The following is a 72089-nucleotide window of genomic DNA, read 5'->3' on the forward strand; positions in this document are numbered from 1 at the left end:
CCTGTTAGTGTTCTTAGCTATGATTATATATCACTTTTAAGATGTTTTATTATCAGTTGTTTAAAGTGAAATGAGGGGGTTCCATGCAGCGCAGAGAGTATACTGCAGGTCTTGGATCCTGGAAACATTCATTTCAAACCTACAACTTCATACATCAGTTTCATGATGTGGGACTTCTGGATGAGTCTTCACAGTGAGCACTCATTTAACTTGCTTTCTATTAGTCTGCAGGCAAACCACAGCCTTCCTGATTTCCTTCACGTTCTTTTTCAGTCTAACTGTCTAAAGTGTGAGGTTAGTAAAGCTGTCAGCTCTTTATGAATAATGGAAATTACAAATCATATTCTTTCCTTGCTTTCCTTACTGAAAAATGTATTGCATTTTGAAACAAATGCTCTTAGCAACATTTACTAAAAAAAAAAAAATGACCTGTTTTTCTGTGGCACAATGGCTACGTTTAGGTAATACCAGGCACTAAGATTTATGCCGGGCTAGTCATGCTGTTTTCTTCTGGTTGATAAGTGAAGGCCATAAATAAATTTCGAGAGTGGGCGTACATAGTAAGAGAAATTCATATTAGGATCTCTTATTAGTTTTAAAAATAACACACTCTTGTACACCCTATTCAAAGTTTTGTAAGTTAGTAAAAAAACATGAACTTTATTTGCAAAGCAGTCCAATACTGGCCATAGAATCAACGGTAAGTACTTTGAGAGGGGTGTGTTTTGCCATAGTAAAGTAATGCTGTGTAGTGTCAGGGATGGAAACACTAGATAAAGCTCGTTCATGTTCTTCATCTAATTACTACATTTATTAAAACATTACACCCAAAGCCATGTTAGTGAGTACATCGGAGTATGCATAGCGACTCTAAAAATGTATTGCGTTTGAGCATGAAACAAAATGAACAAGTGCCATACATTGCATGCATATGCCAAATGTGCCATTTTATACATATATACATACAATTTTATATACATATATATATATATATATATATATATATATATATATATATATATACACACAGACACATACATATGAAGAGACAGTGAAAGACAAAGACAAATAAAAACTTCTGCTGTTAACCAGATAAATGAAGTTATATATATCTTATATATACATGTATACACACACACACACACACACACACACACACACACACACACACACACACACACACAAATATATATATATATATATATATATATATATATATATATATATATATATATGTATGTATTGGTATACTGTAATTGATCTAACTGCCATAATATCAACAGTCAAAATATCAACAAAATTTAAAACACAAAATATCAACAGAAACTGAGCATTCTGTAAGATAGCATGCACATCCAGAACAAACATTTTTGCAGGGGCCCTCTAAGACCCCCTGCAAATTATATTTACCAACTCCGAAGTCACAAAATAGTAGGGAAAGGGCATATTCACTTCCATGCTATAACAGTGATTTTGTCAATATTTTGTGTTGTTAAATATTATTTGTCGATCATTATCTCAATTTCAGTATACCCCCCATTTACATATATCTCTCTCTCTCTATTAATATCTATATATATATATATATATATATATATATATATATATATATATATATATATATATATATGCGGGTCTACTTTGATTCATTGAATCTCATTTCACTGAATTTCATTTCTCCCCAACCACATTGCTGAAAACACAAATTACTGAAAACTCATTTCACTGAATCTCATTTCACTGAACTGAACTTAGTATATATGCCACTGTGTAAATTACTGTAAGGCAATTAGAAGGTATATATCCTTCCTACTGTAGTGCAATCCTGGTGCTCCCGTTAGGGGTCGCCACAGCGGATCAACTGTTTCCATTTCTTCCTGTCCTCTGCATCTTGCTCTGTCACACCAACCACCTCCATGTCTTCTCTCACCACATCCATAAACTTTATCTTAGGCCTTCCTCTTTTCCTGTTACCTGGCAGCTTCATCCTTAGCATCTTTTTCCCAATATACTCTGCATCCCTCCTCACATGTCCAAACCAATGTAATCTTGCTTCTCTGGCTTTGTCTCCAAACCTTCCACCCTGGGCTGACCCTCTAATATACTTATTCCTAATTGTGTCGATCCTTGTCACACCCAGTGCAAATCTTAACATCTTCAACTCTGCCACGTCAAACTCTAACTCCTGCCTTTTTGTCAATGCTACTGTCTCCAACCCATATAACATAGCTGGTCTCACTACCCTCTTGTAGACCTTCCCTTTCACTGTTACTGGTACTCGCCTGTCACAAATCACTCCTGACACTCTTCTCCACCCACTCCATCCAGCCTGTACTCTCTTTTTCACCTCTCTTTCACACTCACCATTACTCTGAACTGTTGATCCCAAGTATTTAAACTCATCCACCTTCGCCACCTCTGCTCCTTGCATCTTCACCATTCTTCTATCCTCCCTGTCATTAACATACATATGTTCTGTCTTAGTCCTGCTGACCTTCATTCCTCTTCTCTCTAGAGCATATCTCCACCTCTCCAGGGTCTCCTCCACATGTTCCCTACTCTCACAACAGATCACAATGTCATCTGCAAACATCACAGTCCACGGGGACTCCTGACTGATCTTGTCTGTCAACCTGTCCATCACCATTGCAAATACGAAAGGACTCAGAGCTGATCCTTGATGTAATCCCACCTCCACCTTAAACGCATCTGTCACTCCCACCTCAGACCTCACTGCTGTCACACTACCCTCGTACATATCCTGTACCACTCTTACATACTTCTCTGACACTCCCGACTTCCTCATACAATACCACAACTCCTCTCTAGGCACCCTGTCATATGCTTTCTCTAAGTCCACAAAGACACAATGCAACTCCTTCTGTCCTTCTCTGTATTTCTCCATCAACACTCTCAGAGCAAAAATCGCATCTGTAGTGCTCTTTCCTGGCATGAAACCATACTGCTGATCACTAATCATCACATCCCTTCTTAACCTTGCTTCCACTACTCTTTCCCATAACTTCATGCTGTGACTGATCAATTTAATCCCTCTGTAGTTACTACAGCTCTGCACATCACCCTTATTCTTAAAAATCGGTTCCAAAACACTTTTTCTCCATTTTTCAGGCATCCTCTCACTTTCCAAGATTTCATTAAACAATCTAGTTAAAAACTCCACTGCCATTTCACCTAAACACCTCCATGATTCCACAGGTATGTCATCTGGACCAACATCCTTTTCATCCTTTTCATAGCTAGCCTTACTTCCTCCTTGCTAATCCACTGCACTTCATGATTCACTATCCGCACATCATCCAACCTTCTCTGCCTCTCATTCTCTTCATTCATCAACCCCTCAAAGTACTCTTTCCATCTGCTCAAAACACTCTCCTCATGTGTGAATATGTTTCCCTCATTATCCTTTATCACCCTTACCTGCTGCAGATCTTTACTAGCTCGGTCCCTCTGTCTAGCCAATTGGTACAGGTCCTTTCCTCCCTCCTTAGTGTCCAACTTTTCATACAACTCTTCATATGCCATATCCTTAGCCTTTGCCACCTCTCTCTTTGCCATGCACCGCATCTCCTTGTACTCTTGTCTACTTTCTTCATCTCTCTGACAATCCCACTTCTTCTTCACCAACCTCTTTCTCTGTATACTCTCCTGTACTTCTTCATTCCACCACCAGGTCTCCTTGTCCTCCTTCCTCTTTCCAGATGTCACACCAAGCACCTTTCTAGCCATCTATCTTACTAGCTCTGTTGTAGTTACCCAGTTATTTGGTAACTCTTCACTGCCACCCAGTGCCTGTCTTAACTCTTCCCTGAACTCCACCTCACAATTACCCTTTTTCAATTTTCACCATTTGATCTTTGGTGCTGCCCTCACACTCATCCTCCTCTTCTTGATCATCAATGTCATCCTACAAACCACCATCCTCTGCTGCCTAACTACACTTTCCCTTGCCACCACTTTACAGTCTCCAATCTCCTACAGACTGGCCCTTCTACATAAGATATAATCCACCTGTATGCATCTTCCTCCACTCTTGTATGTCACCCTGTGCTCCTCCCTCTTGTTAAAATACGTATTCATCACAGCCATGTCCATTCTTTTCACAAAATCCACTCTCATCTGACCTTCTGCATTCCTTTGCTTAACGCCATACCTATCCATCACTTCCTCATCCCCTCTGATCCCTTCACCAACATGTCCATTGAAATCTGCTCCATTCACCAAACTCTCACCCTTGGGAACAGTCATCACCACTTCATCCAACTCACTCCAAAATGTTTCTTTTTCATCCATAGCACACCCAACTTGTGGAGCATATGCACTAACAACATTCATCATTACACCATCCATTTCCAGCTTCATAAACATCACTCTATCCACACTCTTTTCACCTCCAAAACACTCTTAGCATACTGTTCCTTCAGGATAACCCCTACGCCATTTCTCCTCCCATCCACACCATGATAAAAAAATTTGAACCTGCGTCCGATACACCCAGCCTTGCTCCCCTTCCATCTGGTCTCTTGCACACACAATATACCATCCTTCCTTCGCTCCATCATATTAGCTAGCTCTCTCCCTATACCAGTCATACTGCCAACATTCAAAGTTCCTACCCTCACTATCACAGTCCTAGCCTTTACCTGCCTTCGGGCATGCCTTCCCCCTCTCCTCCTTATATAGTTAGGGGGTGTGTGAGGGGGGGGGGCACAGCCCTCCACATTGGGTGGTGTGGGGGACATAGCCTCCCACCTTGTTTGTTTTATATTGTATTTTACCAAAAACTTCAAAATAATACATTTTAAACAACAGACATGCACAATGACTAACTCTCTCCAGAAGACAATATGTATTCAGACTAAGTGGGGGGCTATGCCTCCCACACCCTCAATGTGGGGGCTGTGCCCACAACGTCCTCCTAACTATATATACTAACTCCAAGATCGCACTACAGTGGGGAAAAGGGCATGTACCTTTTACTTGCCTTACAGTACTCTACACAGTACTATATATACTAACTGCAGTCCAGTGAAATGAGATTCAGTGAAATAAATTTTCAAGAAATGAAATTCAGTGAAATGAGATTCAATGAAACAAAGTAGATCCATATATATATATATATATATATATATATATATATATATATATATATATATATATATATAAGTTAATATAAGTTAATCAGTGCGTACTAGGCTAATGGCCCTGGAGCCTTTACAAGCCTAAACCATAGGATTACCCTGGCATTGTGCCACCCGATCTTAGTTCCTAGTGCCTTTGTTGAGTAGAGCCACTGGAGTGATCCCCAGGGTGAATTTTCTATTTCCCATCCACTCATCATGATTTCTCTTGAAGACGGCCACTGAGGTGCTCTGCTTGACATATATGGGAAGTCTATTCCATAGCATGGGCAATCTCTGGGTTATGAACCTGTCCCTCCAGCATGTTCTGTTATTTGTGGTAATGAGGTTGAGCTCTCTGGAGTGTGTGGTGTGGAGGGATTGGGATTTCTTTAGATGTAGCATTTCTAACAGAGCTGGGTCAGACATGGCTTTGTAAGTCAAGCAGATATCGCCTCTAAGTAGGCAATATGCAACAAAGAATAGTTGGAGTTTTTTGAGTCTGTCCATATAGGACAAGTGTTTAAGGCCTAGGATCCTCTTTGTGAGGTATGTTTGCAGCCTCTCTAGTTGTTGCAGGTGTCTAGTGAGGTACATGCCACATAGGGCATTGTACTCGATGATTGGCCTAATGAGGGAAGAGTTGAGGGAGACGATGATGTCTTTTTCCTGGATGCAAAACCCTAAGTAATGAGATGTGCCACATAAAAGGACTTTCTGACCACAGTGGCAATGTGGTTGTCTAAAGAGAGGTTGTTGTCAACCTGTGTTCCCAGATCTCTTATAACAACTTCTGTGTTCAGTGGACTACCATGAATGTGGTAATTCAAGGGAACCGGGCTTTTCCCAAGGGGGGTGACGACACATTTTTTGGCATTGAGCTTAAGGCCATGGTTCTGATACCAGTTGTTGGTGTCATTGAGGCCTTTCTGTAGGATGTCAACATCACTTGGGGAGTTAATAATCGCTCCTAACTTGCAATCGTCTGCGAACTTTGTCAGCCAGAGTCCCTTCATTTTGGCCTGGACTTCAGAGAAGTAGATACCAAACAGGAGAGGACCCAGGAACGAACCCTGTGGGACTCCACTTGTGACTGGTTGGCAGTCTGACTTAGAGTCAGCTACTTTCACACTGTGGATTCTATCTGTGAACCAGTTTGCAACCCACCTAGTGATATAGGAGTTTATGCCTAGCTTAGTGAGTTTTTCTATGATTCCTGAGTGGGGAATGGTATCAAAGGCCTTGGCCAGATCAAGGTAGGCTGAATGAAACACCTTGCCTTCATCCACAGCTCTGGTGACTCACTCAAAGAAGTCGACCAAGTTGAGCAGGCATGATCTACCTTTCACAAAACCAAACTGTGTAGGATCCAGAGTTTGGAGATTTTCTATATCCTTGTTTATTAGGTCCATGATTATGCATTCCATAGCTTTGCATATCAGACTCATCAGGCTAATTGGGCGATAATTCCCAGGTTTTGTAGTCGCTCCTCCTTTGTGAAGAAGGATGACTGTAGCAGTGTGCCATTCAGTAGGGACAAAGCCTGAGGTGAGGCTGTGATTGAACAGGGCACACAGGTGAGGTGCCAGTTTACTCTGTAGTATACGCAGAACACAGCCAGGGATATTGTCAGGTGCCATAGAAGGTGTACTCTTGGACTTGGTCATTGCTGTTTTAACCTGTGAAGCAGTAATATTGAGTGCCTGGGAATTTACTGGTATTGTGATTGGTCCTTTGGAAGGGAGAGGGGTAAAGTTAGCACTGAATCTGTCAGCCAGTATATTGGCAATATCTGTTGGCTCGGTATAGGAGTTACCATTGTGCAGTAGCTCAGAGCAAATCTGGGTATTGCCGTGGAGATTATTTATATAACTACAGAAGGCCTCATGGTTGTCTTTACTATCTGCTGCAATTCTGTTTTCATAGCTGACTTTAGAGGATTTGATGAGGGATCTCAACCTTTTGTTCAGGCTGATAAGGGAGTTTTTCTAGTCTTGGGACTTCACATTATTCCGCATCCGTGTCCTCCTCCTGTTGTAGAGTTTGTTTATGGCAGGGGACCACCAGATTGGCTTCCTTTTTTTGAGGAGAGCATCTTGGTTCTATTGGGTATGGTGAGATCCATGCATTTGTGTATGTGCTCGTACAGTGCATTGGTGTATGATTCGGCGGTCATGCAAATATTCTCCATTTGCATGGGCACCGTGAAGTTAGCCACCTCTGTTTTTAGGAGCCCAAAGTTAGCTTTGGATAAGTTTTTCATGGTGGTTACCTTTTTTGGGGGGTGGGGGGTTGGAGGGATGTGGATTTCCAAGGTGATTAGTTCGTGGTCGGATCTAACCAAAGAGGAGTTGACTATTGGTGTAGAGCAACGGTCCCCCATGTTAATAATGACCAGGTCAAGGATGTTGCTACCTCTAGTGGGTCTAAGAACGAGCTAATCCAGAGCATTGGAATTAATACATACCAGAAAGCATTGAGTAAGTGTATTGGTACATGAGTAGTTTTCCCAGTTAATGGAGGGGTAGTTGAAGTCACCCAATATGAGAGTGTTAGGTTGGACTGTAATATTCTCAAGGGTGCTTAGGAATGTGGAATGTGAGTCTTGGGACATGATTGGAGACCTATAGCAGGCTATGATCTGAATCACTGTCTTACCCAATGTTAGCTGCACATGAAGTATCTCAGATGCGTTATGTTGGGCTACCAGTCTGGAGGTGTGCTCATCCTTTATGAATATGGAAACACCACCACCTTTGGAGCTTCGGTCCAGGTTCTGGGACCAGAAGGTGTGGAATGAGTTATAGCCTGGTAGTGCAGAGGTGCTTTCTGCTGCCTTGAATCAGGTCTCTGTTACAACACAAATGTTGATGTTTTCCATTTTAAGGAGTGCTTTGAGTGAGTGTATTTTGAGATTTAGACTTCTAGTGTTGAGCAGCACGACTCTCAGATTGCATTTGTTTGTAGTTGATAGGGTGGTAATTTGGTCTTTGGAACACTGCCTAAAAAGGCACTATAGGGGTGGCAAGAGCCTTGGCCAGTATCCATAAGCCCAGGGGTGACAGATGCAGGCCATCTCTGGCAAAGCATCAAGGTCTGTCAATCATGTCATCTCAGGCAGACATATACTGGAGCCCCTTAGAATGACACCAGAAACTTAGCCAATTGTTGAAATCAATCATTTTCTGCTTGTACTGTGGCATCATTCTGGGTGATGGTAGGATGCTGCTCAGGGCTAGGGTCATACCCACGTGGGCTACATAATCCAAGAGCTCCTCCATGTCTCTTTTCATGTAGTCCAGAGAGGTATGTCTCAGGTCATTCACACCCAGATGTATAATGACAGAGTCATATTTGTACCTGTTGTTGAGGGACCTGAGTGCATGTGTTATGTGGCAGATCCTGACGCCTGACAGGCAACTGACTGTTGCTTTCTCCTTATTCAACCTAGTGAGTGGGACATCAGTGTGCCTCACTATCAAGTCACCTATGACTAGTGTGTTGGGCATGCTGTTTTGCCTTAGGGGCTTTGGTTAAGTGGCACACTGTTTAGGAGAGTTATGTGTTTCGTGATTAGTGTTGTGTTGTGGTGGTTGGGTGCATTTCTGCCTTGGAGATCTCTGCTGTTTGGGTAGACATTTATTGAGAGCCTCCAAGAATGTGGGTGTGTGGTTTGTGTTTTTATGTGAAGGCAGTGCTGGTGTGTGTTTTGGAGGGCTATGTGTTCCATGTGGTGTGGTGCAAGTGTTGACCTTCTCCTCTTGACCAGCTATTCTGGTCCTGGCTGGAGAGTGCATGGCTTCCAATTTGGATATATAAGTGCATCTCCCACAAGTCTGAGTGTTGGGAGGTAAGAGGAGAGGTTTGTCTTTGTATATGAGGCAGTTGCTACATTGCCTCAGGATGCCCAAGTTCACCAGGTTAATAGGAGAAAGCACAGGGAACTGACCTTTAGACATGCCTGGAGGGGTGGGCATTAATAAATACTGGAGCTGTTTCCTTGTAGAATGTTTAATGCTGGTAGCACTTTTGTGTGCTACAATAATTGCTACAAGAAGTCTGGTAAAGTGCTAAACTAATAAGCTAGTAAAAGTGCAGGAGAGGAGAGGACTAGCAGATCTAAAGGAAAAATTGCAGAGTAGACTTTGGCACCACTCAGAAGCTTACAAACAGTCCTGGATATAGCAAATCTGTATCTGGACTAGATTAGTTATAGGAAAGGTGGGAAACAAGCACAGATGTGGGCTTTTAAACCAGAAAGTTGAAAGAGATGGAAAAAACTGCCCAAACAGCCAATAAGCTACAATTTCTGGGCCAGAAATTACTCCTCTTGTGGTAGCTAGGCTACCTAGTGCTTACCACTCCCACTGATAAGCTAGAAGGCTTCCCTCTGACACAGAAAGGCTTGGGGACTCAGAAGGTTATAAACAGTCCTGGATACAGCAAATCTGTACCTGGACTAGACTAGTTACAGGCAAGGTGGGAAGCAAGCGCAAACATTGGCTTTTAAACCAAAAAGTTGAAAAAGATGGAAAAACTGCCCAAAAGGCCAATAAACTACAATTTCTGGGCCAGAAACCACTCTTCTTGTGGTAGATAGGCTACCTAGTACTTACCACTCTCACTGATAAGCTAGAAGAATTCCCTCCAACACAGCAAGGTTTGGGGGTCTCGGAAGTTTACCAACAGTCCTGGATATAGCAAATCTGTATATGGACGAGACTAGTTACAGGAAAGATGGGAAGCAAGTGCAACCACAGGTTTTTAAACCAGAGAGTAGAAGGAGATGGAAAACCTGCCCACATGGTCAATAAACTACAATTTCTGGGCAGGAAACCACTCCTCTTGTGGTAGATAGGCTACCTAGTGCTTACCATTCCCACTGATAAGCTGGAAGGCTTCCTTCCAACACAGAAGGGCTTGGAGGGCTCAAAAGCTTACCAACAGTCCTAGATACAGCAAATCTGTATCTGGACTAGACTAGTTACAGGAAAGGTGGGAAACAAGCAGAAATGAGGGCTTTTAAACCAGAAAGTTTAAAGAGATGGAAAAACTGCCCAAACGGCCCAAATGGTCCAAAAGCCACTCTCTTGTGGTAGATAGTCTACCTAGTGCTTAACCACTCCCACTGATAAGCTAGAAGGCTTCCCTCTAATGCAGAAAGGCTTGGGGGGCTCAGAAGCTTACCAACAGTCCTGGATACATCAAATCTGTATCTGAGCTAGACTAACTACAGGAAAGGCAGGAAACAAGTGCAAAAGCGGGCTTTTAAACCAGAAAGTTGAAAGAGATGGAAAAACTGTCCAAATGGCCAATAAACTACAATTTTGGGGCCAGAAACCACTCCTCTTGTGGTAGATAGGCTACCTAGTGCTTACCACTCCCACTGATAAGATAGAAGGCTTCCCTCTAACACAGAAAGGCTTGGGTGGCTCAGAAGCTTACTAACAGTTCTGGATACAACAAATCTGTATCTGGACTAGATTAGTTACAGGAAAGGCAGGAAACAAGCATAGGTTTTTTTTCAGAAGGTGGCTAAAACAGCACTAAAAACAATTCAAGTGCAGTGCAAGCTAGCACACTTGAGTGTGTAGCAGTATTAAAGCAAATTCAGTTTAAATAAATGCAATTTATTTGAAATGTATTCTGAACTAAATTCAATTGTTGTTTTATTCAACTCTGAACAGTTAAAAAGTGCCAAAAATATACTTATCAGCTAAGAAGAACACTCAGTCAAAACACAATGATTTTTTTTTGTTAGTAAAGTGCAAGGGGAGGAAGGAGGAGCAGAAGATAATTCAAGGTTAAGAACCTAAGTTCTTTGGCCTTCTCAAATGTTCTCTCTGTATTAGGTAGAATGAACACTAGACTAGGAGAAGTTTCCCCAATCAAATTTACAGTAGGGACGGGCAACTGCAAAGCCACCAACTATAACAAACACCACAGGAATAGGGTGGGTAGGAGGGAGAAAACCAGTTTCAGAAGAGATCAGAAATAAAAAACAATGCCAGCAAATATATAAAATAATTCAGTCAGCAAATATATAAAATAATTCAGTCAGGCAAAAATTAAGACAATACAGAACTCTGAAAAGTTAAAGTGCCAAGAATTATACTTATCAGTGATTATATTTCCAGATTGTTGTCCTGTTTGATTCTCAGCTAGAGCGTCTTCTGTGTGGAGTCATGTGTGAATGGGCGTACCTTCGTTGAAGGTTGTGTGTCAGAGCCGGCAACTCGGCACATAAAAATCTACTGCCAATCATTAGTGGACCGGAGTTCTGCTGTGGCGACCCCTAACCGGGAAAAGCCGAAAGACACACACATATTTCCAGATTGTTTGAGATCACTCTTCAGTCCGAACAAAAGGAGTTTCTAACAGTGTATGCAGGAATTTACAAACAGGGGCTATTTTAAATCAGCAAGCCTTAAAGCAATCAGATAACAAAAAAGATATATATATATATATATATATATATATATATATATATATATATATATATATATATATATATATATTCATTTCATCATCTCGAAATGCTGAAATATTGAATTTCAGCATTCCGAGATCATGAAGCCGAACCATTCACAATACCAAAACCCACAATCACAAATCACACAATCACGAACATACATACACCATACACCACATAACACACGTACTACTCCACACACAGCACACAAATCACACAACCCTACAGTACATATAAGCAGGGGGGCAAACCCTCCTCCACCCCCCTACTTATATATACCAACTCCGAGATTGCACATAACAGAAAAAAAAACTCACACCATGGCATGTTGCACTCGCTCACACACAAATATACATCACACATACACAAACACCAACAAATCAAACACTCATACTTATGCCTCCCTACACTTACCCACACATACAATGTACAAAAACACACACAAGCACTCACTCACCTGAAATTTCAGGCACCATAACACTACACGCAACGTACCGAAAATGCATATGCGTGGATTCGAGATATTCGAATTTGCTCTTATGCACTTTCGACATTCTAAATTTTCGGCTTCATGGTCTCGGAATGCTGAAATTTGGTATTTCAACATTTCAAGATTATGAAGTGAAACCATATCTCTCTCTCTCTCTCTCTCTATCTATCTATATATATATATATATATATATATATATATATATATATATATATATATATATATATATATATATATGTAGGGAGAGAGAGCAAGAGAGAGTGATATCTGTCTCTCTCTCCTTCTCTCTCTCTGTCTATATATATATATATATATATATATATATATATATATATATATATAGATAAATATATACATATATTGCTACAGATAAATATATAAATAGATACAAAACACTATATGATAGGGTCATAGGTTCATACTAAGATGATCAGTACTGTTACCCAATGTAGTTGAAATGGTATCAATAGTCATGGAATGAGTTCCTGAGTTGCAAGTAAAATAAGGGGATATACATATAGAGTAATGCATTTGTAGATGTGGTTTAACCAAGGTACCTAGGATATCTGCATTTGTATCTTGTTACAAGGTGAGATTTTGGCATAGGATCATAGGATGTTACTAGACTAATGGCTCTTAGGCTCTTACAAGCCTAGCCAAGTGTTTATCCCCAAAAAAGAAGCCTCATTCAGCACCTATCACCCCTGACAATGAGGGACACAGGTGGAACTCCTGGTGAAACACTGGATAGGCTGTCACCTTTTTGCACATTTTTGTGGCAAAACATTCCAAATGCTCCCAGCTAAGGTAAACAGAGACCTTTGCAAATGGAAGTGCTCCTGACTTCTCAAACTGTAAGTGGAATTTCTAACAGATTATTTTTACATGTATGGCAATATCTGTCATTCATTACTTTGAATATAAAGTTACTGAGTGAGGAAATTAGCCTTAGTCTCTTCTGGCATCAGTTTAGTTTTTTGTAAGGTAACTCAGTGATGCTGACAATTATGGTCCAGATGTAAAAATCTTAATATCTTATTCTTAGCTGTTTGTAGCATTGCATGGAAATGGAGTGCTAAAATAGGCAAAGTGTATTCAAGCATTGGTTGCAGCAAATTAATTGCAATTGCCAATTTGGCTTCAAAGGATAAAAGATGAGACATTCTAGATGATACTTTCTATTGTTATTAATTTTACTAATTTGCTGTTCTGTGTGTTGTTTGAATGTTGCTGTTGTGTCAATGGTAATGCATTGGTATTTCTTGACTGATGTCACAATATATGGCAGTGTCATCTAGATCCTTAATTAGCAATGGTGTGATATTAGCTTGTGTTTTATGGGTTACAGTAATCATAACTGTTGATGTGTTAGTATTAATAGTTACTATATTTTACACACCAATTTCCAAACAGAGAAATCATTTTGTAGATCTGAATTAAGTTGATTAGAATTTTTGTGGACTTTCAGAGTTCTTAGACAGAGTACAATATAAATGTGTGTTAGGTAGGCATGATGGCAAGCCATTAATAAAAATTGAAAACACAAGTGATCCAAGTACAAATCCCTAAGATACACCTTTTGAGGTATTGTTAAAAGTCTGAGCAGTTATTTATATGAACTGTCAAAATTCTATGAGATAAGTAGCTATTGAACCATTGCTATACTCGTGGAGCAAAACCACTGCCTTTTAGCTTGGCAAAAGCAAACTATAAAAACTTCATAAATAAAATAAAGATTACAAAGGGGGCAAGCTGTCCTGCAACCCCATCCCTCCATGTATGGCCTGTGGCCCCTACACCAACTGTAACCTATGTATCCACACTCTGAGACTGAACAACAACTAGGAAATGGCAAATTTCCATTCACTACTGCACAGCGATCTCAACCACACACATGTACAGGCACATGCATGCAAGCAGATGCACACACACACACACACACACACACACACACACACACACACACACACACACACACACACACACACACAGACGCACATACAAGCACCCACATTGGCAAAGCCTGCAGCACTAATGCATGCAATGTTCGATATTCTACATGTTTGCTGTTAGTGACTGCAATCCCCAGCTATATACTTATGTTTAAAATGTACAGGATGTGTGCCAGAGGGAGACTAAGGATTACAACACTTGTATGCTGTCTGTGAGGTCACCTGTGCAGTTCAACACACCATGTGGATACTCACAAGAAGGGAAGATATGGGTGTTGTTTGCCAAACAGATGGGGAGAGCTGTGGCCCCACCATGTAATGGGATACAGAAAGTGAGAAGAACAAAACATACCTATGTGACTTGTCATGCATGTTGTTCATCTTCTTCTCAGTACAGTTTGGAGTAAGGGACAACAGTGACATGAATAAAGGAAATCAGGTGGTTACTAGAGGGCTACCAGCATAGACACCCTAAAGGGTTATTGAAACATATGTAGCTACTCCAGGTATTTATAAGGTATCTCAAATGTTCTCAACAAAGTGTTCTCAATGATGTGTATCACAGCTGTATCTCAACTGGGCACTAAATCAGTTTTACATTCTGACCTTCACATGCCTTGCACCCATCCTTATACCTACTGCAGAGCCTGCAGCATGGAAGGTGAGGGGTACTGTACCTACATATATATGTATGCAATGCCTCTGTCTGTGTGCTGATAAACTTACAGACTTCAATAAACTAACCGATAAAATAAAAAACAAAAAGTGGAATGGACACAAACTTCAAAGCATTTCAATGAATTTTAATGGAATAAAACCACAGACTGAGCACTTTTGTCTTACAAACAAAAAAACTTAATCAGAGTAACAGTCTGCTATTAAAAAAAATTAAATACAAGCAATTCATCCAATCACATTTAAAATAGAAGAATACATTATGATGTCACTCAACTGCCAAGTGCAATTTCTTAAAGAACCAGTCCTGAAACTTATACCCTGGGATTCAATAAAATCCGTGTAGGCTCTGTGAAGAGCCTACACCAAATGTACCCATATACACAGACACAGTTCCTCCTCAGCAGTGTGCCATACATATTATTTATGGCGCACTGTTGAGGGAGAACACAGTAACACAGATTTTGAATCTGTGTAAGCAACACTGTAGAGGCTGTGCCGTACTTGTGGACTGTCTAAAAAACTTCAGGACAGTTGGTAAGCACAGCACAATACCTTTCAGCTCATTAAGCTGAAATGAAGGTGATCAACAGATATTACTTCATGAAACTGCAGTTTTAATTTTTTTTTTTTTCATTCATGGGCTTGTTTGTGTGGTGCGGCTCTTTGCACAACTATGCTTAATGTTGCTCACATATACAGTAGACATCTGCTAGACATCTAAAATAGAAACTGGATGTATTTAATTGTTGTAGTTCTGTGGTGATTAGTAATGTGCAAACCTGTGCAGCAAAGCTGCGCTACGCTTACAGGCACCTGTGTAGTATATGTGAAGATATACATGTTCCCTTCACTATCCCAGTGGCTAGATAGGTTGAGTCATGAACTACATCTACAAGCTAGGTCCCAGCTTCGAGTCCTGAACAGTCATACTTTTTACATATATTGGTGTGAAAATGTGTCAGATGATTAAAATATCAGTTTAGTTTAAAATTAAAAAAATGCATTTAAGCATGGTCAATGGTGTATTCCTGTTTGTGTGTTGTTAAACTGCACTTACACATGGCTTGTGCAAGTTTGAGCAATGCTAAGCAAAGAAGTGCTTTTTTGAAAGTTACAGCATGCCGCACAAGGGTGGGAATGCAGTCTATTTAAAAGCCAATAGGTGGGAATTTCACATAATTCATTGGAGTTTTAAGTTGGATTTGGTTATGCCTGGTGCTGCTAGTGAAGGCGTGCACTTTCGTGCTCAGAAGTGGGGAGTGCAGGAGCCAGGGTTTTGTTGGACTCCTGATTAAGAATTATGAATATAGGCTACTGCAGGATGATTACCAGAGCACATCTGTAAGTCTGAGGCCTGGGATTGGTTGGACAGGGAACTAACTTACCAGTGCTACTGGTATTTCCTGCACTGGTGAGCATTGTTGCCTCCACTACAATGACCTGGAGCATAGAAAGAGGGGAACCTTGGGTGCCTGGATCGAAGAGGCTAGGACTGGGCAAACCCTATGGATATGTAAGTATGTATGCCAGTAATTTAGAAATATACAAGCTGAATCTGTTCAAACTGGAATGCATAATGTTTTTTTTCTTCCCACAACTGCAGAAGAGAGGGCTCACAATGTCCAGTCCCATGCAGGGCACTTGGCTAGGATGAAGCAATTGTGTAGTTAAGTAGGAAAACATCAAAGTAATAACTTAATAGCTAATGTAATTATGCAATAAATTACTTACAGTTTGCACTCTTAACAGTCAGGTATGACATACCTTGGACATCCTGCGTCTTTATTAATATGTCATTGCCTACATGAAATGGTAAAGCAAGTTACAGCAAGTAAGCATGCAGTACTCTGTAGTACAGCTTCCAGACATCAGTTAATGATGAGCTCTACCCAGATTAAGAGTCACTTTTCTGGTCTGGCCATTGTATGAAATTTGCTGTAGGTTGCACTCAATAAATGAACAGGGTATATGGGTTAGTTAACAGACGTCCCACACAGCTACCCATGGTCTATGTGCCAGAGTTGAAACAACATTAATCAATACATTTTAAAGTGTGATGGTGCTTTGATAACTAATGTTTTCAAATAAAGTGTTCACTAATCCTGTATTCACAGCATGTGTGTTATAATCTGACACCAGTCAAGTGTTACATGTAACTCAATAAAGAATGCAGTAAAAAATGGCAGAAATAAATGTAGTGCAATACTCAGAGTAAGGTTCAAGCCTGTGTTCTGCTCATTTTGTCTGAAATAATGCTTTGTATCTTAGTAAATGAACATGGTATATGGGTAAGTTAACTGAAATCCTGGACAGCTATCCATGTGTCTAAACGCCAGATTTTAAGAAACATTACCAATAAAGTTTAAAATGAGATTGTGCTATGATAAGTAATCTTTTCCTATAAGTGTTCATTATTTCTGTATTCACTGCATGTGTGTTCTAATCTTGACACCAGTCAACTGTTACATATTAACTAATAAATAATGCAGCCCCAAATTTCACAAATAAATATAGTGCAATACTCAGATTAAGTGTCAAACTTCATTTCTGATAATTTTCCCTGAAATATGCTGTAGATAGCACTCAGTAAATGAACAAGGTATATGGTTAGGTTAACAGACGTCCTACACAGCCATACATGTGTGTAACAGTCAGATTTCATGTGACATTAAGCATTACAGTATAAAAGGAGATGGTGCTTTGATAACTAATGTTTTCAAATAAAGTGTTCATTATTCAAGTGGTCACTGCATTTGGTTTCCAATCTGATAGCCCACACAGCTATGCATGTGTGTATATGTACAATTTCACACAAAATGTTGCAATAAAATTCTTAAAGGAGATGGTGTTTTGAAAATTCATTATATTCAAATAAAGTGCACGTTATTCCTGTAGTCACTGCTTGTGGGTTCTAATCCCATGGCAGCCAACTGAGAAATGACCAGCTGTCTAATGTAATCAGTGTACATGAACATACCTCTCAACTGTCATAATTTTTGCAGAAAGTAATCAATGAAATGCAATTTATTGGCAAATCCATTAGCTGAACACCTTCCTACTAAGGTATGAGCACACTATGTAACAATGTTCCCTGTAGTTGTGCCTTTGCACCACCATTTGGTAGGGCTTGGTCCATAATGTCCCATGCTAACATGTTGAGAGCTATGTACGTGCAATATAACGTATACAACATTTGTAGTCACTGTACTCACAACTGAACTCTTGGATATGCAGAAGTATGCAGTACTAGACTGTGTAGTTACTAATGGTTTATTTTTTTCTCTCTCATCCCACCCCTACTCTTCTTTAATTTATTAATTTATATTTATTATTATGATTTGATATTAATATATTATTTGTAGCTACCTCTTATGTTGGCCTTATGTATAATTTCATACTGCTTTGCTGTTAATATACTTTAATTTGTTATTTATTGTTGTGTTCCTCATTATATTCCTTTATAGACCTTTCAATTAATAATTATTATCTTCTATTATGTTGCTGTTAACATATTTTGGTCATGTTTATTTTTACCTTCTGTTTATATTTAATTTACTACAGCACAACAGGGTAGGCTAGTTCCAGGTGATCCACCTACCTTGGCTCCCCCGGCCATGGCACTGGGGCCCAGCACTTCTCAGCTGCAGTCTGGTGGTGCTCCTTCTGCTGCCCCTGTACTACCTGGGCCATTGGGTAGTTCTGTTAAATAGGCTCAGGTTGGTCCCCCCTCTGGTAGTGGAAGTGGAGGGAGTTATTATGTTTCCCATGAGGAACTGCCAGGTATGGGGTGTGGGCTGCTGCATCGAACTCTCAATGCATGCCTATGATGGATGAAGAGGATGCTGTCCATCCTGGTGGGGCAGCCTTGCCCCAGGCCCCAGCATCGGCCACTACCTTCACAGGAGCAGTGAAGGTACAGTGCTGACAGTCCCATGGCTGAGGACTTGAATCACAATGTTATCATGTCTGATGTCCATGGAACGGGGATTCCACAGCACACTCCCCAGCCAAGGTGTTTACCCCCCTCTTGTGTCACACACTAACCATGTCTGCTGTCTTGTCTGTCTTGTCTATCTCCAAAAGCTTCTTCACTTTGCAACTTACCTCCCCCACATGTACCTATGTCCCTTCTCCAACATTCCATTCTCACCTTAAAAAAATGTGCACCTGTCCAAGGAACAAAATATCGTTCCCTACATAGCTCTCCATTCTGCACACATGTCCACTGGACACACTTAATTTGGTCCAATAGGCTTGACAAAGCATTTATGTTGTCCTCACCCCTATCTCTGGGGGTGACAGTCCAAATTCACCTAAAAAATCTGTTAAAGTAAAAGTTGTTGCTGCACAAGAAATGGATAGCTATGGTTCTTTCCTACATCCTCCCTGCACATACCTATGTGCCTTTCACTATGTTTTCCCTCTGCTTGCACCCCCATTTTACCACTGTCCTATCTCCCCATTTTTCATTTCTTTAAAGATTTTTTGCACTACGCTGCATGACGCGCGGCATTGATATATGATATATGTGTGTGAAATAATAATAGTCGTATTCAAAATGTAAACCTGCACTCTCTTTCAAACCCAGGGCCATCACACCTGCAGTGTATCAACCCGTCAAGCTGCACATCTGTTAATTAACATAAGTGGTTTAAGAAAAACATACCAATTGCCAAGTTACCATCATTAAGCGCGTTTAAGCAGGGCTGCTCATTGTGCTGCATCACGCAAATTTGCTTAAAGAGTAATGGAAAAAATGTGAGTGTAATCTGGAGCCTGGAACAGGAATACATCACTAGAAAGCCAGACACATAAAAATGGATGTAAGTGAGGTCTGTAATGGCAGACAACTGTGCACTTCTATCTGCAACATTTAAAATACACCTGCTAAAACATTAATGGCAAAATAGATATTTAACTGGGACAATGGTGGAGAAATACATCCCTATAAACCCATGCACATAATAATGGATGTAAATTAAGTATGTAACAGCTTTTAAGTGTGCAACTATTTGTTGAAAAATTACACCTACTGTAACAGTGACTCAGTAGCTCAGTCTGTTAAATGCTTTGAAAACATACATTTTTGGTACACATGGTTCTGGATTCAAATCCAGTGGTGCCTAGTATTTAAAATACATGTACGTGCACATCACCATTGTGAATTCTGGAGTGAATGACTGTGGCATCAACTATTTATCCACCCAATGCATTTCAGATGGAATGCATGCTATTCAATGATGAAAGTCAAAGGCCTGCAGATAGGAACACCGTTGACATATTCCTATTACAACACTAGAAAGTAGATAGAGTGTCAGGTCATGAATTACTATGCATTCACAGAGGATTTTAAGTTATGTAATACAAAGGAGGCTCAGTAATATCAGATTGCAGCACACAATAATTTGCTACTTATATTACAGATAATCACATCTGCACAACTAACATACACATATGAAAGTCGTGCTAACAACAAGTATTGCCAGCACACATATTCCAGACGACTACCATAACGTAACACATGGCTTGGCAGTTGTCCAAACAGTTGACATAATGGTAAATGTACCCCCTACCTTGTTCAAGGACACAACAAACGTGTTGCCTTTTATTCTGTTAATGATACCTTTGACGAACATACTTACCTTAAACACATATTTCAATATCCTGTGGGATGGTTCTCCCAATCAGGCTCTGGTTGTACACCAGGGCTGCCACTGGTCACACGTTTACTCATAAGTGTTGTTGTCCTCTACATTCTGCAACCTGTCTCACTATGCTTATTGTCTGCAGCAGCAGCAGCAGGTGCAGCCTGTAGCACACACACATCTTTATGTAATAAGTATCTCCTACAAACATTCTCTCTGTGCTGATGTAGTATTTCTATTCAGCATTTCCACCCCATCATATGAGAAAGGGGATGGATTCTACATTGAGACCTTATATCTCCTTCAATAGTTGCATGGGATTACCTGATTATACTGCAAATCAGCTATGTATGCTTCAGTTAGCATTACTCAACCACAGATTCGTTCAGAGGCAATCACCTGCTAATGACAGCCATCTTAAAAAGGCAAAATCATAGCCAGGGAAACCACTGTGTATGAGAGTTACTTTCTATGGTGAACTCATCACAACACATATATAGCTGTATCTTTCAAAAGAGGAGTATTGTACACTATCATGTATGTAATTGTTTTGTTTTCAACATGATGCATATGTTTTAATATACTTAGGGGGGATGTAGATTACATCAGTAAGCCTTTCTTAGAACTGTACAATTGACATGTCATTGATTTGCAGCTGTGTAAAACCTTCAGAGGGTACAAACTACAGCAAGGGTTTAATGCTGTCTGTTAACTAGAGACACAGGTCTCCTGGGTACTGCCTTTGTTGGCAGTTGTAATACTACACAGCTATGTTTTGTCACTGAACTATAGATATATGTTATGGGGAGGGGCCTTTCCTGCTGTGGACCCCACTAAAAGTGGACTCCTGTGTTGGTTGTGTGATCATGTGTGATCATCTGTCATGGCACAAGCAGGAGTAGGTCACTATTACCACTCTCCTAGTTGCTCCCACACCCTTTGCATGATTGCTACACTGTTGCATATGAGATGTGTAATCAAGCAGGGAATACTGATAGCCTTCCTTAATTGCTGTATCTGTACATACTGTGCACCCATGTTTGTGATCCTGACATGCGTTCTCATTATTTTGTATTAAAGGTGATAAAATGCATGCCAGATGTTGCCCACCTTTCAGTGAGGTGGAAAATGACATCATAATTGATTCATTACTACAATACTACCAGGTCCTGCTGTCCAGAGGGAGGGCAAATAGGCAGGAGTGACAAGCCTTGTGGGATGAACTGGTCCATAACATAAATGCTGTGGGGCATCAGAATCACACATATGAGCAGGTGCGACCCCATGCCACAGACATGATCCACTCAGCACACAGATGGGCAGGGACATGGCCAGGGATCATCAGATCACTGGTGATGGGCCTGCAGGGAACAACCTCTGACAGCCACTGAGGAATTACTGGTGAACCTTGCAACACAGGACAGCTCCCAGCCTTCCATCACACCATGTGTCATGGATGTGGGTGCCACCATTTCCAACTAAGAGGGGTGTCAGGTATTTTTAGATAAATCAGCATCAGAATACTGTAGCATTTATCAGGTCAGGTTGTACATAGTTTTATGTGGGTGTCAGGTGTTGTATGGGGTGGGGGCAAATAGGTTACCTGCAATTTTAGGCTCATGCAGAGATTGTGGCCCACATACCTGTTATCATTGCAGCTAATGTAACTGGGAGATATTTGGACGTACTACCAGTGTTATACTGTCACATGTGGTGCTGTTTACATTCCCTCTCCCTCAATTGTTTTTCAAGACCATCAGGAATAGAAAGAAGCTGTGCCCCTGCCACTGGTAAGTGCAAAACATTTTTTGTCACAGATGTATATTATGTATTGCTCATGAGAGTCCAGTCTAAAGAGCTGTGATTATGAAATATTTACAAATTTGGGTTAGAAATTAATGACCCCAAGTCCTACTATCTGAGATTGTGGGTTGCACAAGTCTGTAATAATGACAGGACTGTATACAGCTTAACATATATTGAAACATAGTACTACAGAGCGTAGTAGTCCAGGTATTATTATGAGGCTTTCCCTTTTATATCACAGGTGACCTGGGAGGCTAGTCATTGTCCCCTTCACAACCTGAAGTCAGTGTATCTTCAGACTCTGGTGATGATAGTGTCCAAAGTGAGGCACAGCTGGGGGTTGCAGGGGCTGGATCTGTCACAGAGGTTTACACCTCTCATTAGCCCTCATTATCACTGTACACAGTCAGTATGCCTACACATACCTAGTCCCCTGAGACCACAGATATTGGACAGTTGGAGGATGGGGACATTGGAGTATGGCTAGTCAACACTGGCCATAGCCAAACAGTTAGTGAGTTTCTACCATTACGGATTGACAGGGGTGCTTGTAGGAGGCCTGCTGTCCCTTCATCACCTGTTGTAAGTGTCTCATCACATGTCACTCTGTGTATGTTTAGGGCCATCATGGAGGCACAGGCATGTTCTGAAAGGAACCAAGATAAATGTTCAGGGTTATGTATGCAGTACAGTCTGACATCCATGACTAACTCCACCGCATTGCTAATACCCTGAATCAGTTGACTGATGCAGTGGAAAGACATTTGTCTGAAACAGATTGCACAATATCTGCCTTAGAATGCACATTGTCAGTGATGAAACCTCTGGTTGGAATTGAGCGTCAGAGTCATGGACATAGGTCAGGAACTACATCTGCTGAAAGTCCAAGTGACCATGCATAGTCACAATCCCATAATGGCAGTACACCCAGCACTCCAGAAGGGAGTGTGCTGTCCACACCAAGATGTGGCAGCCAGGGACTTATGGTTCTGGGTGGTCCCATGGAGGACACAGTCCCAGTAGATGGTAGTAGCTCAACATCTGACCTTGGGCATGGAGGTGCGAGTGCAACTCCTGACAGAGCCAATTCTTATGTTCAGGAGTGGAGATGATGAACTGTCAGCTCTACTATGAATGGCTCAAACCTGTCCAAAATACATTCATGTAGTGCTAGAACTGAGATTGGCTGTGTTCATGGAGACACTCACATGCCACTGTCACACTCAGGTCACTTACAGACACATAGGCCACATTTACAAGGCCCATCTTGCCTGCTTCCCTTTCTGCCTCACACCCATGCTTGCCAACCTATTTGATCAGCCTAGGCCTGCTGCACCCAATACAACACCTTGTGCAAGTTATGCTACCTGTGCCACATCCCTGTCATCATTGTCATCAATGCAGAGAAATGAAGCTACATGTCTGATGCAGAGGATGAATATCTAAAACTCTACATGGATGCCTTTCTGCTTATTGGATCACTCCACCTGGGTCATTTGCATAAGATTCAACTGCTTATAAGGTTATTTGCATTCCATGGAACTTTTCTTGTTTGTGCATGCTTGCGTGCCACTAAGCGATGCTTACTGAATCTAAAAATGTCTGCACTCATGTACGGCCAAAAAAAAAAATCATGTAAGCTTTACTGAATTCCCACCTCAGTTGTTTTATGTAGACTAGATAATTTAACACTGAAAGTTGTGTTTAAATTATGGTAAAAACCTCAGACTAAAGCTGCTTTTATCTTTAAAATGCTAGAAAGAGAAACTGCTTCTTTAATTCCTGGAGCAGCAGTTGCATTAAGCCTAAGTTGGCAAGTTAGTTCTTTGAGCTCAAGTTGTGTGTCTAAATCCCCACTGAGGTTAGTCACTATTATCCTGTCTGTAATTAAAAAAACAAGAATTTTTTTGTATTTAGGGCAATCCAAAGTGTGTATAATTAAGGCATTGGTGGTTTTCCATTTCTTTATATCATACATATGTTCACAGAAGCTGTCCTTAAGTTTTCTGATAGTTTTCCCTATGTAGAAAGCATCACAGGAGCTGCAGGTAATGAAGTATACTATGTCGGTAGTGTTGCAGTTGTATCTCCTTGGACATGGGATAGTTCTATCAAAATTTTAATCTGCAATATATGAACCTTCATTTATATATCTGCTCATTTTGCAGGTCCCACATTTATGTAAGGAACCATTAGCCAACATTAATTTCATACCACTAGTGGGTAATTCTAAAGGAGTCTTACTGTTATTTCCTTTGAAATACACTATCACTGGGGCAGTTTCTAGGATCTTTTTTACCTCTTCAGAAAAAACAATGTCTGAGTTCAGCCTCACTATGTTAATATAACCAAAAACATCCTTGCTGAACTGTACAGAAAAAAATGGGGGTGGAAAATCAGATATGCCCTTGCTCATCCTATCTACAGTTGTATCCCTCACATTATTTATATTGCTTGATTTAATCCTTAAAATAGGTGAAAATCTGCCATGACGCCAGCATGCCACCATCACGTGAATGTTTCTAAGTAAACAGGTGGGGTTTCCACATTTACTGAACATTACAATTAGTTAATGTATCTCCTTTTCAAAAGTATTGTCACCAGAAATTAAATGGGAAAGCCTTACCATTTGTCCTTTTACTACTGACTTCTTTTGGTGGAAAGGGTGTCAGCTGTCAGAACTGGAGATATGTGTTTGAAAATCTCTCCTTTCTATATATAGTGGAAACAAAACATTGATTTGCTGGGTCCTTGTCCAACCTGATGTCAAGATAGTTAATACTATTCATGCCAACTGTGTGTGTGAACCTCAGGAAAGAAATATAATTTTGCACAAAGTGTAAAAGAATTCCCATTGTTCATTGCTTCCTTTCTACGAAATAAGCATATAATCCAGGAGACTATAAAACCACCAATATCTTATTTAGATACAAACAGGATGTTAAGTGTGGGATTACTAAGGGCCATTTTGTTAGAGCTGCCCGGATTGTCTCACTGCTTAATGATTTCCTCATCAGAATGTGATTTTATGGGTAAAATGTTTCTCGACAGGGGGTATCCTGTTGGTTTGGTATAAGATATTAAACAAGAGGTCATTAATAAATGAAGTAGTGTTTTTTATGCTCCTATACTGGAAAGTTTGGATATGACGGTACATGATCAACTCTTGCTACCCCCTAGAATTAATAATTACAATATAAATTGTGGGGAAGTTATACCCACTAATGGTGAATTACAAAAGGGTATTGTTAGTACTAAGGAAATTGTATGTCCCTTTGTTTGTATATATTCCAGTGATAGCCATATAGTGCAGGGCACTGTTAGAGAAAACTGGGTTATTCTTAAGCGTGAACAGGCTATGTTGGACACTTTTGGAGAACATCCTAATTTTGTATTTTGGAAAGGCAGGAACATTAAGAACCTGCTTGGAAAACATTTAGATATTGAGACTAGGGGGAGTATGGCCCCCTGTGGTATGTGCCACCAATGTAGGCACATACTGAGATCATCAGTCATTAATATTTGTGGCAAAAAAAAAATGATCAAGGGTAAATATAATTGTCATACTCATGCAGTTGTTTACGCTGCTGTTTGTTCCCAGTGTTCAGCTTTCTATACTGGGAAAACACAAAGTAAACTTGCCCAGCGTATTTATGAACATTTTTATGAGATTCATCAGCAGGATGAAAAAAATGCCTTATATAGACATTTAAAGATGTTTTCCAGTCATACATTCAAGTTTTTGTTGATCCAACAAGTTAAGTGTAAAGCCAGGGGGGACCTTGGAAATTACACCTTGAGGAGAAAGAAGCCTGGTGGCAAGTTTTTTTAAATGCTTACTTCTCATCAGGACTTAATGAAATAATATCCATTCCTATTAAGCTTAAATTGAAAGTTTTTGACAGATGAAATAGTATTAATATATAGGTATTTTATATACATATATTTTTTACACATCTTTATATATATATATATATATATATATATATATATATATATATATATATATATATATATATTTTTTTTAATACAATATGTTTTTATATAGTTGTGATTTATATGTGAAAAAGAGTATGTTTTTTCCCTTGCTATTTCTTAGCTTTAGGTTTCAAAGAGTTATTTTGGGCTGCTTTTATCCAATCAGTTTCAGCTATTAATTAAATGTAATTAGTTTTTAAATTGGTCAATTATTCTATCTAGTGCGTGTATAAAAGTTTTACAATGGGGTGTTTAAATTTGTCTGAAGAAGTCTGGTGATGGTCACCAGATGAAAGCACTTATCAGTGTTTAAATAAATTGCTTGGGTGTTATTCCTGGATTCCAACCTTGTGTGCTTCCTTTTGGACTGTTTGAATGTCATCGGTTAGATCTTAGCTGGCTTCCTAAGGAAAGTCTCCCTCACTCAGGTGAAGAATATTATTATTCAAATTAATAGTCTTATATCAGACACTAGAATATCTTGACAACAACCTTGGTTCTACTAACCCTTGTAAAACAAACAGGGAAAAGTTCAATACTTGTTTCTTGAAAGGGTACGCAGAATATCCACCATCATTACTTTCAGAATCCTTGCCTTTACCATCATTATCAGCCAACATGTGCATTTTTTCATCTGAATCAACCATTCTGAATTTTTTCATAAATTTTAAGATATGGGTTGTATATACCTTTAAATGCCAATAAGATTGCTACAGGAAGTTGCATGTCATGTGGTTTGGATTTCTTGTACAGAGTTCACCCTGAATATAGTCCCCGTAGAGATTACCAGCATTATCAGTGTTTTTGTTTTATTTATTCACTTTCCTAATAAACCCATAGATTTGACATGGTATCTGAGGGGAAAATATATTTAAGGACCTGAAGAAATGTATCCACAGAAATTAAGGAATATATTTGTTTTGAAATTTTTGATGTGCTTGAAAATACCTGCAAGCAGGCAAAAATGCATTCAAGGACCTGAAGAAACATATCTACAGAAATTAAGGAATATATTTGTTTTGAAGATTTATATGTGTTTGAAAGTACCTCAAAGCAGGCAAAAATGAACGATTTTTTTCTGCTAAAAGCTATACTTATACATATTTCTTTTTAATTAACTCAGTGCTTTATAATATATTTATTGAAAATAATTTAATTGGACTTTAAAACCTCATTTTATCATGCTGTTATCATTTTTTGCTGTTATTCAAAACATAATAAAAATGTTTTTATGAAAAGAAATAATGTCACTGTATAACAGCAATGCAGTGTGGCAGTGTTTGCAAGTAATTCATATATTTACCTAGGCTGTTGAAAGGGATCGACACTAGTCACTGGGGTGGCATCCTCTTACCCAACTAACAAACCAAAAGACAGCTGGTTCACCCAGGCTAACACTGTGCTGAAAAGCAAATAAACTGTCTGTGCAATCCAGTAATAAAAGCTCTGTTAAAATCCAGAATTTAATGAGAAGAATAAAATAAAACAAAATAAGAACAAAAATAATAAAAATTAAGTCCCTTGTCCAATGATAAGCGCTTTCAAATAGTTCTTTTTCAGATCATATAATCAAATGGGACATTCATCTGTATATATAAGCCAGTCAAAATTATTCGCCCAATGAGAATATCAGCACCAAGGTTCCAGCCAATCCATGTTTGGATTTCTCCATCTGATTTGCATAAACCGGGTTAACAATCCCATTTTCTAAATGGATGCCTCACACAACTTGCTAATGTTCAGTACTGATGAAATATGCAAAGTAGGTGATGTTAGTAACCAATAGCACTTCCAAAAGAAGTAACAGATGAAGCAGCTAGCTTTCATGCATACTTATAAGCATGCCTCACACTAATGTATTGGAATCAGAATATGCAAAATAGGTGAACTAAACAGCCAATAGAGGCTTCCAAAAAACAGCAAAAGACAAATCTGCTAGCCTTCATGTTTTCTTATTGAAAACTTGTCAAATAATCTCAAAAGCAGTTCTTTACATATTTCTAATATTCAATAAAGGAAAAATGGCACGAACAATAAATGGATGATCTAAGTAGCCAATGGTGGCTTCCAAGGAGCGTCAGAAAACAAATCTGCTGACTTTCATAAATTCCTATTATGAAACTTCTTTTCTTTAATCTAATTAACCCAAAAGAAGTTTTTCACATATCTCTGATGTCCAGTGATGGGGATGACAAAAAAATAATATATATAGTAGTAAGCATCGCTATGAATAAAAAATAGGCGATGTCATTACTAAAATGTCATTTCTCAAGACAGGAATATAGCAGGACAATTAATTACTAAGTGACAATAAATGTCAAGGCTCCATGTCTTGCATGGTCACATTTGTACCTCGATAAATTCACATGATGACTGCCTATAAGTTTTTCCTGAGAAAAGTATAGGTATGTTATTTCACTCTAGCAATGTATGCAAATTTCAGACTTCATTTCATCCATCCAAAGTCAGTATATATAAGTTTCTGACTTCATCCCATCCATTCAAGATCAATAAGGAACTTTTACTAGAATTCCACCATCTCAGTTCAGATGTTTATCATATTGTCCAGTTTTGTATTGATGAAACCAGAGCAGGAAATAAATGGGCATATTAAACTACAAATAGCATATGTCGACAGCATCAAATCTTCTAATCTTGACACTAACATAATCGAACTTAATCAAACTTCCGTTAGGATATAAATGCTCATCAATTGATAAATTCCAAAAAGCGTTGGGCCTGTAGATTGGTACTTGAATAGTTTTCCCAATTGATGGAAGGTTAGTTGAAGTCACCCGGTATGAGAGTATTGGGTTGGACCTTGATAGATTTCCGGGTGCTTAAGGACTTGGAGTGAGAGTCTAGGGACATGTTTGGGGTTCTGTAGCAGGCTATGATGTGTGCCGCCTTCTTATCCAGTGTTAGTTGTACATGAAGTATCTCGGATGCATTATACTAGTCTAGAGGTGTGCGTATCCTTTAAGAATATGGGGACACCAATGCCTTTGGAGCTTTCGGATGTATTCTGAGGCCAAAAGGTATGGAATGAGTTGTAGCCTGGGAGTGCAGGGGTGCTTTCTGCCTCTTTAAACCAGGTCTCTGTTACAGCACAGATGCTGACATTCTCCATTTTGAGGAGAGGTTCGAGTGAGTGCATCTTGAGATTTAGACTTCTAGCACTGAGCAGCATGACCCTCAGATTGCATTTGTTTGCAGCTGTTATGGTGGAATTTTGGTCTTTGGAACACTGCCTAAAAAAGCACTATAGGGGTGGCAAGAGCCTTAACCAGTACCTGGAATCCCAGGGGTGACAGATGCAGGTCGCCTCTGGTAAAGCATCGATGTCTGTGGATCATGTCGTCCTAGGCAGACAGATACTGGATCCCCTTAGAATGACACCAGAAACTTAGCCAATTGTTGAAGTCAATCATTTTCTGCTCATACTGTGATATCATTCTGGGTGATGGTAGGATACTACTCAGGGCTAGGGTCATACCTGCCTGGGCCACATAATCCAAGAGTTCCATCACATCTCTTTTCATGTAGTCCAGGGAGGTATGTTTCATTTACACCCACATGGACAATGAATGAGTTATATTTGTACTTGTTGTGGAGTGACCTGAATGCATGTGTTATGTGACAAATCCTGGCACCTGATAGACAACTATGTCACCTTCTCCTTGTTCAACTTAGTGAGTGGGACATCAGTGTGCCTCACAATTGAGTCTCCTATGATTAGTACATTGGGCAAAGTGTTTTGCCTTAAGGGCTTGGGTTGAGTGGCACACTGTGGTGGTGAGCTATGTGTTCTGGGGTTGGTGTTGTGTTGTGGTGGTCGAGTGCATTTCTGTCTCGGGGGTCTCTGTTGTTTGGGTAAATTTTTATTGAGACCCTCTGTGAACATGGGTGTATGGATTGTGTTTCTATGTGTGGTTTGTAATGGTTGGTGTTTTGGAGGTCTGTGTGTTCTATGTAGTGAGTTGCAAGTATTGACCTTCTCCTTTTGACAAGCTAGTCTGATCTTGGTTGGAGCATGCACTGCTTCCAGTTTGGTGATATAAGTGCACCTCTCACAGGTATGAGTGTTGGGAGGTAAGAGAAGAGGGCTGTCTGTGTACATTAGACAGTTGCCACACTCTCAGAATGCCCGAGTGCACCAGGTTAGCAGGAGAAAGCACAGGAAATTGCCCTACAATCATACCTGGATGGGTGGTCATAACTAATAAGTACTGGTGCTGTTACTGTGTAGGAACAGCTAGTGCTGATAGCACCTAAGTGCGCTACAATAAATGCTACAAAAGTCTGTTAAAATGTAGCCAATTAAGCTAATTGAAGTTCAAGAAAGAAAAGAACAAGCATGTTCTAAGTGGAAAATTAAGAGCAGACTTTCTGGCACCGGTAATAGTTTACCTCAGCTGAGTGCAGTTGCATGGTGCACAAACACAGGCTTTTAAACCAGAAAGTTGAAAGGGATGGAAAAAATGCCCAAATGGCCAATAAACTAGAATTTCTGGACCAGAAACCACTCCTCTTGTGGTAGATAGGCGACCTAGATCTTACTACTCCCACTAATAGGTTATAAGGCTTCCCTCCAAGACAGAAAGGTCTGGGGGGGGATCAGAAACTTACAAAACAGTCCTGGATAGGATACAGCAAATCTGTATCTGGACTAGACTAGTTACAGGAAAGGCGGGAAACAAGCTTAGAACGTTTTTTTTTTTGCAGAAAAGCAGTTAGAACAGTAGCAAAAACACTTTAAATGCTGTGCAAGCTAGCACACGTGAGTGTGTAGCAATATTAAGGCAAATACAGTTTAAATAAATTCAGATAAATTAAAAACAACAAAAAACAAGTGCAGAAAGCAGTAAATTATGAAAAAATCAAAATGGAGGTACTTAAGAGTATCTTTCTCCTTCCTGTTGCTCTTGTAGTCTACAGGGCTCCAAAACTGGATCCACGGAGCTTAAACAAGCGCAAACCGATGTAAACATGAGCTTTTAAACCAGAAAGTTGAAAAAGATGGTAAAACTGCCCAAACGGCCAATAAACTACAATTTCTGGGCCAGAAACCACTCCTCTTGTGGTAGATAGGCTACCTAGTGCTTACCATTCCCACTGATAAGCTAGTAGGCTTCCCTCCAACACAGAAAGATCTGGGGGCTCAGAAACTTACAAAACAGTCCTGGATACAGCAACTCTGTATCTGGACTAGACTAGTTCCAAGAAAGGAGGGAAACAAGCTTAGAACTTTCTTTTTTTTTTGCAGAAAAGCAGTAAAATAGTAGCAAAAACACTTTAAATGCAGTACAGCAGCAATATTAAGGCAAATACAGTTTAAATAAATGCAGATAAATTAAAAATGAGAAAAAAGTGCAAACAGCAGTAAATTATGAAAAAAAATCGAAATGGAGGCACTTAGAGTATCTCTTTCTCCTTCCTGTTGCTCCTGTAGTCTGCAGGACACCAAAACTAGATCCATAGAGCTTAAACAAGTGCAAACCCCTGCAAACACAGACTTCTAAACCAGAAAGTTGAAAGGGATGGAAAAACTGCCCAAACGGCCAGTAAACTACATTTTCTGGGCCAGAAACCACTCCTCTTGTGGTAGCTAGACAGTATTATACTAGTCATATTCTCTACTAATTGTACTAATGAACTACCTTTTCATTATTCTTCTGCAACTCATGGGCTGTAGCTGGAAAAGGTTAATTCTGGAAAGATCCACTAGCCTGATCAACAAATATAAATAAGTAAAAACTAATTGTGATTAGGCTGCAGGCATAGCCATTAGTTTGCAATGTCCAACAGCAAGTGAAAACATCTCTTAGATAAGTGAAGGTTAAAGATTGTACCCCCTTTTTCACAGGCTAAGTAATATTACCTGTCTACTGTTTTAATGTATGGTCTTGACGGTTTCATCATTAAATGTACAATTTACAATAATAGGCAGATTTTGAAAGGGGAAGGTGATATTACAAGTGTAGAGGGTGACAAACACATGGTTGTTAATTGGAGTTGCTTCAATCTCAATGTTGCTTTACAGAAGTCATTTAATGCTGAATCCACCAAAGTCAGGAGGAACACCCTTCCTATAAAAGATGTTGGCAATACCAATTTATTTCAGAAAAGTCCCTTTTTATAGTGTAAAATCAATCCAAAAAAGCTACAGGGCATAGGGGTACTAACTGTTGTTAAACTGAAATAGTATATGGAGCATCATGCACTGTGTCTTCTGTACTTTTTATGATCAATCATCTAGAATGGTAAATTGCAGAATATACAAACCTATACAATACTAAAAACATGATATTAACACTTCATTTAGGCACAAAGCAAACTGTGTTAATTTAAAAGGTTTTTACTGTATGTTATTGATTTTGTGCAACAGCATTTTACCAATAATATACTAGATGAAAAAAAAACATCAGGTGGTAAATCTCCTTGAGCACTAGTACAACCTCTGGCTTAAATGAGCAATTGAACTATAAGACTTATTTAAAGGGAAAGCCACTCATATATGTTTAATGGTTTTCAGTATTTGCAGATGAATGTAAGCATGCTTAGTCAAATATGACTGTGTTGCACATTTTTGATCGGTTATATTTTATGATTGGCTGATTCTGTGTCACTCATTATTTACATTATTTTTACTTTGGTAGCATTTGATCTGAAGAAGTATGTTAGGATGAAATTCCTCATCTATTTTAGTTGCCTCAGATACAGATTTTCCTGTGTGCAAGGTATGGGTATTAATAAATGATTTTTGACTGGAAATAGACTGTCTACCCTGCTTGGATTACTTATGAATACTTAATAATTCTGTATAATATATTTTTCAAATTATATATTTTTTACTATTTTTTGACTCGGGACAAGTTTAAGTTCATTACTTTTACTACCATTATCTGATCTGATTTAATATATAGTGATTAGCTATATATATATGGATTGAAAATCTTCCATACAGAGAAGTTTCTTACACTGTTTTGGTTTTGGACCCACTATACTTGTTTAGTGGGTTGTTTGAGACTTCAGGGATACCATGGAGATTACTTGATTTTATATTTGTTTTTTAGTTACAAAGGGCTGCATAAGGGGTGAACCAGGATGCTGATGACAGGTGGGGTAGGAGGTTTAGCTAGGGAGCATAATGAAATCTTGGGATAGATCCAGGATGCAAACACTTATCTTTGCTTTTTTATTGAATTAAAAGTTGTGTGGTTTTTGGCACATTGTGTCCGTGCGTCTCTGGCTTTTTACTAGGTAGCATAGCACATATGTTGTGATTAGTGTTGTTTTATCAAAAAATACATCTATTGCAGGTGCCAGTTTTTTTTTTTGTTAATATGTTTTTTGATAGGTTGGTTTTATCCTAAAAGGCAGTTTTCAGAGGAGGGCTGTGCTCTGACACCCCTCTTCCCAGTATGGGGATATCATTCCGATTTCCTCTTTCCTTAATTTAATTACCTCCAGGGTCAAACCAACAGTGAGGTAGAGAGACGGTAGTGTTGTCTTACTACAAATTGGCTTTTTTGATAAAATAACTGTATCATGCTTTCTGACATGATCACAGCATTGTCAATGGAGAATCTAAAGCGCATCCTTTGTAGGAATAGAGATTTATACTTTGTATCAAGTTTCAGCTGCAAATGTGCTATTTCAGATGTTGCATGTTATCTCACACATCAGCTTCTCTCAATTGTCTGTCTACCCCTCCTTCAAGAGATTTCATATAAACTTGGTATATATGGCTAGGCATGTTATGGTCCCCATAATAGCTTGCCTATTATTATTCCTATGTTCCCAACTTGTCCTAGTATTTTTGCTACAGTGCAAATGGCTTCTTGTATCCATATCCGATGACTGTTGTGAAATCTTAATTTAGTTCTCTGGCTGCAGTTTTTCTCCAAACTGTCTGCATATTTTTGAAGTAAGGCGATTTTCCATCTGTGTTACAAGAGATATTCGGTCCTCAAAATTATTATAGTAACATTGTATACAAATAGTTTGGAGGTGATAGAAGAGATGGTTTATGTTCACAATCTTCTATATCAATGACAGCTCAGCTTTAACTTACAATTTAGCATGTTGATTATACTAATAAGAATGGTTAGGTTATTAATCTCCCGACGCTAAGACATGAATGGAATTATTCCATCTTAGCCCTACCTGATCTCTCAGTAGCATTTGATAATGTGGACCATGGGATTCTGATTAAGTGCCTAATGTTGTACTAGGGCTTATCAAGTACAATTCTGAAATGGCTTGCCTCTTACCTTTCTGGGTATGCTCAGTATTTTGTGGCTGGTTTGAACTCTCCAGGTTTTCAGCATTTTGATTTGATGTACCCCAGGGCTTGATCTTGGCTCAGCTTTGTTCTTCACAGCATACATGTTGTCCTTCATTGAGGTTAAGGTTAGGAGAGGAATTACTTATGAGATGTATGCTGCTGATGATATCCAACTATGCTTCTCTTTCAGGGTCTGTGACACATTTTACACCATTAGAAGACTGTCTGGTTTCAGTCTGAAGATGAATGTCTAAAAGCAAGTTGAAACTCAACTGCAATAACATTAAGGCTGCTTTAATTTATTGCAAATTCCATTGTTCTCTGCCTTGATCACCTACTGGGGACAAAACTGGATCTTGATTCATGCATTAGATATCTTGGCTATGTTGTTTATATTAGACTAATGTAGGGGGGGGGGTCAGGTATCATCTGTTGTCAAGACTTGTTACTTCCGGGTGAAGACTAGAGCTAAAATCAGACACTGTATTTCTCTATCAGACTTGGCAATGTAAGTATCATGCTCTGTTTCTTTTTTTCTGCCTTGACATCTGCAATTCCCTAAATGTGGGGATTATGGATGGTGACTTGGCCCATCTGCTGCAGGAACAAAACTCCACAGTCAGGCTATTCACATGCACACACACATAGAGTGCCATATAACTCCTCTACTGCATGATTTGTACAGTTGCAGCTAGCTGTATTTTAAGATTTTTACTCTCAGCTACTATGCTGTTCAATATCTGAGTCCTGTCTGTGTAAAAACATCCATGTTCCTATTCCCCTTCCTGGATGGTTAGGTTAGTGGAGTGTTGCTCATTGTTTCAAAACATCTGGGAGAGAAAGTTTTAAGTAACTTTCTCCAGTTCATCCTGATCTTTTGTCATTCCTGATAAGGTATATGAGACAGAATCAATCTTTAGGAAGTACCTCCATGACTACATTTAAACATGGGATTTTCGTGACTAGCTCATCTTTTTGACTTTTAATTTTTTTAGGCTGTTATTATTTTAATGCATTTCTGATTTTAGACCATAGTTTGTATATTGTGTAGTTGTAAATTTATGTAAGATATTTAGAAGAAAGTATTGCAATATTCTTAAATAAATAAATAAATAAATACATAAACAGGCAGATAGACAGACAGACTACCCCTATTTTGCCAATGCCTTCTTTAAGGAGTATGGATACAGAACTGAAGATCTTAAGACTGCATCTTGCCAACTATTTATACGGAAAGAAAAAAGCCCCAGAGCACTGTGGGACAGAGAAAGGAAAGTGGAGATGTGAAATGGTTGCATGGCATTGTTAGTGGGAAAGCTAGTGGAATAAAATTGAAGGAGACAGGTGAAGGTGATGTTATGGGTTGCAACTTGAGGAACTTGAGGGAAAAGGGGAATATTCTGTACTGATCCGAAATGTCACTTGGAATAAAGATCTCTGGTCACTGGAATGTTTTACGTGAGGAAGTGTTGAAGTTTATGTCTTTCCAGGACATTAAAGTTACATGAAGTAATTTAATTAATAAAAAAAGAAGGGAAGAAAAGCAATATATTCAGAACCAGTGGAGCAAAGATCTTTTCTGTCAGCCTCTGTATTCTCATGTAAACCTCTGGTTTTGAATGTGCTTTGTCATATGCAGCCCATGAATCCTTTAGCCCTTTTAGATACTTGCAGATACTGATTGCTTAAAATTATTTATTTTATTATTTATTACATTTGTTAACCAGGTAGTGTCCGACTGGGCAAGTTGGCCGTTTTCAGCAGAGACCCTGGAAGAAAAGCTTCAGTATTAAGATACACACAAGAAAAGCTAAAAACTTAATACATATTAACATCAGAACAGGAGTAGAATATAATAACATACAGTAAAATGAAATAAAAATATTTCATTTATTGTATATGATCAGTTATTTTGTTAATGACAACTATTCCATTTGAATATGCTCACAAGATTGCCTACAAGGAACTAACATTTAGCAAAAGTTGAGGGGGGTCATTTAAAAAAATAACCAAGATAGTTGCCTCCAACGTTTCGGAAATAAAACACATATTGTCAGTACAAGAGTTTTTAATCAGTAGTAACAAGAAAATAAGAAAAATAAAAGCTAAAACTGAATCATGCTGTGGGGAGTATAGCATGTTGAAGGACACTGAAACTTGGATAAATTAATATATATCACCTTATTCCTTGCCATACAGTCTTCCCACAGCTAATGGGGTTTGGCTTTATTGGCCTAAATGCATCAATGGACATAAACTGGGTACAACAACCCTGTGTTTCTAAAGGTTAGCCAAACAGTCCACGTATGCTGTGCTGACGAGGTCATGAGAAGGCCAAAACATGCATGTGCACAACTAGTGGAGCTTGGCTTTATTGACCTGAATGTATGCATAACAGACTTAACAAAAAGTCATGGAATTCAGAAGCCATATAGCTGAAACACCTGATGTTCTTAAGGGGTAACTTGCATATATCCCATTGTCCTCTATTACAAGAGGTTTAAGGTATCACACAATGAAAACTCTAGCTTGGCTAGGTTTTTATTGTAGTTTTTACTAATTTACCATACAGTCTTGGAGAACAGTAAATGTTTAACTTCTTAGAGTGATAAATAAAAATTTGCACTGTATAGGCGATCAGGATTTAAATAAAATGGTATACTTTGTTTAGTTTCTGACCATAGGTATACTTTGAGTTGTACTGCTTGTTGCATAAATTATGCTTATCAGACAAGTTTTAGCTCTGAAGAAACATGCTATGCATGGTGAAAAACAAAACAAACAAAAAAAAAAAACAGTTTTTAGTTTATACGAAAACTGCTACACATTCCTCAGTTACTTTAACTGCTATTAGTAGCAACCCAAAATCAAGATCCAAAATGATTTATTCGATATTAAGCTGTCTTTTATCATTGGGCTAGCAACAGCAAGAGCACAGTGAAAATATTACAGTAAATCTAAGGTCTTACTAGAAAAAAGCAGCAATGCAGGTTATGTGTACAGTCTCACAATATAGTTTGCAAATTTCAGTGCAGAAACTGCCGTATTTGTGATGCTGTGGAACAAGATAAATATTACAAACAAGATGCACCATCATAAGTACCCCACTGTTAACCAGATAAAGCAGCAGTCCTGCATGTCATTATTTGCCACAAACTTTTCATTTCCTACCAGGTATAACTGCTTGGATACTTACAGGTAATTTTGAGAACTGTTTAGTCTAAATTCATTTACCTCTAATCTTGTATTTTCTCTTTGTGTTCTCATCTGCCACATTTTTTTTATGGACCATTGTTTCATACTTAAGCCCCTTCATGTTGGTTATCTTTACCACTGATTTTTGTTGCAGACAATATATATGCCTTGTCTCTCTTGGCTTGCTATAGCCCCTATCCCCCGCCCCCCTGCATTGTTATCCACTTTATTTTTTTTAGTTACCTGCCTTAGTATTTGTTCCTTTTTGCATTGCACATTAATATTGTAAAATGTGTTTGCATTGTTCTTATCCTGGCTGGAGAGCAAACATGAGTGATGCCCCTTGAAAAAATGAAGCAAATAAACAAGCTAACAAGAAAAAAAAATCAACTTGTGATCTTTATTTGTGCTAATATTTGCTGAAAAAATAAAATTACCATACCCCCGCATTACATGCTATAGAACTATTCTGGGAATATGTCATGTGTTACATTTCAAATACTGCATATTCATTCACTTTCTTATTCATCCCACCTTGCAGTAGCTATCTTGTTATTATCACAACTCTGCCAGGACCAGTAAGGGAAGTCTGAGCTGCAATAAAATGAGTCTTCCAGGAGCCAGTTCACAGCAAACACTTTATGCAAGCTGTCTTTTGGTGAGAAACGGAGCATGTTGTGACCACCTTGACACAATGACTTCCTAACCATAAAAGCACTGGTGACATTTTATAGCTCATTAAGTATAATATCGTGATTGCTATTTTCTCTGGTTGTGCCTTGAACTAATTGTTCTAAATGGTTGCCTTTTTTCACACCGAGCAAGTATCTTCCCTGGAAAGAGCCTGCAATTAAAGAGTTCCAAATGACTGAGAACATATTTAAATGCCCTGCAATAATTGTTTTACCTTTAAGGCAAATTACCTTAAGTATCCTTTAACAGAGTCAATTTATTGCATTGACATATTAAGAGTTTAACAAATTGTTTGGATTAGAATGTTTGAAATTATCAGAGTGACAAAACAGATTGTAGAAATTTCAGTCAAGGCTCTTTCTGTTTTTTTGACACATTTGAGTCGGTGTTCCCATCTTCCTTAAAATGCATCTAAGACATGACAGTTGAATATTCTGGCATATGTTTGCAAAAAGATTTTTATGTACTGCGACAACACTACCGGATTTTATACAGATTTGTGACATATGTCTGTAATTGTTCTTATTATGAAATATCAAAAATAAGGGGCAAAGCATTAAAACATTTATGGGTTGTACCTCTTACATTTAATGTGCATATTTGCCTTATGTTTTTCTCTGTAGTTTACCCTTCAAGTGAGAACATTTACTATACAAGGATGACTCAAACACCAGACTTATTGGGTTGGTAAGACACTTAGGGGTGGTGATCAAAGAGTATTGATACATATGTCATGTGCATCGAATAAACATGGGAGGATGGATTCAGTTTTTTTATGTTCTATGGGAAAATAGATTTTATATTTTAGGTGAAGGCTCAGGGAGAATGAAAATTCACTCTCAGAAGTGTGTGTGTGTGTGTGTGTGTGTGTGTGTGTGTGTGTGTGTGTATGTGTGTGTGTGTGTGTGTGTGTGCGCATGTGTGTCTGTATCACAACAGTACCACTGGTTGCAGATGTTGCATAGGTTATACATGCAGTATGAAACAGGGAACCAAAAGGTTTGTGACCGACAACAACAGTGACAAATGAAGACTCATAAATTGTTTTCACATGGATTAATCAGTAGTAATAACTATGCCACGGTCCAGCTCAGGTTCATTTCATAGTGAAAGAGACAAATAAATGAAATGTCGTGTTTGGAAATGTAATGCTTTTTTTCCTCTATCTTTTCTATAAACCCATGCCTGAAAAACATGTATGTCTGACTTAAGTACTTAAGGCAAATGGATACAGTTGTTCTGATTTATGCCACCAGAGCAGTTTTATGTTAAGATTCTAGACCTCCTTCCACTGACCATAGCCATCCAGAACCCCCAGTTAATGTTTATCAAGCCCATGTGCTTCCCTTATAGAACTGTGGTTTAAGTAGCAGTAATGGAGAGATGTCTTTATAATTATAACTTATGTACAGCCTCCTACCTTATTAGTGTCAGTGTGGCCATATGATATGGTATGGGTATTTTCCACAGTCACTGTCATGTTTCCATACCCACTGCAAACTCCACGGTCTTCATTTGAAGATTAGTAGTTGTATAAAAGGCTCCAGAGTCCTTCAAGACTGGAGATGTGGCCTGGAAAGACTATTTCCTTTCTAAGGTTTGCCCTTATAGTTTGCATACATTTTAAATCCAGCTCATTGGCTTTTCATGTGGAAGCTGTGAGGGTGAACGGTGATTAAGCCCTGTCAAAAGAGTCATCTCTGCTAGCAGCCCAGGAGCTGCACTCCATATGCAGATGGGACCCAAGGGTGGGAGTCTTACTAAGGAGTGTTTCATATCAGATGGGCATCGCTGATGTAGAAAGGTATGCAGCCATCTTGGGCATGGCTTGATATTATAGAAATGGCTGTAGGCCTAGCACACAAAAAATGCAGCCTCTGTGAAGGATAATAGTACTCCAAGACTGCCTCTACTTCCCTGTCTGGTTCTTGAGTTGTGAGTTATGTGATCCTTAGGTTTCTCTACCAGATTTAAATTACATCAATAAATAAAGCTAAATGGGCAAGTCACACTAATTTATATAACTTTTGGCTTACTGTATAGACCACATTTTTTCAGCCAATGGCATATAGTATTTTGGGGTATACAAGTAAAAATAAGGCTTAAGGTAGAAAACTCTTAAATGCAGACCCTTTAAGGACATCAGGTGTTTCAGTTTCAGTCCACTTATGCTGTGCTGATGAGGTCATAAGAAGGTCGAAACATGCATGTCCACAGCTAGTGGGGTTTAGCTTTACTGGCCTGAATGTATCCATAAAGACTTAAAAAATGGAAAAAAAAGTCATGGATATTCAGAAGTCATATAGTTGAACCATCTGATGTCCTTAAGGGAGCATTTGCATATATCCCATGGGCCTCTATTACAGAAGTTTAAAGTATCACACACTGAACACTAGCTTGGCTAGATTTTTCTTGTAGTTTTTGTTAATTGGTTTGAAGTGTCATTAATAGATTAGTTTAGTTCACAATATAACAGAGGGCTTATCTAGTTTATTCATTGTCATGTACAGTTATTATTTAAACAATAATCCATGACTGTGCCTGGGTATATCAGGATTTACCAACATCTGGTTTGGTATAATCATGAGGGCAAAGTCCAAGTGATTAAGCAAAGCCAACTGGGTATAAATCCTGGGTCTATATTATATGCGCGAATGCCTAGGTTGTCGAATACAACATGATCGACGCCTATTCAGCGAACGCATAAGCCAGCGAAAGCTCACAATGCAGAAAAACACATCACCGAATACTTTTACTTGGCCAACACTGTTCCACCCACTAACGAAAACAAAACACATTTCCCACTAAACCGCTCGCTACATACTACCCACCCAAACAAAATAAATAAACCACATACATACACTAACCTAAACCCTACTTCTAAACCTAAACTAACCTTTACATACATTACTTTCTATGCAGTTACCTTAACCCGCATCCTAACCCTAAGGTCTGTAACTATCGTACACTTACCTTAATAAGCTATACCCAAGCAAAACAAATAATCCACACACATACATTTAACCAAACCCTACTTCTAACCCTTACATATATTACTATGTATGCAGTTGCCTTAACCCGCACCCTAACCCTAAGGTCCATAACTATCTCACACTTACCTTACAAAGCTACACCGCAGAAGTGCCGACTATGCCGAATTGCGATTTTGAATTTTACGATTTCCAGCATTCAATGTACTCGAGGTTCGCTCATTAGGTGTCAATCATGCTGTATTTGACAACCTAAGCATTTGCGCTTACGATATAGACCCATAAATCCTGATATACCATCAAACAGGAGTGGATTATTGCTATTATACAATGATATTATTTAAGATGATGTCTTAGTATAACTGCACTTCAGTCTTCTTCCATGTTCTTTCTTGTTTATGATGTACTGCTCATGCGTAGCAGACTTGCATTACCATGCTTGCTCAGTACATCAATGCAGTGCAGGAGAAGCAACTGAGAAAAGAAAATCGCCATTGCTGTTTATTTTTTTTTTTAATATTTAAAAAGTCAGGCTTTTATGAGGGTAGCCGAGAAATACAAGGAAAATCAGGTATGTTTCTGTTTCTTTAGTTTTGCAGAACATACCTAATTTTATTGTATTTTTCTGTCCTACTTCCTATGCCAATAGCAAAACAGGCCAGTTAATGGTATTTCAGTGGCTGGACTTTTTCTATTGTTATATGCTCGATTTACAACTGAAACATTGATTGGGCTGCCCAATCAGCATGATCGTTTTTGCAATGAGCAGTCATTATATAAAGTATCTTTCTCTATGCTCATGAGTAACATTTTCTTGATTTTTCTAAGTCTAGTAAAATGTTATTCTTTCACATATAAAGAAAATACCTAAAAAAAGATTTTTGCATGGCAAAGCATCTCACATCCCCATGTGAAGGACTTTGCGTCTATATCATAACATCAACACCGACAGCATTGAACTCTCATATGAGCGAATATTCATGTAATCGACAATGGTATGGTGAGGGGCTGTGCCCCCCATACCCCCCACTAAATATATATTCCTACTCTGAGATTGCACTACAGTGAGGAAAGGGCAAAAATCCCAATCTTCACTGTACTGCGACAAAATAATAAAGTTCGAGGACATGATTTTTCGCTCATGTGAGCGTTTGACATTGTCGGTTTCGATGTTCTGATATAGACCCAAGGACTTCAACCCCCACACCTACCCTGCTTGAATATAATGACTCAACTGTCACATAAACATGGAGAAGCGGGAACACTCTCACTGAAACATCACGGAGCTATTGTGCAAATAGCAATTCCTAATAAAAGTATAGGACCTTTTAATTAAACAAGATTCGTTTGATAAAAAAACAAAAAAAAAAAAACCAAACAAATGTCAGATAAACAAGCACTACTTGATTGAGTGTAGGATAACTGTTTCTGTTATGAGAACATACAGCACTGGTATGTATATTCTTGTCTGTACATATATATTTATATATTTATAGTTTGGTTTATGTTATATATTTGATTTTCCTCATTATTAATGCATTTGTACTTAATTTCTCTGTTGTGTTATTTTATAGTAGATGTTTTCTTTATTGTATTTCATTGAAACTGGGATGTTCCAGTTAGACATTCCCAATTAATACATAAATACATGAAAAATAAACAAATAAACATATGCATGTATGCATACACACATACAATCTTTCTAGTCTCCCTTTATCAGAGTAGGTGCACATCATTTCAGTTTTTTCTTCATTTCCTTCTGCTTAACCTTTCTTCCATGTTACCTGCAGTGACTACATTTAAAAAATAAAGCCAACAGCACTAGCATGTCTCAGATGTATTCTTCATCCATTTTTAAAACATTTCTGCTTCCTTAAGCACTGATGCATAAAATTATCTAGCTAGCAAAATATTTTTTAGTTTGCCTAGCCTATTGATTTGTTCCATGTGACACTATAGGCCATATCCCAAAAGAATTGCTCTCAGTATATATCTTACCTGACTTCAAAAGGCTTGATCTCAGTGTAAGTGACTTACTTCCTTTCTATAAACAGGCTTACACTGGGGACCAGATTCCAAAAGACATGCTCTCAGTGTAAGTGGTCATTTATACTGAGAGCAAGTCTATTGGAATTGGGCCCTGTGATGCTTCCCACCCCTCCACCTGTGCTGGCCCACCTATCTCATGATTTTGTAAAGGACTGTCTTATTTTCACTGGTACCACCTATTCCTACAGGCTTAGTCTACCTGTCAATCACTTTTCTGACATGCAGTTTTTCTTCCGGAACTGTTTAAATGATAGTTAGACCTTCTCCCTGCACTGACCTACCTTTTCAGTTCTGTTACTTTGCATTTTCATCTGAATATTTTCTGCATCCATATCATATCCTGCCCTGTTTTTTCATGAAGTGCAGTTTGGCTTCTCTATTAGAAACACTTTACTATCTGTTGGCTTATGTCTTTCATATTATACATTTTGTTAACAGTTAGTAATGAACCTTAAAATTCTGGACTTCATTGTTATCCAGCATGAGTTATTCTTTCTTTAGGTATTAATTCTATTAAAAGTGATGCAGTTAGTTATGGTCACATTCTAACATTTACTGCAACCACTCCTTTGTTCCTCAAGCATTTCACAAAGCTTATGGTTTCAGTAGTCTTATACTGCAAATCCAAGACCTCACATTTCAAGGAATATATTTTGTCAAATATTAGACTTTGTTAACATTCTCATACAATTAAAATAAACTTTGGTTTGCCTGGAATACAACCACTTTCTTATATATACATATAGTATATAAAACAGATAATTACTGACTGTGGCATTTTCTATACTGAGTCGAGCCACAACCATTATCCCCTTCACAAATTGTCAATTATTGGAAATACAACATTTTGTCAGACTTCAGAGTACATTCTAAATCCCCATGCCAACATTTTAAGCAAATATCATTTTCTTAATAAAGGTAGAGACATTAGAATACACGAAGGATGAATATGCCTGCAACAAAAGAAGGATTTTAAAGCAGATAACAAGCACAACATTTTTTTTTCAAAATGTGCATTTGTCTCTTACCATAAACCTCATATTCAGGAAATTTCCGCAGTAGCTATATAGCATAACAGAACTGTATACATTCATGGTATGCCCAGCTTATTCCTCATGCTCATAGAAGACTCTCCCCATGTGAGCTGCAGTGCACCTCCTTACTACTACCTACTTTGCCGGAAGAAACCTAGACTAAATATATCTTGACTTATCTCTGCTTTAACTATAGTTGGTGGACATTGTTATAGCTGGCCTTGATGGACCATACTGCTCAATATACTTTTTCACTGATCATAACTCCTGATTTCATTCAGAGTTACATACTTCTCCATCATCCTCTGTATATCCTGTCAAATGTATCTTTCAAGCCACTAGAAATTAATCTAATTACCTGATGTGCATATACTTTCTATGCTGCCTTAGCTCAGTGAGAAACACAGGAACATAGTAACAATACAGCAAAGTGATCACTGAAACCATAAGATGCCTGCCTATACACATCTTTAAGCAAATATACTTAAATGTTCTTGCCACCACCCTTTTCAAACACTTTATAGTGCTCACCTCCAAAACTGAGCAGGGTCGTCTATGATAACCAAGGTGTAAATTGTGTCAGCCCATCCAGTCACTGACTACTTTGTAAAGGTGGCTAAATTGTACTTTGACTTGCAAAGTTATCTTATTACACAGTCTGAGAACAAGTTGTGTTGGGAACTTAGCCCTACAGTGAGCTTTGCTTATTTGATAGCATAGATTTAGTTGCAAAGTGGGGAAACATGCTGGGCCACTGGTTTTATGAGGAAATAGAAGAAGAAGGAAGGCAAATAGGACTGAGTCTTTTGTGGCCTGAGAAGTGAGACATAGGTCAACTTGGATCAGCTGGTAGCAGAGACATAATAATGAACAATAAGTAACCGTTTGATATTCTAAGACTTGTTACTGTGAGATCTAGCACAGCACAACTGAATGACCAAAAGTGTCAACCATATACCAAGTCCAAGATTGTCACTTATTAGAATATTCCCTTTTCTCTGAGGTATGGATTTTTCAGAATTTTATATATAGGTTTGTGGGTATGGGGTGTCTGTCCCAAACTGGGATATTCAGCATTCACTGTCTTCTTGTATTTTCAGTAATTCCAGGAATCAGACTAATGAGTCTTAGAATTACAGCATTGTGAAGAACATTGTGGTGTGCTTACTCTCTTGCTGTTGAATATGTAAGACAACATAAACATTTTATTTTCTTTGTACTTTGAAGTTAGCATGTACCATGAATAGTGAGGCATTAGCCTCGTTTATTTTATTTTGCTGCTTTGAGCAATCAGGGTTGGCACTGGTTAATCTGCAAGGCAAGCCTTGTAATATTTATCTCTGCTGTAGGCATTTTTAACAGTGAAATGTGACTTTCAATTATTTATTTATTTTTGTTTTACTGTTGTGTGCAATCAGGGCAGGCACTAATTAAGGTGCAAGGGAAACCTTGTAATATTAATCTCTGCTGCAGGTATTTTTTAACAGTGAGGTGCTAGTTTCAATTTTTTATTTATGTATTTATTTATTTATTTGTTTTTTGTTTTACTGTTGTGTGTAACCAGGGCAGGCACTGGTTAAGCTGCAAGGGAAACCTTGCAATATTTATCTCTGATGGAGTTTTTTTTACTATTGTGTGCAATCAGGGTAGCAGTAGCATAGTTAGGGTGGGGTGAAAGGGACAGCCATCCCAATCACATAGTGTTAGAAGGTGAGCTCTACAGATGCAGATCAGTCTTTAGTATGTTACCAGCATTTAAATGCTGGTAGTGCATTTGTAGTCAGAACTGAAGCACGTCAGTGCTCCATTTGGGACATAAACTGTAGCAGCTGCTTGCTAGTAAGCAGTGTACTACAATTTAACAAGTAAAAGAGTTTTTTTTCTTCAGAAAGTTCAGTCCTAGGGTTTCTGAACTGAAGCACATTTAGGATTTTAAGGCAGATATCAAGCACAACATTTAGGCTGTTGCAGCTGCTTGATACAAGTGCAAAAAGCAGTTGCTACAGTTTAAAAGGAGAAAATATTTTTTTTTTCATAACTAAAGTGCTGTAGCAGTCAGTGGACTTTGGCATCTGCTTGCTGTAAATGTAGGTTGCAGTTGCTAGGGCAGGGGACATTTTTTCCTGCTCCTCAACTTAGAATTGAGAGGGGCACCAGATTGGGGGAGAGCACTGGGTGCTACACACATCTGCATGGCAGGCAGTGGTTAGAATGCAAGGAGGGACATTGTATTGTTTTTCTCTGCTGTGACTGCAATCAGGAAGCTTTGGAACAGTGTGCTGTGCTTACTGCCTTGCTTTTGCATAAGCAACAAGAGAAAAACTTTTTTTTGGTAATTCTTTGAAACTACTGAGACTCAAAATGCTGAGTCCTGGAATGTGGAAAGTGAATAAATGATAATCTGGGATTGCATATACAAAGTCCCTGATTGCCCTTTCTTGGTACATTCCATTTGCTCTAAGGTGTGTCAATCTAAAAATTGGTGTGTGTGTGTGTGTGTGTGTGTGTGTGTGTGTGTGTGTGTGTGTGTGTGTGTGTGTGTGTATCAGTTTGAGGTTGCAGGGAGGGTTTGCTCCTTACAAAAAAAAGTTTAAAGGAGAAGAGTGTTATTGATTATTCATTCTTCTCCTGCAGTTTTTTTTTATTTTTATTTTTTTTTTGGATGACAAGTTGCAACATTTCAATTGGGAGCATTTCTTCGCACTTTAAAAGTAGTATATACCTCAAATAACTAGGCACTAGTTTATTCATTTTTTATTTTACCTTTGTGTGTCTTCAGGGCAGATACTGGTTAGGCTATGAGGGGTTAGGGGAGATATTTTATTGTTTACTCCTGTTGCAGCTGTGATCAGTCAGCATTTTGAACAGCGTGGAATACTTGCTCCTTTCCTGATGTATAAGCAAGAAGAGGAAAAACTGTTTTATTTTAGTTGCACTTTTTTATTTTACATTTGTGAGTGATCATGACAAGCACTGGTTAGGCTGCAATGGGAAGCTTTACAGTTTATTGCTGCCATGACTCTGAGTGGTTGCATGCATGAGAAGCTGTGTATTCTACACATGACTGAAAGTAAGATGCATCTAGCGTCTCAGCATAGTATGCATGAAAGGTGCAAACAGATCAAAAAGGTGGCCGGAGGTTTATACTTCTGTCTTTTTTGTGAATTGTGTTTTGCAAGGTTTAACATAGTTTCATAGATAAGTACTAGGCTAGCTGCCCTTTTAGGCCATTTTAAGGCTGGCCAGTTTCCCCTTTTAGTGCTCAAATGAACCAATCTCATTTGGTCTTAGATCAACCTTACTCATTCCATTATCAATACTTATATATTACCCCTAGTGAAAATAACTGAGATCATAACAAAGATATGGAACACAGCATTCAGGTGTTGCCTCTGCCCATTAAGAGTAGCCTAGGCAGTCCTGGGGTAAAGTTTGTATTTCCTGTGCATAGACTGAAGTTGCACTTGAATACGGACAGGGATGAGCTTTGTTTTACATGAATGACAAATCTGTTCTAGAGTAGCTGTGTCCTCTGTGAGATCTACATGTTCTTCCAAACCGTGCTGTTGGTGCTGCTGAAAAGCTTTGCATAATGGTTAGACCAGCTGAGGTATGGGAATCATGTTATGTTTCAATGCTGCAAATGTAGTATATTCAGTTTAAGTAAGGCTACTTTTTCTAATCAGGACATAACAGTCTGTACTAAGTGTGCCAATGTAGAGGATATGGAACCACAGTTAGATAGATTAAGGAAAGATGTAAGTGGATTGATAAATGAGCAGTATCTTCTGTAAGGCATAGACTGGCAGTGCAGACAGAATGTGTAACAATAGATTACATGAATACACAAGTAACAAGCACTTCTATCCAAGCTAATCTTACACCACATAAAACAGACTCCTACACACTGTGTAATTTACACTCTGAGCCATTTTTCATGATTTCTCCAAGTCTTTTGGGTCTCTAATACCATAATGGCAATGGACCTGATTCCTAAGTCAAGGTATGATTAAAGTTCATGAAATTAGTATTGCTACAGTATTTGATGTTAACCAAAGTGTACTTCGCAGCACCCGCAATGTGCCCAGAATTGACTACTTCTGTAATTCATATGATGTTCCATGTATCAGTAGCGTATCTAACTCCAACTGTAAATTATTTGTTCTATTAGACCTATTGCTCATACTACTATTGGAACTGCCTGTGTATCATTCCTCCAGGTTGCTCTCATTTCTGCCTGCATATCCTGGAATTTTATAACTTTGTGTCTCTCTGTATGCACATTATAACTGGGTGCAGAAATTTCAACGATCAATGTTACTTCTGACTTTTTCATGGACTACTATATCAGGTTTTCTTGTATCTATTTTCTGAAATGTTGATAATGAGTGATCACATGTGATATAAGCTTAACATTCTCTACAGTGCTTTGAAGTTCATGTTTCCAATGCTTTTCAACTACTTCAGTATTGTAATGTTTGCACAATCCCCAGTGCAACAGTCTTGCCACATTATTGTACATTTCAGTATACAGCCTCACACCCAGCAACAAGATGTGAGACTATTTCTAATTTCTTTTTTACAGAACTTGCATTTGTCTGTTTCTCCCACATCTTCAATGGATTTTGTAAACCAATGTGTACATAGTCCACTATCCTGGGCCATGATTATTAACTTTCATCTTTTGCTTTCAGTTCACTTCTCCTTAACCATTCCTGTGTCAAATTCTGATCAACATTAGGTTGTTCAAGAGATCTCTGTACTTGCCACAATATGTATGCCTTTTCAGCATTTCTTTCCTTCTCATCTGATCTTTCTAATTATATTCTTTCTTTTATTTTTGGCACATTCAGTTGCTATCTGATTTCTATCTACTTCTGGTTTGATTTCCTTTCCTGCTTGACGCCAATATGCTTCTGCTAAACTAAGCAGAGAAGTCATCTTAGACTTCTTTGCATGTTTTAAAACTTTCCTTGTGTTTGGATCTGGTGAGGTTAGCAGATACATATGCAGTCCCCCAATTGCATATCTATACATGTAATCAGTTTCGAGAAGCACTATACCTCCTTCAGAACGAGGAATATATATAATCTCGGTATACACTCATTTTTATATATCATTTGATAAGCATGAAGCATTTTTCTTGTTTTTGTATCCAAGTTATCCAATAACATTTAGGGCCAGTCAATCACCACAAAAAGAATAAGTTAGAACAGGAAGACCAGATTGTTTTATAGTCTGGACTTTATTTCTAGATGTCAAGACTATTTTAAATATTAGTTTTAATCTCCTGAAGTATTCCTTACTGAGTTTCATTTTCATTTGTTTATGCTTTATTGCTGATGCTTCATCAGTTTCCAAATACTTATACACTCACTCCTGCTCAAGTTCCCTTATATCACATTCCTGCCCAAGACTGATATTTTCCTGAAACTGGAACTTTCTGACTTTAAACATTGCTTTTGCATATTTATAAAGACAAAAATCACAGTCTTATATAATCTGAGAATGTTTTAAATACTTGAAGTTGTTTTTTCAACTCCTTATCTGACGCACTATATAGTTTTAAGTCATCCACAAAAAGTAGATGAGAAGTCTGTAAGTAAGGTTGTTTTCTGTGAGCTAAATTGTAATCATGACCTAATGTGTTAAGTAAAGAGCTTAATGGGTTAAGTACATCTTCTGAAGGCAAATTACTGTTCTATAATTTTTAGGATGGCTTACAGGTTCACTCTTAAGGAATATTGTTTTTCCTGTTGTTAACCAGATTGGTGTCTGTTTGGGATGTGCATATAAGTAATTTTTACTCAGGGCTAAATCTTTGCGTAAAGATATTAATACTTTTACACTAAAGTTAAGTACATCTCTGCCTGGGGTTTTCTCTTAAGGAGCTTTTCTTAATTTTGATTCAATTTATCTGGCTATTACTTCATCCCATTTCATATCCTCTGCATTTGAACTCCTTACTGTTTCTTTTAATTTTTCTATCCATTCAACATCATTGTTATGTTCCACAGGGGTCTTCATAAATATTTCTTCAAAATGTGTCTATTTCTACTTTTTGAGTGGTGTTTCTATTCCTTTTGCTTTATTCCTAGTTCTCCGTAAAACATTTTTGGGTCATCAATGAATTGCTTATTTTGTACTTTCCCTTTATATTTATTTGCATATATTGTAAGTTTTTCCTGCTTTAATGTATTATTTACAGTCTGTTTTGATATTGTGCATCACTTTCTCCACATCTGTCTTTTTAAGTATTTTTGTTGATCTGTTCCCTCCTGTATATTCTTCTAAAAGTGATACTTCTTGTCTTAATTGCTTTATAGTTTTCTCCTTTTGATGCTTCCATAGTGGCATTTTAGGTTTGCTATCACGTTTGACATGAAATTGTTTGAATGTACAGATGTCCAAACCAAATGTTTGGAAATCTGTACACTAAACACTGTAAATATCTAACTGAGCATTTCAGTGCAGTCGAATTTCGAAAATGTCGACTACACTGAAATGCTCCTACCCACCCAACATACTACAACTGTTTTTTGCAGGGGGGCAAGACCCCCTGCACCCCCCACCCCCCCTACTTATATATACAAACCCCGAGATTGCACTACAATGAGGGTAAGGGTCCATTTTCCCATCCCCAGTATAGTGCAATTTGCACTGCAATGTTGGAGCTGACAACAGTGGCCATTCGCTCTAGTCAGCTTTGGCATTCCGGTGATCGTCCTAACAATTCTGCTGTCTGGTTTTTGCACATAGTTCGTTCGTCTAAAAGATGAACGAACATGTGATAGTAAACCAGCATTTTATTTCTTTCCTTCCCTTCCCTTTATTGCTCAGTGGGGTTTTTTTTTGTTTGTTTGTTTTGTTTTAGTAAGCCTTTGTCTGTTATTAATTTAGCTGCACAGTAATATATCCTATGTACTTTTGCTATATCACATGAATCTCTGCTGACTGCCTAATTACTGTGTTCATCTGTTTTTTCAGATTTCTTTCATTTCAGGTCTTAATTACTTTCTGTAATCGATTTATTTCATCAGTTTAAATATGCTGCCTCTCATGTTGTTGTTGTTGTTGGGGTCAGTTTATTATCATTGAAACAGGTTTCAAAAGTAATTATAATAGCAGCTGTAATTCTGATTATTTCTCCATCTACAAACACACTGTTTTACTGCTACTTGCTATGGTGTGCTTATAATTGGAGACTTCATGCTGAATAAAACTGGTAGGCTACTTATTTCATGTTATGATTAAAAAAAACCCATATCTTCTGTTTAGGCCTTACATTTTGTGAAGTCTCTAATGTTTTAGGGAAGTTACAAAACTAATGTTGGTCTCTTGATTGTGTTATAGTGATGCCATACCATTATACCATCCCATGGAATAGTTGCAAAAACTGCTTTGTTGTGCACAAGCCAAGGAGTTAATCTTTGTTTTAGAGAGATTTTTCCTTCATCTTAGATGTCTGATTATCAGTTCAAAAATTCTCTTTTTATCAGCTGGGTAAATACATTTTGCTTGAACAATAATTTGATAATTGTAAAGAATTGGGATATCTTTAAGGAAAACAGTTCACATTTTGGTAAGAACAGATTTCACTTGAGCTATGTTGGGGTAAAGCAATTTACCAGGACCTGGCAAGAAAGTGTTAAAACCTTTTAGACCAATGCATCAGTCAGAAAGCACCAACTCACTTTGCAGACAGACTAATCATCCTGTAACCATTTGTTAGCAAATGCAAGTAGTTTGACATAAAAGGCTGATGAGTTATGTTTGCTTGCTTATATGAAGGGGTATACATTTCTGGTCCTCACTGAAGCTTGGTAACATGAAAAGAGAAACATCAAGGAATCCCATAAATTTGTTTGGAGATGTTGCTATTTTTGTTCATGAAACCCTTTCTGATAAATGAATATTATGTGCACACAGAACCTGACATTCTTCTTATTGTAGGTGACGACCTGATAAACTATAAGGGATTAAAACTTATTTTCTGTTATAGAAGCCCACCAAAGTAATGTGTTTGTACAATCACAATTGCTGGAAGCCCTAGTCAAAAATCTGTATAACCAAAACATAGTTTTATTAGGTGATTTTTACTAATCATACATTACTTGGATGCTACAAAGCAGTATATCAGCCATGGAAGTTGATTTTTTTACCTGTTGATTCTAAATAACTTTTCTTACTTAGCTGAATTTTTCAGAAGAAATAATAATATTTTGAAAATACCATTAAGAAATATTCCTAACAGGGTATCTAGACCTAGACAACTCACCCCTTATGTAATTCTATCACGTGGCCTTATAAATATATAAATAATTATGTTTGCAGAAAGTGTGAATATAGCTTTAATTCTTCAGTTGGAATAGAATGTGTAAACCAATGGTGGGCAGGCTGCTAGTATTTAAATGATGTGTTAACTATAATATAATGTCTGATGAAGTCTGGCAACTTGTAGAAATGAAAGCGTTTATATTACACGTGTTTTTAATTTTATTTTAAATAAAAAGTCTTAGTTTAGAGACTTGTGGAGCTTGCCCTTCTGTTTGGCTACATTTTTTCATGGATTAGCTGCTTTATCTGAATATCTGGTGTCTGAGCTTAGTCGTTTATATGGCAGCAGAAGGTGACTCTAGCTACCGTCATTTATTTTCCCATTCGGGGAATGAAGACATTGGAACGAGCATTGGTAATTTAACTGCCCTGGTTCAGCAGCTCTCCCAGTGAGTAGACCAACTTTATGTTCGGATGGAGGCTACTACGTCCAGTGAAATGGGTTCTTGCAATACTTATGACATGTAGCAGGGTGCAGTAATACAGCAGGAACTGTACACACAATCAACTTTGAGAAGCGAGGTGGAAGGAATTAATGGCTGGTCACACTTGGAAGCTTCAAGAGCCTCAGAATTTCCGTCAACCAGCTTTAATGGAATGGAAGAATGGCGTGGACTGCAATTTGAGAACGTACAAATGGAATGGGGAAAGATTCGAAGGGAAGTTCTTTCGTTTAACGAATGGATTCAAATGAGCTTCTCTTTTAATCCTGAGGTATCACAACAAGCTGCTAACATAGACAGCAAGCTGACCCAATATGACAATAAACTTTTAAAATGTAAGAAAGTGCAGCTTGAGAACGCGTATTTACGCGAGTGCATACATTTAAAAATCATGCCCAAAGGATTGCAAATTTGGCGCTATCCTTCAGGTCTAATGGATAAATCATTGTTACATAAGGATCTCATTAAATTGTTTGATAAGTGGGGTACAGAGCTTCTGGAATTAATGGCAAAGCAAAATGATATCTTGATAGAATCTCTTATTAAAGAACTGGATGAATTGGATAGAAGTATCCAAACTGACAATTCATATGAACATGTTAAATATGAAATGTTGCATATTTATAATAGTGTGGAACAGTATATGAATAAGCTAAAGATGGGTAAACTCTAGAAAATAGATAGAGATGTTCGAGAATATAACAATGGTACTGCATACCCCCACCCTCCAGTATCTCAACAATGGTCAAGAGGGGGGGTGGTCAATACACAATGAACATAATGAATATAATTTAAGGTATAACAATAATGACAGTGATGAATTCAGTTTGAACATAGACAATGGTCATTTTCCGGAGCTAAGAAGATCTGAAAGAATAAAAAACAAAAATAACCCTAATGGTAATAATTTTCCTTGTGCAGCGGGGTTTCAACAGAGCAAGCAGAGGAACAACAGAACTAGGACTTAAGGGACAAAAGGGATATGATGTTGAACAAAGAAAGCGAGCTTTTAAGCTCCAATACAAAAGCAAAAGAAAAAGATGGAACTTTCCCCCGGATTCAGGAATCCTCCGTGTAAGACTTAATAAGTCTTACTCGGAGGCTGCAGTTGAACAGTATGATGTCAGCGTGCCATGAATATGCATGAGGGCACGCTGACCCAACCGTAAGTCATACATGGACAGTGTAAGAAAGCAGGGGGCGTGTCCGACTGCTGAGCAGTCTAAATGTCCACGCCCCTGCAAGTGTTTGAAAAGTAAAAGCAAATACACAACAGCAAGTCTGCTCAAATGTCCCTGGACCCAACACCACACTCCCTGATATTGTAAACCCCCATCACAGTTATAAAAAACAAAACATTAAATTTATTTTTTTTAATTCCCAAAATAGCTGCCCGTATTTGCATGTGTGTGCGCGGGTGTGCCCATTGCTTAGCTAGAGTTAGCAATTCTGACATGGAAGAGCATAAGAAAGAATGTTTATGCAAATCACGCCAAATAGGAATAGCGCAATGGTAGAGCGTTCGCACAAAGAAGAGGCAGTCAGGGTTTCAGTCCCACCACTCTCCTTCGTATTTATTTTTAAATCAGTATATGAAATAATACCAGACAAATCTGTGTAAATAGTACTAAAACGCAGTGAAATGGCCAATGTATCAGTGAACAAAATAAATATTTTAAATGATCCTGATATATAATTGCCTGCAGTTAAGCAGCGCTTCACCCAGCACAATAGAGTTGCCCATAGTTCAATAACGGTTAACCCAGCGCAATAGAGGTGCCCATAGCGGAATAGCACTTTAACCAGTGCAATGCGTTTGCGCAGACGTGCGCGCCACCCCAACCAGGGCACCGTAGGGCACCGAGGAGCAATGTAGAGCAAATTTGCTTAAACGCAGCGACACCCCCTAGCCTGTCTGGACAGTATGAAAATAAAATGAATGACAAGGTTCGAACCCAGGACTCTGTGCATCACAAGCAAAGTACAGAACCACTAAACCATGACAATTTAGGGGAAACAGCCACCGTTAACATACATATACTTACTAATGGTAGTTTAACCATTACTAAGCAGGTCTCCAGTCAGCCGAGAATTTTAAAAAATGGGCAATCACAAAAAAGTGTGGGAAATGCGGCATATTTAAGCCCCATAGGCGGGAATACATGCCATAACTGATTGTAGCTCACATCTGCAGTTAGAATGGCTGGTGTCGGAGAGGGAACACGCTTCCGAGCACAACGTTGGGGCATCGAGGAGTCGAAATACACGGTTTGGCTCCTTTTCCACCGTCATGAGTCAAGACTCCCGCAGGGCCAGTTCCAAGGGACGGAGTATAAGGCAGAGGCTTAGAACTGGTTAGCTCATGACCTCACCAGTGCCACAGGCATTCCTCAGACTGGTGAGCAGGTCCGTCACCACCATGCAAACCTGAAGAGACGGAAGCAGGATCACCTGAACCAATGGATACAGGAGGCCCTTGGGATGCAGAATGCCCCACAACTGAGTATGTAGCCATGGAATGCAGTATGTAAGAATTGATAACTGAGTATGTATAACGGATAGGTATGTCTCAATATCCCTTTATTTACTTTACAGCTGAAGGTGACCGTGCTGCAAATCAGCAAGCCTATGCTGATAGGCTGCTAAGGCTGCACCACCAGGCAGGTTAGTGATTATTCTGCATGTATTGTAATATAAAATATGGGAGAGAGCATGAAAGAAAGTGTTGTAGTCTAATAATACAGCCATAAAATTGCCTGAATAAGTCCTCTGCATATACTGTCAGATAAAAATGTAAGAGAGGCAGAAAAAGAGTGTAGTAACCCATTAAGAAAGGTAACATATGTTTGGAATAATATCTCTGTAGGCACTGTCATATAAAATAAGTGAGTGAGCCTGAAAAAAGAGTGTTCTAACCTATTAATAAAGGTATAATATGTCTTGAACATGTCTGCCATATGCACCGTTAAAACAAATAAAGGGATGAGCTTGTGGAAAAGTGTGTAATAACATTAATAAAGGTCTAAAACCAGAAGTGTGTCTGTGTCACAGAGTTTGAAATATTGTTGTACCTTGCATTATACAAATAGTACTGTTTGAAAAAGTGCTGGCAACCCAGAGTTGTGCAGTCCCATATAAAGTGGGTGATGAAAGTGCTAGTAGCTGTGAAGCATATATACAGTCTGCAACAGTCAGTTACTGGCTAGCATGCATAAGTAAATCTGGCACACATGTAGCTAATTATTTTATCCCCAGAAATGTGAGTGTGTGTCAAGAAATGCAGGGTTCTGTACAAATCGAAGTGAAAATGTCATGTGAAAACATCCCAGATATGTAGATAAAGAAATAGAAATGCAATCATGAAATATGTAGCAGTAACATCTGCATCCTGGACAGTTAGTATGCCAGACATAGGTCAGGCATATATTGAACTAGCCAAACCCATTACACAACCTAATGTATGGTGGCAAGTGTAATAATACATGTAGGGGATATACACCTGCAGTCACTAGGAATGTAGTGTAGACTAAAAGGTAATTATAAGATGTTAACCAAGGTTTTTTTCTACACCCTATTGTACCTGCATAAACCATGCAATTCCACACCTCAATGGGTATGTGTAATCTTAAATATTTGTTGGGACATATGTCCTATTGTTCTATAAATATTTGCATTCACATTGATGCATGTGCCCTGTTTAAACACCATAATCATGGTGGCCTGTTGCTACCAAACATCCCTGAATTCTGTTGGAATATCCACTGTAGTTCAATATATGCATGTGTTATGCTTGCTGTTCAACTGTTGGAACCTTGGTGTGTTCGGTTAATGGGAATATTAATGCATGCTGTTACAACTAATCTGGAATGCTGTTGTTTATGTTGTAATTAAACACACCTAATCACAGAACATATGGGAAGGCTGGTCCCAGTGGACCCACCTGTCCCTCCTCAGCTGGCGAGTGCACCTAGCACCAGCAGGTCCGGTGCCCAGCCCGGGCACCCCTCCTCCATTGGTCCTGTGTCACCTTCAGGTGGAAGCGCTGCAGGGGATGGGGCTCATCCCCCCTGTGCAAGCATGGGTGGAGAAGGGCCACCTGTCACCCTTCGAAGGGTCCGGGTTGTGGTGCATAGGGAGATCCAGCATTCAGTCGCTGATCCCCTATGCCAGCTCGAGGCGAGAGTGGTGCATCTCACAGGTGAGCCTGCCCATCCTACGCAGTCCCCAGCACAGCCACCCTCGGGGCTGTGAAGGTGCAGTGGGTGGAGATCTCAGTTTCACTGTTACCATCTGTGGGCTCATGGGCTTGCGATTTCCAAACATCCGACCCCTGTCAATTGTGTTCACCCAGCCCATGTGTCATAGACTGCCCCTGTATGCGTCTTGTCTGTCTTCTCTGTTTACTTCTCCAACCTACCTCCCCGGACATACCTACTTCCTCTACCTCACTTCCCACTCTCACCTGAAAAAAACAAAAAAAACCCCAAAATGGGCAATCTGTACCCACAAAAAAATTACACCCCATACATAGCTGCCCATTTTGCACACATGTCCATTGGACATGTAAACTGATAATTATAATTGGCAGTACAACATACTTTGTTGTCCTCACCCCTATCCCAGGGGTGGAAGGTTTCAAATATCACTCCAAATTTATTGCATAAGGACAGCTGGTGCTGGTAAAGAAATGGGCAGCTATGGACCTTCCCTACACCCGTCTTGCACATCCCGAGCTTGTTTACCTACTGTCTGTCCCTCTTTGTGCCCCCTTTTTCACCACTTTCCTATCTCCCCATTTTCTTTTCTTTAAAAGAAATTAGCGTGGGGATTAGCGGGACTAAGCACTTTTAAGCAGTAGTAAGCAGGTTTAAGCAAGTGTGCGCATATGTGCGCTTAGTTAAGCATCGCGCAAACCTGCGCAAACCTGCTTACAACTGCTTAAAAGTGCCTTAGTCACTCTATGGCAGGGCCCTTGTTCTGCTGAGCAGCAAAAGAAAAAACCTCTGCCAGTCTCGAACCCCAGACCACTGACACAATAGACTGCATGAATTACCACTAAGCCACAGCACATATACAAATAACTGGGTTCTGAAATAAATATATCATGCATTACAATGAGGGAATGGAAATGGAAATTAGGAATGGTATAACACAAATCCTGTTCTGTGGGTCTTTACCAGCAGTTGTTGTAGAATTGCATGACATGACTGTGAAAAGAGAACCAGCCATCCTAGCAGGGAATAATGTTACAGTAGCACCTTACAAACACCACACAGTATCAGACCAGGATAAATACTGGCCACAGGAATACAGTGCAATAACCACATTTGTATGGCAGTTAATTGTGTAAGTCAGAAATAAAGTACATACTCCCATGTATCCTGTGTTAGCATTTGGAGGGGTGAGTACATGTCTACACTGAGAAGTGTGTACTGGAAGCAGCAACATTCAGGTTTGAGTACAACATGCATATAACTGGCTACAACCCTAGCTTCAGATGAGACATATACCAACCTTCTGACTGACACAATGGTGTCCAGAGCAAACAAGCATGGGCCCCACCTTGGACAGCTGAAAGGGCTACGTCTACCTAACCTAGCATTTTATAGCAGTGGGCTACAATCACAGTGAGTAATGCAATCACCACACAGCAGGCTGCATGCAATTACTGAATGGTGGGCAGCAATTGGTGCAGAGGCTGTCACATGCACAAGTGCAGATACCTAGAAAAGCAGGCTGTACCTGCAGTCCACACATGCAATTCTATCATTGCAGGTGCTGGAAGATAGAGATAGAGAGAGAGAGAGAGAGAGAGAGAGACGGACACAGACACAGAGACAGAGACACAACAGAGAGAGAAACTGAGACATAAACCGAAATAGAGGGGGAAAACCCAAAACAAACAACCAAAAAAATAAATAAATAAAAACCTACAAAACCGTAACACACGGAGCAGGGAAATACAAATGTAAGGTATGTAACTCACATGTATGTGTTGGCATGTAGTAGATGTTCATGAAGAGTACTCTACACACTGCAAATCATCCATGTGTGGCAGCAGTACGTATCTATCTGTATCTGCACATGTGCATAGGGCAAGGGACATACTGCAACTGTTAGTGAAGGGTGGACAGATATCTGTCATTGAAGGTTGATATGTGCATATATCTATGTAGGTCATAGTGTGTGGCCTAGAAAACAGCATGCAGTGCTGATATATGTCATGTGGTGGTTAAATGCTGTGGGACTGATTTGTCAGATCTGCTGTGTTACAGCCAGTGAGGCCTGCTAATGCTACATGGGCTGAGGACACCCACATGCATTCTGCACAACACTGTGCAATATAATCACATAAATGTACATCCCTCAACTGTCGCATAAGTGATATCCCCACCATGAAAGGTGGACTATACATGTGCCTATATGTACATCCATGTGTACAGCAATGGATGTGTACATGTATGTGTATAGATATGCATATATATATATATATATATATATATATATATATATATATATATATATATATATATATATATATATATATATATATATATATATATATAGATAGCCATATAGAGAAAGAGGGAGAGACAGAGTGACACTGGGTCATATGTAGTGCAACAGGTGTGTGGTGACCAAGGCATGGACTGTAGACAAGTGTTGATGCTGCAGTGCCATTCCTCCTTTCCAAAACACTGTACCCATTAACTACCACATAGATAGAGATCTACCTAATAGTGAAGGTGTGATAAGGGAACATGGGACACAGCTGGACAGTAGCCTCCGCTTTGATGAAGACAGGTGTGCTATGTGTCATGACAACAGGTGTGTCATCTATAGAAATACAGGGTAGTGTTCCCCTCTACTCATCACAATGCTCTGTGTGGTATGTACCTCACATGACAACTACACCTGGTGAAAAGGCCACAGACATACCTCCCAAAGGGTAATACTGGCTGCAAACAGATGCCCTATGCAGACTGACTCACAAAACCACATCTACACTGTATTGCATACTGGCCACACAGAGGTGACCTCTGCTGGACATACAGTGGTATGTCACACCCATAGCTGGGTGACAACCACCATGGCAACATATCACAATCCCTCTGGGATACATGCTCTAGGGCCCTAAACCTTGTCAGCTCACTAAACAGCACTTGCTGGAGGGATAGGTTCCCATCTCAGAGATATGCCATACACCGGAATAGACCACATAGCAATAGCAAACAAGGATCCTCCTTAGCAGTTGTTATAAATACCCCTGATGATTGTGTGGGAGATTGGTAATACACCCCAGGAAACACATCTGTGGTTCTGGTTGGCAGAGGCAAGTGAAATCAAAGTACATGTGTGTCAAAGGCCAGGGTAGCATATGGCTAGGCTGCCGTAGGCCCTAGGGCCAACAGCATATTACCTACCTATGACACTATGCACTCACACATGTACGCAATGCAATACCTGCTATGTGAGGTTGAATAAGTGTAACGCTGAATGTGTGCAAGGTCTGTAAAGGTGTGATAGCTTAGTGTGAAGTTCTGTCTGACATGGTAGTGTCTATCCCAGCTGTGAGGACAGCAAATGATGCATAATGTACTGTTAGGCAGACATAGTAGTACGGCATACGATGTGACATAGTTCCTTGTTGACGAATGTGGTGTCTCATTGTAGGCTAAAGCAATACATGTGTGCTTAGTGAGTGGTACTGCTGGTGAATCCAACTCCCATATGAACTGTAGTACTACCTGAAGCTGTAGGCCTAAACAGCACAGTATGGTGTGTGTTCACATTGCCTGGAAACACTGTCATGTGTGTTTCCTGTAGTCTGCACAGAGGACAAAACTCAGGCATAAGGGTGTGTAAGTAGTGGCACACAGTACTGTACGGTACACAGGTAATGCTCATCTGTGTTGGCATACAGTGGTGTTTTGTATGTTTGTCTGATGTGTGTGTCATCATGCCTGTACAATGGCTGCAATCATATGTGTGTTACAGGGTATATGTGTGTATCCAGCAACATATATACTCTGTTTCAGCAGTATGCCACCTGTAGTAACAACTGTACACATCTGTTAGGCAGGGATATGGCATCAATGTCTAGAGTGGTTGACTGGTACTACTGTACCTGTACTTTACATCCATTGCAATGGATGACATCTCTGTTCATGCATTGGTATGATATACACCCCTGTCTTGAGGTTGTGCAATGTGTCACAAACAGTGTGTCGGGTACTGTTGTATAGTGGTGTGATATATAGAGTGTGCCAGGCACTGTTAGTTAGTTGTGGCCTGAGAACCAATAAGTGGTATTGAACGTGTGTAACCTCTGACAGACAATAGGATGGTATATATGTCAGTAAAGTGATATCTGTGGTTAAAGGCGTAAAGTGTGCCACAGGACTCACTCACACATATTGTTCATATCTTTTTCAGCCAGATATCCCACCAACGCAATCCATCGTACAGAGCGGATGAGGAAGAGGTGATACTACAAAGCCTATTGCAGCAGTACATGATGCTGTTCTCCAGAAGCAGCCAGCACCAGCAGGAGCGGACTGCACTATGGCAGGAACTTGTTCGTCGGGTAAATGACAATCACACAAAAACATACTCGGATGCTCTAAATAAAGATCTGCCTAAGCAGCAGAGACCTCTAAAGCAGACACCCAAGCAACCGCTACCCCAAAACAAAACATGTGCAACACAGATCTCACAAAGCCAGTGTGCCGAACAGTCACAGCCCTTAAGACTAAACAACACACCTGATACACTTGTAATAGGTGACTCTATCATCAGGCACATTGACGTCCCGCTCACCAGGCTGAACAAGGAGAGGGTCACGGTGAGCAGCCTGTCAGGCACTAGGATCTGCCACATAACACAAGCACTCAGGTCACTCCAAGGCAAGTACAAATATGACTCAGTCATTGTCCATGCTGGTGTGAATGACCTGAGATGTACCTCCCTGGACTACATGAAAAGAGACATAGAGGATCTCTCTGAGCATGTAGCCCAGGCCGGTATGACCCTGACCTTGAGTAGCATCTTACCCTCACCAAGAATGATGCCACAATATGAAGACAAGATGATCAATTTCAACAATTGGCTTAAGTACTGGTGTCATTCAAAGGGGATCCAATGCCTGTCAGCTTGGGATGATATGCTCGACAAGCCACGATGCTTCGCTAGGGACGTCTTGCACCTGTCACCCCTGGGCTTTTGGATATTGGCAAAGGCTCTTGCTACCCCCATAGTGCCTTTTTTAGGCAAGGCTCAAAAGACAAACCCGCCTCCATAGGTATCACAAGGGATAAGAAACTAAGAGTAATGCTACTCAACGCCAGAAGTCTAAACCTCAAGATGCACGCACTCAAAACACTCCTTAGCATGGAGAACATCGATATCTGTGCAGTAACAGAAACCTGGTTCAGGGATCCTGAGAGCACCCCAGCACTACCAGGTTATACCTCATACCATGCTTTTCAGCCCCAAAACTTGGACCGAACCACAAAAGGAGGGGGAGTATCGATATTCATCAAAGATACCCACACCTCCAGGTTGGTGGCAAAGCACGAAGCATCAGAGACTATCCATGTGCAAGTAACAGTGGGTAAAACTGCCTTCCAGTTTATAGCCTGCTACAGACCACCCTCCCAAACCCAGGAACCCCACTTGGCCTTCCTGAGAACACTGGAAAATATGAAGGTCTCTCCAAACACCATTATATTGGGCGACTTCAACTACCCAAACATAGACTGGGAGCATTACTCTAGCTCCAACACCCTAGCCCAAAGGTTCCTAGAATTTATAAACTCAAATGCTATGGAACAACTTGTTACCACTCCCACAAGAGGGAAAACATACTGGACCTGATCATCACCAACATGGGGACTCTATGCTCCAGACCAGAAGTGTATCCCTCACTGGTAAGATCAGACCATAAACTAATCTCACTGGATATTCACATCCCGACCCCACCCCCTGCCCAGAAAACCACAGTGAAAAACTTCTCTAAAGCAAATTTCACACTCCTCAAAACCGAGGTGGAATCCTTCAAAGCCCCCGGGCCTGTGGAAAATACGGCACAGACCGCAGAATCCTTTATAAACGCATTCTATGAACACCTTCAGGAATGCATGGATCATGCGATCCCAAATAAAACCAAGACCCAATCCTCCAAAGCAGACATCCTGTCTGGTGGACCCCAGCCATAAACAAACTATACAATAGAAGGAGGAGGAAGCTACTAAATGATAGAGCAAAATCCCAAAAAGGGAAGGCATCACTGATCAGTATTAGCAAAAAACTATGGGCACTCATAAAATTGTCTAAGGCCAGCTTTGAGAGAAAAATTGCACAGGACACTAAGGATAATCACAAGGCTTTCTTTAGTTATGTTAGGAACCTGGGTGATAATTCCCAGATATGCTCAGAATTAGTCCAAAATGACAAAAAATACACCGAACCCACAGACATTGCCAACATCCTAGCTGACAGGTTCAGCAAACTTCTCCCCTCCCTACCAAAAGGGCAAATATCTATCCCAGCAGAGTGCTGCCCCCCTGACATCTCAGATGCTCAGGTAAGAGCCGCCCTCTCCAAAGCAAAAAACACAGCATCAATGGGACCAGACGGTGTCCCAGGCTGCGTCCTACATGAACTCCAAGAAGAGCTAAACCCAAACATAAAACTAATGTTCAATCTCAGCCTTACTACAGGATATGTGCCCAAAGAGTGGCATACAGCAACAGTGGTCCCTCTCCATAAAGGTGGTGCCTCAACGGATCCTGGAAACCTATCCCCCCATAAGCCTGACTAGCTTGGTCTGCAAAGCTATGGAAAGGATCATCATGGACCTCATAAATAAAGATATTGGGGACCTACAGACACTGGATCCTACCCAGTTCGGCTTTGTTAAGGGCAGATCCTGCCTCTTAAACCTGGTCGATTTCTTTGAAACAGTCACCAAGGCCATTGACGAGGGGAAGGTGGTCCACACAGCCTACCTGGACCTCACAAAAGCCTTCGATACAATACCCCGCTCGGGCATTATAGATAAGCTCACCAGCTTAAATATAAACCCCTATGTCACTAGATGGATTGCAAACTGGCTCAAGGACAGAACCCACATGGTTAGAATTGCTGGAACCATGTCAGACTCCAAACCAGTTACAAGTGGTGTCCCACAAGGCTCAGTCCTGGGACCTCTCTTGTTTGGTATATATTTCTCGGAGGTACAGGCCAGCATGGAAGGACTGTGGCTGACCAAGTTCGCAGATGACTGCAAACTGGGCGCCATAATCGACTCTTCAGCCGACACAAGCATCCTCCAAAAGGGCCTCATAGAAACAGACAACTGGTGCCAGAGCCATGGCCTCAAGCTAAATGCCAAAAAGTGTATAGTCATCCCCTTTGGCAAAGACAAAGTGCCCACAAATTACCACATAGGTGGTAATCCATTAAGTGCAGAAGAAGTAATTAGGGACCTGGGGACACAAGTTGATAGCAATCTCTCATTTGACAACCACGTGGCCAAAGTGGTTAGAAAAACATTTTATATAGCCCACCTAATCATGAAGGGATTCACATCTAGATCAGGGGAGGTCATCGTGCCTCTTTACTCATCCCTCATCAGGCCCATAATTGAGTACAATGCCCCTTTTGGGATGTACCTTACCAGTCACCTGCTGCAACTGGAAAGACCCCAAAAGTACCTCAGCAAGAGGATCAAAGGGCTCAAACAGATGCCATATGCTGCCCGGTTAAAGAAACTCCAGCTCTACTCAGTGGCATACCGCCTGTTCAGAGGCAATCTGTGCCTGACGTATAAAGCCATGTCCAACCCGGAATTAATGGACATGCTGCACCTCAGAAAATCCAAATCCCATCAAGCTACGCACTCAAGAGACTTGAACCTCAGCACTGAAAAAATAGGACATGCTGGAGGGACAGATTCATAACCCAGAGGCTCCCTTCACTCTGGAATAAAATCCCAGTCCAGGTTAGGCAGAGTCCCCCATTGACTCTCTTCAAGAGGAATCTTGATGAGTGGATGGGAGATTGTAGGTTTACCCCGGGTATCACTTCTGTGTCACTGTTAGACAGAGGCACAGTATACTAACCTCAAAAAAGGGCATAGCAAAATAAATTTAAAATGGGTGGCAAAAGCCAAACACATTCTGGCTAGGCTTATAAATGCCCTAGGGCAGATAGCCTAGTATGAACCTATGAACCTATGACATAGGCATGCATAACCGGACATAGGAGCAGGTACGTCATCACTGCAGTGATTTAATTAGACATGTCCGGTGGCGTGCATCTGATATCCAAAGACAACAGCTTGCCACAGGTGGTGGGGTGGCCGTTCATCCCCCCCTCACCAGAGTGGAGGAGCTGCTCTTAAGCATGGTGGCTCCTGGACAACAGCAACATCAACCTCTGACATGTGTTGTTATGGAGGCCGGAGCCACCCAGCACGTCCACCTGGAGCAAGCTGGTAACATGCCCTATCTGTAGACGACAGTTAACTGTATTGTTAGATTATGTCTACGTGAGATGTGTACTGTGTGTTTAGCAGTTCTGCTACCTAGTGTTGTGCAATACTGATATTTCGAATAATATCTCTACACATGTGACTGTTGACTGTTGTTATACTGCAGTTTAGCATACCCAGTGTAGCAATGCCACAGTTGTGGCCACTGATGAATTCTCTCATATTCTCATAGGTCCCTCTGGTGTGACAGCAGGGCAGCCAATCCATGCTGGTGAGTGTGTTATAACTGCAATGTTGATAATGAAATATGCATGACATAGGTGAGGTGTAGGCCATGTACACGTAACACACCTCTGCATAATGCATGCCATGCATGTTTGCTGTAAGACATTGCACAGCTCAGTAATGTCAGTAGCTACCTCACTGACATGCAATACACAGAGCATAAGACACAGTTGTGGCAACCCCGTACTGCACATTGCATAGGCATAGTTGCAACACCTGTACACAACATAACACGTTTATCATACACAGTACACAAAGACATGGCACATATGGCATAACCACACACCCACTGTAAGGTCACACCTCAGTATCCCACATGTCATCCACACACGCATGATGTACCTCAGGGGTAGAGGCCTATCATGGGGATGTGCAACACTCTTCAACACATAACACAGTCATGTTAGGCAATGCTCCCTATTGGGCACCTCATACACCCATGTACAAAGTGGCTGTGTAATAGTGAACATAGCCATGGCACTGCAGTTCAGGTACAGCATGCTAGGCTGTGGTCTGTCACACAGTATTAGCCATGAGTGACCACAAGATGCATGATGATGATGATGATGATGGCACATGGTAGTACACCCCATCCAGTTACAGTGACCACAGTACTACACATAGCGGTCTTTGCTTTGCACCTCAGTGTTGTGTGTGTGCAAACATATGCACCTATACACAATATGCATAGCATGTTGTGTGTGTGCTTACATATGCCAGTATACACAATATGCACAGCTGTCGCCATCTGTACAAAGAGTCACATATATGTCCTGGAATGCTATTGGGTATACGGTCACATGGCACACATTGGGTATGTGTGGTGTTTAATGTTTCAGTCGTGTAGCATGCCATGTCATGGCTGGCACTGACATATCTGCAATATGTCCCACACTCACCATAACCGCTGTACAATGACGATGTCGAGCATTGGGATTCCTTCACGTCTACATGCACCACTCATCCCATGTCTGTACATTGCATGCATTTGCTACAGCTGTGCCCACTATTATTTGCTATGGACACAGACACTGTAAGCAGACATGGCAATCTGTGTGTCACACAGATAGCACATGTAGCCATGGTATGTATACCACTGAGTGATAGTGCACAGGACATTGCAGAGCAGATAATACTTGCACAGCAATGTTGTTTCCATGTACACATTGTGTTCCAGGGTGTAGACAATCACTGAACAACTACACACATGCATCACAGCCATGTATAATGTCATTAAATAGGTCAATCTACACTTGCACTGCATGGTTTTGAGCAACACATATTCTGCATGCTGACACGTATGAGGTGACTGTTTGCCTTGTGATACTGTCACCCACCTTCACCCACTATTGTGTATGTGTTGGATTGCTGGTGTGTGTGTGTGTGTGTGTGTGTGTGTGTGTGTGTGTGTGCTGTGGTGAGCAGTGTATCTGTGTTCATGTGTGAATGTGTGCATGTGTTCATGTGTTCATGTCTGCATGTGTTCATGTGTTCATGTGTGCATGTTTGCATGTGTGCATGTGGGCATGTGTGCATGTGTGCATGTGTGCATGTGTGCATGTGTTCATGTGTGCATGTGTGCTAACATCATGTACAGATTGTGAAGTGTGTTTCCTGTCTTCCTTCCACAGGTGCTGAGTTAGGGGTGTCTGAATGCAGCAGGGAACCTGATGTCACTGCCACTAATAGTGGAAATGATGAGACATGTATCGTGGCACAGGAAGGTCTGTCAGGGTCTGTCATTGGTCCACCAATCGACAGTACACAGTGTTTAACCTCATCTATTCGCACACTCATACTGCCAATACATCCCTCATCACTTATGGCCTTAGCTGAGGGACAGCATACAGTTGGCATTAACCAGGAGAGTGTGGTACCCATGGCACGTGCATCCCCTCACAGCAGCCATAGCCGGATTACTGGAACGGCACCACATAGGCGGATGTCCAGGGGTTCTTGGGGGAGCACCACTGGTCATATTGCCCCTGGCAGACATGACCTCAGAGGTATTACAACCTCCAGTATGTTCCGGGCTGTAATGCGGCACAGGCACGTATGGAACGGTACACCCAACAGGAACTAAGGGCGCAGAGGGCCCATTACACTGCTATCAATGACAGCATCTGTGACCTTGCCGGTGCCATCCGGAATTGCACCGAGGTCATTGATAGCCATTGGAGGGAGACATTAGATATCCTCCACAATGTGTTAGCCATGAGCCAGGACCATGTGGGACGGATAGGAAGCCGACATGGACGCATGCCAGCAACAGCATCAGCTGGCAGTCACCGCGGATGGACCATGGATCACAGCCATTCCCGTAGTGGCAGTACCAGTCCCAGACCATCCTACTAGACCACGTGCACGTGGCACTGGCCAGTCCCAGCAGGGACATGGGTCCAGTCATCATACCTCTGCCTCTGATGATAGCACCCTGTCAGGGTTGGTACCCGATACTGCCCGTAGCACCCCAGCCAGGCACAGGTACCGTGTCTATGGCCAGAGACAGTAATCGGTACAGCCTAGCATTTACAGTCTGTGGCTGTCCCACAACCACCCATATATGGCAGCCACATGGTGGAGTTGTGTGCATGCAGACACACACACATATTAACCAAACAACTAGGGCTCACACATACACACACACATTACTTCAACATTGGCCCATGCTGTACTGTTGTCCCACACACACACACACACACACACACACACACACACACACACACACACACACACACACACACACACACACACACACACACACACACACACACAGACATGTCGATTGGATGGGTCAATGTTGGGCTCTGGCAAACCAACAACAGACCATGTGCATATGATGACACCTGTGCCACCTCCTGTCATCTGTAACATTGATGCAGGAATAGACTAACATGGTTCTGATGCACAGGGTGACATTATAGCAGTGTAGTAATAGTAGCAAGTTGCCAACAGGAAAGTGTACTGATATCCTTGTAGGTATATCTGAGCAGGCATTATGAATCACAGCTCTGATAGTCGTTGTAGCATTGTTTACACCAGTGTTAGGTCTGAGTATGTATTGTCCACCCATGTGCCACTTGGATGAAGTGTATAGTGTTGCCAGCATGTGTTAGTGAGTGGACAATACATGTGTGATGTGTGCATTACAAATTAGCAGGTGTACATCTGTGAACTTGGTGTGTGCACACTGTCTGCATGTACATGCATAGTGGACATGTGGGATGTGCGACATACCCTGTTGTACACATTGTTAACATCTCATGGTATCTTTCGATGGCCAGTATGCATTGTACTACAGATATGTACTAACATGGGTACACATGTGTGCATGACATGGGTTGACACTATGCTGTGGGTGATACTGTTCATATCTGTCAATGATCTGCAGTCTGGTAGTATACACCACCTCAACAGCATGACTATAACCAATCATTAGATGATGTCCTGACAAATGACACACAGTTGTAGGGAACTCAGTAACAGTTGGATCCTTCCGGTACTATACTATAACAGTAACCAGTGGTATTGACCACCACACGTTCCTGGGACCACACCTGTGTGGCATATAGCCCTCTTAGGTACATGAAAACACACTAGAGATATGTCCATCCACATCTGGAAATGCATGCATTGGCCTACACTGCATTCCCTGGATGGGACGCATATCCTACACAAGGGTATCATACAGACAGATACCTGTTGTCCAATACATGATGTATAGTCGTAAGCCGACTATGGCATAGTCATCCACATTTACTAGACATACTATCCCGACAGTACCACATAGGTGGTAGCCCTCAACATGTATGTTGGGTACCAATGTGTACAGACAGACACATGTTATGTCATCTGTCCCTTGGTATCCACATATCCATAGATATTGTGGGGTCCATTGGTGTTTCACATAACACATTAGGGGCCTGCATGCATATCCACAGGGCTGTTGTATACCTATAATGACTGTCCATTACTGCCAGTCGTTGTTGTGTATGAACATGTCTGACATATACCCTAGGCAATTACCCTCACTCACAGTACTCTATAGTACATGTCATGGGTGTGTGTGGCACAGATGACCTTGGCCATGGATCACTACAGTAGCTGGGCTTGTTGCATACATACATATATGACCTATGATCTGAGAAGCAGCGGCACAATCTGTCGAAGGAAACAAATGTATTCATATAGTATGTAGGCTTCACACCTATGTACTGATTAAGGTCACATGTACACATATTTATTTGCCATGCAGATACCCGATGTGTGTTTTAATCATATGTCATACCATAGTAAAAGCAAAACCCACACTGCATTGACTGCCTGTGGCACACACACACTCAGTGTTTGCAGGATTCAAACCCCTATCTAACTATGTTATGATACTAGAGAGATGCACATTAACACTGTGCGCTATATGCTTTACTGGGTGGTTTCTGTTCTCCTGATATATTTGTAAGATGCTGACATCATCAGACATTCCAAAGAGGGATGTACCTCTTTTATTGTGTTTTCCCAGTCTCCAAAAATGCTACTCCTGTCAAAGGAAATCCCACACATACACTGTCAGCGTTTGCAGGATTCAAACACCGACCTAACTATGTTATGATACTAGAGAGATCCAACTAACTTAAAAACGAGTACACAAATCAAGTAAGAATCAACTCCACGGGTAGAAACACTCAGTCCAGGAATCACAGATGCGATACAACCAGAAATAAATAGAAGTTAAGTAACTTTAATGAATAAGAACAGAAAAATTAATCAAGCGCTTTCGCCTGGTTCCTACCAGGCTTTATCAAGATACTGCTCAGTCAAAAGTAAAACCATTTTATATCATTGTACAAACATCAGGTGATCACTTAATCGACCACTCCTAGTATTAATTGTGGTAATTAGTTAAAAGTTTGAACATTTTGTAAGGTACTTTTAAAGTATTTTTTAAGATGTTTGAATACTCCCTGCAAATCAATAATGCTGCAATAACACATTATTTTAAAAACTGTCTAAATACCTTGTGTGTCAAAAAATCTTATAAAAATAAATACATAAAAGCAGTTAATGCAATAAATATTAGAAATATATATATATATAAATATGCATTTAAAATATTCTAAATATAAATTCTAGTAATAAAACATGTACTTCTGGTTGAAAGTTGATAACAAAAAATGAAAATTCTTCATTAACTAACTGCCTGTTAATTGCCTAGCATTTTCAAAACAGTTTTTTGTTAACTCATAGTTTCTCCCTGTTAAGTTTTAGTGCACTTGCTATACTGATGCTATCATTTAGACCTGGGGGTCTTGCTGCATTTAATTTCAATTGCCACAAAAGTTCTTTGTGCTCTAGACGAGTCTCCCAGTCCCCTCCTCTGGGATCCTGAGTGACTTGGTCTAGGACAAGGAATTTTAAATGCATGTTGGTATATTGCATTGAATGTTTAAAAAAGCATTAGTATCTTTCTTCTTACTAATTTCGTATAAATGCTCATAAATCCTTTTTCTTAGTGGCCGCTCGGTCTTGCCAACATAAAAACCGTGACACTCCATGCAAACACCGAGATAAACCACCCCTTTTGATGCACAATTAAAATATTTTGATGTTCCAATTTCACGCGGAGAATTTTACCAAGTCTTATCGTTGTTAACACAAATGAATAAACTATTAAATTCACGCAATGCTAGCTGCACTTCCTTGCAATGTACCAACATGCATTTAAAATTCCTTGTCCTAGGCCAGGTCACCCAGGATCCCAGAGGAGGGGACTGGGAGACTCGTCTAGAGCACAAAGAACTTTTGTGGCAATTGAAATTAAATGCAGCAAGACCCCCAGGTCTAAATGATAGCATCAGTATTGCAAGTGCACTAAAACTTAACAGGGAGAAACTATGAGTTAAAAAAAACTGTTTTGAAAATGCTAGGCAATTAACAGGCAGTTAGTTAATGAAGAATTTTCATTTTTTGTTATCAGCTTTCAACCAGAAGTACATGTTTTATTACTAGGATTTATATTTAGAATATTTTAAATGCATATTTATATATATATCTTTCTAATATTTATTGCATTAACTGCTTTTATGTATTTAGTTTTATAAGATTTTTTGACACACAAGGT

Source organism: Protopterus annectens, chromosome 3.part0, assembly GCF_019279795.1.
Source record: "Protopterus annectens isolate FY-2018-M chromosome 3.part0, PAN1.0, whole genome shotgun sequence".
NCBI lineage: Eukaryota > Metazoa > Chordata > Ceratodontiformes > Protopteridae > Protopterus > Protopterus annectens.